Source organism: Rhipicephalus microplus, chromosome 2 (assembly GCF_043290135.1).
Source record: "Rhipicephalus microplus isolate Deutch F79 chromosome 2, USDA_Rmic, whole genome shotgun sequence".
NCBI lineage: Eukaryota > Metazoa > Arthropoda > Arachnida > Ixodida > Ixodidae > Rhipicephalus > Rhipicephalus microplus.
The window spans coordinates 57,110,340-57,182,428 of NC_134701.1; positions in this window are offsets into that span (position 1 = coordinate 57,110,340).

Genomic DNA, 72,089 nt, shown 5'->3' on the forward strand with positions numbered 1-72,089 from the left:
ATAGATGGCGCTCACTGTCACTCCTACTTCTAAACTCACGTATAAACCCAAAAAAGTGGATGGAGGGAAGGTCGCTGTAGTAGCTCAGTGGTTAGAGCTTCGAAATTGTTATTCGAAGGTCGTAGGTTCGATTCCTGCTCACGGCTGGTTATTTTTTCATCCGCTTTTCTTTCTTCTTATTTACATTTCATTGGTTCTAATAACTTCCCCTGTATATTTCTTGGCAATACTGTCTGTTACATCTCATTATTATTGTGTTAAAACACGGAAAAACGAGACCTTAGGTATACACTTCTTTCCCTTATTTCATTAAACGATGGTCTCATACTGGCAGACTTGGTGTCATTAGGTTGTATACGAGGGACGATTAATCAGCCGCCCGCTCATAATAAGTTCACGTGCTACGTGATGCCAAACATGCGCATAAAAGAGTGTTGTCACACTCGTCGCTTGGCTTATAGATGGCGCTGACTGTCACTCCTACATCTAAATTCCCGTATAAACCCGAAAAATGGGATGGAGGGAAGGCTGCTGTGGTAGCTCAGTGGTTAGAGCAGCAGACGCGCTATTCGAATGTCGTAGGTTCGATTCCTGCTCACGGCTGGTAATTTTTTATCCACTTTCTTCTTATTTACATTTCATTGAATCTAATAATTTTCCCTGTACATTCCTTGGCATTACTGTCTGTTACATCTCAATAATATTGGGTTAAAACACGGAAAAACGAGCCCTTATGTATACACTTCTTTCCCTTATTTCGTTAAACGAGGGTCTCGTACTGGCAGACTTGGTGTCATTAGGTTGTATACGAGGGACTACTATTCAGCTGCCCGCTCATAATAAGTTCACGTGCTACGTGACGCCAAACATGCGCATAAAAGAGTGTTTTCACACTCGTCGCTTGGCTTATAGATGACGCTGACTGTCACTCCTACTTCTAAATTCACGTGAAAACCCAGAAAAGTGGATGGAGGGAAGTCGCTGTAGTAGCTCAGTGGTTAGAGCATCGAACGCGTGATTCGAAGGTCGTAGGTTCGATTCCTGCTCACGGCTGGTTATTTTTCATTCAATTTTCTTTCTTCTTATTTACATTTCATTGGTTATAATAACTTCCCCTGTGCATTCCTTGGCATTACTGTCGGTTACATCTCATTAATAATGTGTTAAAACACAAAAAAACGTGCCCTTATGTATACACTTCATTCCCTTATTTCATTAAACCAGGGTCTCGTACTGGCAGACTTGGTGTCATTAGGTTGTATACGAGGGACTATTAATTAGCTGCCCGCTCAGAATAAGTTCACGTGCTACGTGATGCCATACATGCGCATAAAAGAGTGTTTTCACACTCGTCGCTTGGCTTATAGATGGCGCTGACTGTCACTCCTACATCTAAATTCACGTATAAACCCAAAAAAGTGGATGGAGGAAAGGCCGCTGTGGTAGCTCAGTGGTTGGAGCAGCAGACGCGTTATTCGAAGGTCGTAGGTTCAATTCCTGCTCACGGCTGGTAATTTTTAATCCACTTTCTTCTTATTTACATTTCATTGGTTCTAATAACTTGCCCTGTACATTCCTTGGCATTACTGTCTGTTACATCTCATTATAATTGTGTTAAAACACGGAAAAACGAGCCCTTAGGTATACACTTCTTTCCCTTATTTCGTTAAACGAGGGTCTCGTACTGGCAGACATGGTGTTATTAGGTTGTATACGAGGGACTATCAATCAGCTGCCCGCTCATAATAAGTTCACGTGCTACGTGACGCCAAACGTGCGCATAAAAGAGTGTTTTCACACTCGTCGCTTGGCTCATAGATGGCGCTGACTATCACTCCTACATCTAAATTCACGTATAAACCCAAAAAAGTGGATGGAGGGATGGCCGCTGTGGTAGCTCAGTGGTTAGAGCATCGAACGCGTCATTCGAAGGTTGTAGGTTCGATTCCTGCTCACGGCTGGTTATTTCTTCATCCAATTTTCTTTCTTCTGATTTACATTTCATTGGTTCTAATAACTTCCCCTGTGAATTCCTTGGCATTACTGTCTGTTACATCTCAATAATATTGGGTTAAAACACGGAAAAACGAGCCCTTAGGTATACACTTCTTTCCCTTATTTCGTTAAACGAGGGTCTCGTACTGGCAGACTTGGTGTCGTTAGGTTGTATACGAGGGACTACTATTCAGCTGCTCGCTCATAATAAGTTCACGTGCTACGAGACGCCAAACATGCGCATAAAAGAGTGTTATCACACTCGTCGCTTGGCTTATAGATGACGCTGACTGTCACTCCTACTTCTAAATTCACGTGAAAACCCAAAAAAGTGGATGGAGGGAAGGTCGCTGTAGTAGCTCAGTGGTTAGAGCATCGAACGCGTGATTCGAAGGTCGTAGGTTCGATTCCTGCTGACGGCTGGTTAATTTTTCATCAACTTTTTTTTCTTCTTATTTACATTTCATTGGTTTTTATAACTTTCCCTGTACATTCCTTGGCAATCCTGTCTGTGACATCTCAATATTATTGTGTTAAAACATGGAAAATTGAGCCCTTAGGTATACACTTCTTTTCCTTATTTCATCAAACGAGGGTCTCGTAATGGCAGACTTGGTGTCATTAGGTTGTATATGAGGGACTATTACTCAGCTGCCCGCTCATAATAAGTTCACGTGCCACGTGACGCCAAGCATGCGCATAAAAGAGTGTTTTCACACTCGTCGCTTGGCTCATAGATGGCGCTGACTGTCACTCGTACTTCAAAATTTTTGTATAAACCCAAAAAAATGGATGGAGAGAAGGCCGCTGCGGTAGCTGAGTGGTTAGAGCATCGAACGCGTTATTCGAGGGTCATAGGTTCGATTCCTGCTCACGGCTGGGTATTTTTACATCCACTTTTCTTTCTTCTTATTTGCATTTTATTGGTTCTAATAACTTTCCCTGTACATTCCTTGGCACAACTGTCTGTTATATCTCATTTTTATTGTGTTAAAACACTGAAAAACGAGCCCTTAGGTATAACCTTCTTTCTCTTATTTCATTAATCGTGGATCTCGTACTGGCAGACTTGGTGTCATTAGGTTGTATACGAGGGACTATTAATCAGCCGCCCGCAAATAATAAGTTCACGTGCTACGTGATGCCCTACATGCGCATAAAATAGTGTTTCCACACTCGTCGTTTGGCTTATAGATGATGCTGACTGTCACTCCTACATCTAAATTCACATATAAACCCAAAAAAGTGGATGGACGGAAGGCCGCTGTGGTAGCTCAGTGGTTAGAGCAGCAGACGCGCTATTCGAAGGTCGTAGGTTCGATTCCTGCTCACGGCTGGTAATTTTTTATCCACTTTCTTCTTATTTACATTTCATTGGTTCTCATAACTTCCCCTGTACATTCCTTGGCATTACTGTCTTTTACATCTCATTGTAATTGTGTTAAAACACGGAAAAACAAGCCCTTAGGTATACGCTTCTTTCCCCTAATTCGTTAAACGAGGGTCTCGTACTGGCAGACATGGTGTCATTAGGTTGTATACGAGGAACTACTAATCAGCTGCCAGCTTATAATAAGTTCACGTGCTACGTGACACCAACTAATCGCATAAAAGAGTGTTTTCACACTCGTCGCTTGGCTTATAGATGGCGCTGACTGTCACTTCTACTTCTAAATTCACGTATAAACCCAAAAAATTGGATGGAGGGAAGGTCGCTGTAGTAGCTCAGTGGTTAGAGCATCGAACACGTTATTCGAAGGTCGTAGGTTCGATTCCTGCTCACGGCTGGTAATGTTTTATCCACTTTCTTCTTATTTACATTTCATTGGTTCTCATGACTTCCCCTGTACATTTCTTGGCATTACTGTCTGTTACATCTCAATAAAATTGTGTTAAAACACGGAAAAACGAGCCCTTAGATATACAGTTCTTTCCCTTATTTCGTTAAACGAGGGTCTCGCACTGGCAGACATGGTGTTATTAGGTTGTATACGAGGGACTATCAATCAGCTGCCCGCTCATAATAAGTTCACGTGCTACGTGACGCCAAACGTGCGCATAAAAGAGTGTTTTCACACTCGTTGCTTGGCTTATAGATGGCGCTGACTGTCACTCCCACATCTAAATTCACGTATAAACCCAAAAAAGTGGATGGAGGGAAGTCCGCTGTGGTATCTCAGTGGTTAGAGCATCGAACGCGTTATTCGAAGGTTGTAGGTTCGATTTCTGCTCACGGCTGGTTATTTTTTCATCCACATTTCTTTCTTCCTATTTACATTTCATTGGTTCTAATAATTTCCCCTGTACATTCCTTGGCCTTAGTGTCTGTTGCATCTCATTAATATTGTGTTAAAACACGGAAAAACGAGCCCTTAGGTATACACTTCTTTCCCTTATTTCATTAAACGAGGGACTCGTACTGGCAGACTTGGTGTCATTAGGTTGTATACGAGGGACTATCTATCAGCTGCCCGCTCATAATAAGTTCAGGTGCTACGTGACACCAAACATGCGCATAAAATAGTGTTTTCACACTCGTTGCCTGGTTTACAGATGGCGCTTACTGTCACTCCTACTTCTAAATTCACGTATACATCCAAAAAAGTGGATGGAGGGAAGGATGCTGTATAGCTCAGTGGTTAGAGCATCGAACGCGTTGTTCGAAGGTCGTAGGTTCAATTCCTGCTCACGGCTTGGTATTTTTTCATCCACTTTTCTTTCTATAATTTACATTTCATTGGTTTTCATAACTTTCCCTGTACATTCTTTGGCATTACTTTCTGTTACATCTCATTTTTGTTGTGTTAAAACACGGAAAAACGAGCCCTTAGGTATAACCTTCTTTCCCTTATTTCGTTAAACGAGGGTCTCGTACTGGCAGACTTGGTGTCATTAGGTTGTATACAAGGGACTATTAATCAGCCGCCCGCTCATAATAAGTTCACGTGCTATGTGATGCCATATATGCGCATAAAAGAGTGTTTTCACACTCGTTGCTTGGCTTATAGATGGCGCTGACTGTCACTCCTACATCTAAATTCACGTATAAACCCAAAAAAGTGGATGGAGGGAAGGCGGCTGTGGTAGCTCAGTGGTTAGAGCAGCAGACGCGCTATCGGAAGGTCGTAGGTTCGATTCCTGCTCACGGCTGGTAATTTTATATCCACTTTCTTCTTATTTACATTTCATTGGTTCTATACACTTCCCCTGTACATGCCTTGGCATTACTGTCTGTTACATCTCATTAAAATTGTGTTAAAACACAAAAAAACGAGCCCTTAGGTATACAATTTTTTTTCCTATTTTGATAAACGAGGGTCTCGTACTGGCAGACATGGTGTTATTAGGTTGTATACGAGGAACTATCTATCAGCTGCCCGCTCATAATAAGTTCAGGTGCTACGTGACGCCAAACATGCGCATAAAATAGTGTTTTCACACTCGTTGCCTGGTTTACAGATGGCGCTTACTGTCACTCCTACTTCTAAATTCACGTATACACCCAAAAAATGGGATGGAGGGAAGGCCGCTGTGGTAGCTCAGAGGTTAGAGCAGCAGACGCGTTATTCGAAGGTCGTAGGTTCGATTCCTGCTCATGGCTGGTAATTTTTTATCCACTTTCTTTCTTCCTATTTACATTTCATTGGTTCTAATAACTTTCCCTGTACATTCCTTGGCATTACTGTCGGTTACATCTCATTATTATTGTGTTAAAACACGGAAAATCGAGCCCTTAGGTATACAATTATTTCCCTTATTTCGTTAAACAAGGCTCTCGTACTGGCAGACATGGTGTTATTAGGTTGTATACGAGGGACTATCAATCAGCTGCCCGCTCATAATAAGTTCACGTGCTACGTGACGCCAAACTTGCGCATAAAAGAGTGTTTTCACACTCGTCGCTTGGCTTGTAGATTGCGCTGACTGTCACTCCTACATCTAAATTCACGTATAAACCCAAAGAAGTGGATGGAGGGAAGGCCGCTGTGGTAGCTCAGTGGTTAGAGCAGCAGACGCGCTATTCGAAGGTCGTAGGTTCGATTCCTGCTCACGGCTGGTTAGTTTTTCATCAACTTTTCTTTCTTCTTATTTACATTTCATTGGTTCTAATAACTTCCCCTGTACATTCCTTGGCATTCCAGTCTGTGACATCTCATTATTATTGTGTTAAAACACGGAAAATTGAGCCCTTAGGTATACACTTCTTTCCCTTATTTCGTTAAACGAGGCTCTCGTACTGGCAGACATGGTGTTATTAGGTTGTATACGAGGGACTATCAATCAGCTGCCCGCTCATAATAAGTTCACGTGCTACGTGACGCCAAACTTGCGCATAAAAGAGTGTTTTCACACTCGTCGCTTGGCTTATAGATGGCGCTGACTATCACTCCCACATCTAAATTCACGTGTAAACCCAAAAACGTGGATGAAGAGAAGGCCGCTGTGGTAGCTCAGAGGTTAAAGCAGCAGACGCGTTATGCGAAGGTCGTAGGTTCGATTCCTGCTCACGGCTCGGTATTTTTTCATCCACTTTTCTTTCTTCTTATATACATTTCTTTGGTTCTAATAACTTTCCCTGTACATTCCTTGGCATTACTGTCTGTTACATCTCATTTTTATTGTGTTAAAACACGCAAAAACGTGCCCTTAGGTATAAACTTCTTTCCCTTATTTCGTTAAACGAGGGTCTCGTACTGGCAGACTTGGTGTCATTAGGTTGTATACGAGGGACTATTAATCAGCCGCCCGCTCATAATAAGTTCACGTGCTACGTAATGCCATACATGTGCATAAAAGAGTGTTTTCACACTCGTCGCTTGGCTTATAGATGGCGCTGACTGTCACTCCTACATCTAAATTCACGTATAAACCCAAAAAAGTGAATGGAGGGAAGGCGGCTGTGGTAGCTCAGTGGTTAGAGCAGCAGACGCGCTATCGGAAGGTCGTAGGTTCGATTCCTGCTCACGGCTGGTAATTTTATATCCACTTTCTTCTTATTTAAATTTCATTGGTTCTATACACTTCCCCTGTACATGCCTTGGCATTACTGTCTGTTACATCTCATTAAAATTGTGTTAAAACACAAAAAAACGAGCCCTTAGGTATACAATTTTTTTCCTATTTTGATAAACGAGGGTCTCGTACTGGCAGACATGGTGTTATTAGGTTGTATACGAGGGACTATCAATCAGCTGCCCGCTCATAATAAGTTCACGTGCTACGTGACGCCAAACGTGCGCATTAAAGAGTGTTTTCACACTCGTCGCTTGGCTTATAGATGGCGCTGACTGTCACTCCCACATCTAAATTCACGTGTAAACCCAAAAAAGTGGATGAAGGGAAGGCCGCTGCGGTAGCTCAGTGGTTAGAGCCGCAGACGCGTTATGCGAAGGTCGTAGGTTCGATTCCTGCTCACGGCTCGGTATTTTTTCATCCACTTTTCTTTCTTCTTATTTACATTTCATTGGTTCTAATAACTTTCCCTGTACATTCCTTGGCATTACTGTCTGTTACATCTCATTTTTATTGTGTTAAAACACGCAAAAACGAGCCCTTAGGCATAAACTTCTTTCCCTTATTTCGTTAAACGAGGGTCTCGTACTGGCAGACTTGGTGTCATTAGGTTGTATACGAGGGACTATTAATCAGCCGCCGCTCATAATAAGTTCAAGTGCTACGTGATGCCATACATGCGCATAAAAGTGTGTTTTCACACTCGTCGCTTGGCTTATAGATGGCGCTGACTGTCACTCCTACATCTAAATTCACGTATAAACCCAAAAAAGTGGATGGAGGGACGGCCGCAGTGGTAGCTCAGTGGTTAGAGCAGCAGACGCGCTATTGGAAGGTCGTAGGTTCGATTCCTGCTCACGGCTGGTAATTTTTTATCCACTTTCTTCTTATTTACATTTCATTGTTCTATTAACTTCCCCTGTACATGCCTTGGCATTACTGTCTGTTATATCTCATTAAAATTGTGTTAAAACACGAAAAAACGAGCCCTTAGGTATACACTTTTTTTTCTTATTTTGTTAAACGAGGTTCTCGTACTGGCAGACATGGTGTTATTAGGTTGTATACGAGGGACTATCAATCAGCTGCCCGCTCATAATAAGTTCACGTGCTACGTGACGCCAAACGTGCACATTAAAGAGTGTTTTCACACTCGTCGCTTGGCTTATAGATGGCACTGACTGTCACTCCCACTTCTAAATTCACGTATTAACCCAAAAAATGGGATGGAGGGAAGGCCGCTGTGGTAGCTCAGTGGTTAGAGCAGCAGACGCGTTAATCGAAGGTCGTAGGCTCGATTCCTGCTCATGGCTGGTAATTTTTTATCCACTTTCTTTCTTCCTTTCTACATTTATTGGTTCCAATAACTTCCCCTGTACATTCCTTGGCATTACTGTCTGTTACATCTCATTATAATTGTGTTAAAACACGGAAAAACGAGCCCTTAGGTATACACTTCTTTCCCTTATTTCGTTAAACGAGGGTCTCGTACTGGCAGACATGGTGTTATTAGGTTGATTTACGAGGGACTATCAATCAGCTGCCCGCTCATAATAGGTTCACATGCTACGTGACGCCAAACGTGCGCATAAAAGAGTGTTTTCACACTTGTCGCTTGGCCTATAGATGGCGCTGACTGTCACTTCTACATCTAAATTCATTTATAAACCCAAAAAAGTGGATGGAGGTAAGGCCGCTGTGGTAGCTCTGTGGTTAGAGCATCGAACGCGTTATTCGAAGGTCGTAGGTTCAATTCCTTCTCACGGCTGGGTATTTTTTCATCCACTTTTCTTTCTTCCTATTTACATTTCATTGGTTCTAATAACTTTCCCTGTACATTCCTTGGCATTACTGCCTGTTACATCTCATTATAATTGTGTTAAAGCACGAAAAAACGAGCCCTTAGGTATACACTTTTTTTTCCTATTTTGATAAACGAGGGTCTCGTACTGGCAGACATGGTGTTATTAGGTTGTATACGAGGGACTATCAATCAGCTGCCCGCTCATAATAAGTTCACGTGCTACGTGACGCCAAACGTGCACATTAAAGAGTGTTTTCACACTCGTTGCTTGGCTTATAGATGGCACTGACTGTCACTCCCACTTCTAAATTCACGTATTAACCCAAAAAATGGGATGGAGGGAAGGCCGCTGTGGTAGCTCAGAGGTTAGAGCAGCAGACGCGTTATTCGAAGGTCGTAGATTCGATTCCTGCTCATGGCTGGTAATTTTTTATCCACTTTCTTTCTTCTTATTTACATTTCATTGGTTCTAATAACTTCCCCTGTACATTCCTTGGCATTACTGTCGGTTACATCTCATTATTATTGTGTTAAAACACGGAAAATCGAGCCCTTAGGTATACAATTCTTTCCCTTATTTCGTTAAACAAGGCTCTCGTACTGGCAGACATGGTGTTATTAGGTTGTATACGAGGGACTATCAATCAGCTGCCCGCTCATAATAAGTTCACGTGCTACGTGACGCCAAACTTGCGCATAAAAGAGTGTTTTCACACTCGTCGCTTGGCTTGTAGATTGCGCTGACTGTCACTCCTACATCTAAATTCACGTATAAACCCAAAGAAGTGGATGGAGGGAAGGCCGCTGTGGTAGCTCAGTGGTTAGAGCAGCAGACGCGCTATTCGAAGGTCGTAGGTTCGATTCCTGCTCACGGCTGGTTAGTTTTTCATCAACTTTTCTTTCTTCTTATTTACATTTCATTGGTTCTAATAACTTCCCCTGTACATTCCTTGGCATTCCAGTCTGTGACATCTCATTATTATTGTGTTAAAACACGGAAAATCGAGCCCTTAGGTATACACTTCTTTCCCTTATTTCGTTAAACGAGGCTCTCGTACTGGCAGACATGGTGTTATTAGGTTGTATACGAGGGACTATCAATCAGCTGCCCGCTCATAATAAGTTCACGTGCTACGTGACGCCAAACTTGCGCATAAAAGAGTGTTTTCACACTCGTCGCTTGGCTTATAGATGGCGCTGACTATCACTCCCACATCTAAATTCACGTGTAAACCCAAAAACGTGGATGAAGGGAAGGCCGCTGTGGTAGCTCAGAGGTTAAAGCAGCAGACGCGTTATGCGAAGGTCGTAGGTTCGATTCCTGCTCACGGCTCGGTATTTTTTCATCCACTTTTCTTTCTTCTTATATACATTTCTTTGGTTCTAATAACTTTCCCTGTACATTCCTTGGCATTACTGTCTGTTACATCTCATTTTTATTGTGTTAAAACACGCAAAAACGAGCCCTTAGGTATAAACTTCTTTCCCTTATTTCGTTAAACGAGGGTCTCGTACTGGCAGACTTGGTGTCATTAGGTTGTATACGAGGGACTATTAATCAGCCGCCCGCTCATAATAAGTTCACGTGCTACGTAATGCCATACATGTGCATAAAAGAGTGTTTTCACACTCGTCGCTTGGCTTATAGATGGCACTGACTGTCACTCCTACATCTAAATTCACGTATAAACCCAAAAAAGTGGATGGAGGGAAGGCGGCTGTGGTAGCTCAGTGGTTAGAGCAGCAGACGCGCTATCGGAAGGTCGTAGGTTCGATTCCTGCTCACGGCTGGTAATTTTATATCCACTTTCTTCTTATTTAAATTTCATTGGTTCTATACGCTTACCCTGTACATGCCTTGGCATTACTGTCTGTTACATCTCATTAAAATTGTGTTAAAACACAAAAAAACGAGCCCTTAGGTATACAATTTTTTTTCCTATTTTGATAAACGAGGGTCTCGTACTGGCAGACATGGTGTTATTAGGTTGTATACGAGGGACTATCAATCAGCTGCCCGCTCATAATAAGTTCACGTGCTACGTGACGCCAAACGTGCGCATTAAAGAGTGTTTTCACACTCGTCGCTTGGCTTATAGATGGCGCTGACTATCACTCCCACATCTAAATTCACGTGTAAACCCAAAAAAGTGGATGAAGGGAAGGCCGCTGTGGTAGCTCAGTGGTTAGAGCCGCAGACGCGTTATGCGAAGGTCGTAGGTTCGATTCCTGCTCACGGCTCGGTATTTTTTCATCCACTTTTCTTTCTTCTTATTTACATTTCATTGGTTCTAATAACTTTCCCTGTACATTCCTTGGCATTACTGTCTGTTACATCTCATTTTTATTGTGTTAAAACACGCAAAAACGAGCCCTTAGGCATAAACTTCTTTCCCTTATTTCGTTAAACGAGGGTCTCGTACTGGCAGACTTGGTGTCATTAGGTTGTATACGAGGGACTATTAATCAGCCGCCCGCTCATAATAAGTTCAAGTGCTACGTGATGCCATACATGCGCATAAAAGTGTGTTTTCACACTCGTCGCTTGGCTTATAGATGGCGCTGACTGTCACTCCTACATCTAAATTCACGTATAAACCCAAAAAAGTGGATGGAGGGACGGCCGCTGTGGTAGCTCAGTGGTTAGAGCAGCAGACGCGCTATTGGAAGGTCGTAGGTTCGATTCCTGCTCACGGCTGGTAATTTTTTATCCACTTTCTTCTTATTTACATTTCATTGTTCTATTAACTTCCCCTGTACATGCCTTGGCATTACTGTCTGTTATATCTCATTAAAATTGTGTTAAAACACGAAAAAACGAGCCCTTAGGTATACACTTTTTTTTCTTATTTTGTTAAACGAGGTTCTCGTACTGGCAGACATGGTGTTATTAGGTTGTATACGAGGGACTATCAATCAGCTGCCCGCTCTTAATAAGTTCACGTGCTACGTGACGCCAAACGTGCACATTAAAGAGTGTTTTCACACTCGTCGCTTGGCTTATAGATGGCACTGACTGTCACTCCCACTTCTAAATTCACGTATTAACCCAAAAAATGGGATGGAGGGAAGGCCGCTGTGGTAGCTCAGTGGTTAGAGCAGCAGACGCGTTAATCGAAGGTCCTAGGTTCGATTCCTGCTCATGGCTGGTAATTTTTTATCCACTTTCTTTCTTCCTTTCTACATTTATTGGTTCCAATAACTTCCCCTGTACATTCCTTGGCATTACTGTCTGTTACATCTCATTATAATTGTGTTAAAACACGGAAAAACGAGCCCTTAGGTATACACTTCTTTCCCTTATTTCGTTAAACGAGGGTCTCGTACTGGCAGACATGGTGTTATTAGGTTGAATACGAGGGACTATCAATCAGCTGCCCGCTCATAATAGGTTCACATGCTACGTGACGCCAAACGTGCGCATAAAAGAGTGTTTTCACACTTGTCGCTTGGCCTATAGATGGCGCTGACTGTCACTTCTACATCTAAATTCATTTATAAACCCAAAAAAGTGGATGGAGGTAAAGCCGCAGTGGTAGCTCTGTGGTTAGAGCATCGAACGCGTTATTCGAAGGTCGTAGGTTCGATTCCTGCTCACGGCTGGTAATTTTTTATCCACTTTCTTCTTATTTACATTTCATTGGTTCTCATAACTTCCCCTGTACATTCCTTGGCATTACTGTCTTTTACATCTCATTATAATTGTGTTAAAACACGGAAAAACAAGCCCTTAGGTATACGCTTCTTTCCCCTAATTCGTTAAACGAGGGTCTCGTACTGGCAGACATGGTGTCATTAGGTTGTATACGAGGAACTACTAATCAGCTGCCAGCTTATAATAAGTTCACGTGCTACGTGACACCAACTATTCGCATAAAAGAGTGTTTTCACACTCGTCGCTTGGCTTATAGATGGCGCTGACTGTCACTCCCACTTCTAAATTCACGTATTAACCCAAAAAATGGGATGGAGGGAAGGCCGCTGTGGTAGCTCAGAGGTTAGAGCAGCAGACGCGTTATTCGAAGGTCGTAGGTTCGATTCCTGCTCATGGCTGGTAATTTTTTATCCACTTTCTTTCTTCTTATTTACATTTCATTGGTTCTAATAACTTTCTCTGTACATTCCTTGGCATTACTGTCGGTTACATCTCATTATAATTGTGTTAAAGCACGAAAAAACGAGCCCTTAGGTATACACTTTTTTTTCCTATTTTGATAAACGAGGGTCTCGTACTGGCAGACATGGTGTTATTAGGTTGTATACGAGGGACTATCAATCAGCTGCCCGCTCATAATAAGTTCACGTGCTACGTGACGCCAAACGTGCACATTAAAGAGTGTTTTCACACTCGTTGCTTGGCTTATAGATGGCACTGACTGTCACTCCCACTTCTAAATTCACGTATTAACCCAAAAAATGGGATGGAGGGAAGGCCGCTGTGGTAGCTCAGAGGTTAGAGCAGCAGACGCGTTATTCGAAGGTCGTAGATTCGATTCCTGCTCATGGCTGGTAATTTTTTATCCACTTTCTTTCTTCTTATTTACATTTCATTGGTTCTAATAACTTCCCCTGTACATTCCTTGGCATTACTGTCGGTTACATCTCATTATTATTGTGTTAAAACACGGAAAATCGAGCCCTTAGGTATACAATTCTTTCCCTTATTTCGTTAAACAAGGCTCTCGTACTGGCAGACATGGTGTTATTAGGTTGTATACGAGGGACTATCAATCAGCTGCCCGCTCATAATAAGTTCACGTGCTACGTGACGCCAAACTTGCGCATAAAAGAGTGTTTTCACACTCGTCGCTTGGCTTGTAGATTGCGCTGACTGTCACTCCTACATCTAAATTCACGTATAAACCCAAAGAAGTGGATGGAGGGAAGGCCGCTGTGGTAGCTCAGTGGTTAGAGCAGCAGACGCGCTATTCGAAGGTCGTAGGTTCGATTCCTGCTCACGGCTGGTTAGTTTTTCATCAACTTTTCTTTCTTCTTATTTACATTTCATTGGTTCTAATAACTTCCCCTGTACATTCCTTGGCATTCCAGTCTGTGACATCTCATTATTATTGTGTTAAAACACGGAAAATCGAGCCCTTAGGTATACACTTCTTTCCCTTATTTCGTTAAACGAGGCTCTCGTACTGGCAGACATGGTGTTATTAGGTTGTATACGAGGGACTATCAATCAGCTGCCCGCTCATAATAAGTTCACGTGCTACGTGACGCCAAACTTGCGCATAAAAGAGTGTTTTCACACTCGTCGCTTGGCTTATAGATGGCGCTGACTATCACTCCCACATCTAAATTCACGTGTAAACCCAAAAACGTGGATGAAGGGAAGGCCGCTGTGGTAGCTCAGAGGTTAAAGCAGCAGACGCGTTATGCGAAGGTCGTAGGTTCGATTCCTGCTCACGGCTCGGTATTTTTTCATCCACTTTTCTTTCTTCTTATATACATTTCTTTGGTTCTAATAACTTTCCCTGTACATTCCTTGGCATTACTGTCTGTTACATCTCATTTTTATTGTGTTAAAACACGCAAAAACGAGCCCTTAGGTATAAACTTCTTTCCCTTATTTCGTTAAACGAGGGTCTCGTACTGGCAGACTTGGTGTCATTAGGTTGTATACGAGGGACTATTAATCAGCCGCCCGCTCATAATAAGTTCACGTGCTACGTAATGCCATACATGTGCATAAAAGAGTGTTTTCACACTCGTCGCTTGGCTTATAGATGGCACTGACTGTCACTCCTACATCTAAATTCACGTATAAACCCAAAAAAGTGGATGGAGGGAAGGCGGCTGTGGTAGCTCAGTGGTTAGAGCAGCAGACGCGCTATCGGAAGGTCGTAGGTTCGATTCCTGCTCACGGCTGGTAATTTTATATCCACTTTCTTCTTATTTAAATTTCATTGGTTCTATACGCTTACCCTGTACATGCCTTGGCATTACTGTCTGTTACATCTCATTAAAATTGTGTTAAAACACAAAAAAACGAGCCCTTAGGTATACAATTTTTTTTCCTATTTTGATAAACGAGGGTCTCGTACTGGCAGACATGGTGTTATTAGGTTGTATACGAGGGACTATCAATCAGCTGCCCGCTCATAATAAGTTCACGTGCTACGTGACGCCAAACGTGCGCATTAAAGAGTGTTTTCACACTCGTCGCTTGGCTTATAGATGGCGCTGACTATCACTCCCACATCTAAATTCACGTGTAAACCCAAAAAAGTGGATGAAGGGAAGGCCGCTGTGGTAGCTCAGTGGTTAGAGCCGCAGACGCGTTATGCGAAGGTCGTAGGTTCGATTCCTGCTCACGGCTCGGTATTTTTTCATCCACTTTTCTTTCTTCTTATTTACATTTCATTGGTTCTAATAACTTTCCCTGTACATTCCTTGGCATTACTGTCTGTTACATCTCATTTTTATTGTGTTAAAACACGCAAAAACGAGCCCTTAGGCATAAACTTCTTTCCCTTATTTCGTTAAACGAGGGTCTCGTACTGGCAGACTTGGTGTCATTAGGTTGTATACGAGGGACTATTAATCAGCCGCCCGCTCATAATAAGTTCAAGTGCTACGTGATGCCATACATGCGCATAAAAGTGTGTTTTCACACTCGTCGCTTGGCTTATAGATGGCGCTGACTGTCACTCCTACATCTAAATTCACGTATAAACCCAAAAAAGTGGATGGAGGGACGGCCGCTGTGGTAGCTCAGTGGTTAGAGCAGCAGACGCGCTATTGGAAGGTCGTAGGTTCGATTCCTGCTCACGGCTGGTAATTTTTTATCCACTTTCTTCTTATTTACATTTCATTGTTCTATTAACTTCCCCTGTACATGCCTTGGCATTACTGTCTGTTATATCTCATTAAAATTGTGTTAAAACACGAAAAAACGAGCCCTTAGGTATACACTTTTTTTTCTTATTTTGTTAAACGAGGTTCTCGTACTGGCAGACATGGTGTTATTAGGTTGTATACGAGGGACTATCAATCAGCTGCCCGCTCTTAATAAGTTCACGTGCTACGTGACGCCAAACGTGCACATTAAAGAGTGTTTTCACACTCGTCGCTTGGCTTATAGATGGCACTGACTGTCACTCCCACTTCTAAATTCACGTATTAACCCAAAAAATGGGATGGAGGGAAGGCCGCTGTGGTAGCTCAGTGGTTAGAGCAGCAGACGCGTTAATCGAAGGTCCTAGGTTCGATTCCTGCTCATGGCTGGTAATTTTTTATCCACTTTCTTTCTTCCTTTCTACATTTATTGGTTCCAATAACTTCCCCTGTACATTCCTTGGCATTACTGTCTGTTACATCTCATTATAATTGTGTTAAAACACGGAAAAACGAGCCCTTAGGTATACACTTCTTTCCCTTATTTCGTTAAACGAGGGTCTCGTACTGGCAGACATGGTGTTATTAGGTTGAATACGAGGGACTATCAATCAGCTGCCCGCTCATAATAGGTTCACATGCTACGTGACGCCAAACGTGCGCATAAAAGAGTGTTTTCACACTTGTCGCTTGGCCTATAGATGGCGCTGACTGTCACTTCTACATCTAAATTCATTTATAAACCCAAAAAAGTGGATGGAGGTAAGGCCGCAGTGGTAGCTCTGTGGTTAGAGCATCGAACGCGTTATTCGAAGGTCGTAGGTTCGATTCCTGCTCACGGCTGGTAATTTTTTATCCACTTTCTTCTTATTTACATTTCATTGGTTCTCATAACTTCCCCTGTACATTCCTTGGCATTACTGTCTTTTACATCTCATTATAATTGTGTTAAAACACGGAAAAACAAGCCCTTAGGTATACGCTTCTTTCCCCTAATTCGTTAAACGAGGGTCTCGTACTGGCAGACATGGTGTCATTAGGTTGTATACGAGGAACTACTAATCAGCTGCCAGCTTATAATAAGTTCACGTGCTACGTGACACCAACTATTCGCATAAAAGAGTGTTTTCACACTCGTCGCTTGGCTTATAGATGGCGCTGACTGTCACTCCCACTTCTAAATTCACGTATTAACCCAAAAAATGGGATGGAGGGAAGGCCGCTGTGGTAGCTCAGAGGTTAGAGCAGCAGACGCGTTATTCGAAGGTCGTAGGTTCGATTCCTGCTCATGGCTGGTAATTTTTTATCCACTTTCTTTCTTCTTATTTACATTTCATTGGTTCTAATAACTTTCTCTGTACATTCCTTGGCATTACTGTCGGTTACATCTCATTATTATTGTGTTAAAACACGGAAAATCGAGCACTTAGGTATACAATTCTTTCCCTTATTTCGTTAAACAAGGCTCTCGTACTGGCAGACATGGTGTTATTAGGTTGTATACGAGGGACTATCAATCAGCTGCCCGCTCATAATAAGTTCACGTGCTACGTGACGCCAAACTTGCGCATAAAAGAGTGTTTTCACACTCGTCGCTTGGCTTGTAGATTGCGCTGACTGTCACTCCTACATCTAAATTCACGTATAAACCCAAAGAAGTGGATGGAGGGAAGGCCGCTGTTGTAACTCAGTGGTTAGAGCAGCAGACGCGCTATTCGAAGGTCGTAGGTTCGATTCCTGCTCACGGCTGGTAATTTTTTATCCACTTTCTTCTTATTTACATTTCATTGTTCTATTAACTTCCCCTGTACATGCCTTGGCATTACTGTCTGTTATATCTCATTAAAATTGTGTTAAAACACGAAAAAACGAGCCCTTAGGTATACACTTTTTTTTCTTATTTTGTTAAACGAGGTTCTCGTACTGGCAGACATGGTGTTATTAGGTTGTATACGAGGGACTATCAATCAGCTGCCCGCTCTTAATAAGTTCACGTGCTACGTGACGCCAAACGTGCACATTAAAGAGTGTTTTCACACTCGTCGCTTGGCTTATAGATGGCACTGACTGTCACTCCCACTTCTAAATTCACGTATTAACCCAAAAAATGGGATGGAGGGAAGGCCGCTGTGGTAGCTCAGTGGTTAGAGCAGCAGACGCGTTAATCGAAGGTCCTAGGTTCGATTCCTGCTCATGGCTGGTAATTTTTTATCCACTTTCTTTCTTCCTTTCTACATTTATTGGTTCCAATAACTTCCCCTGTACATTCCTTGGCATTACTGTCTGTTACATCTCATTATAATTGTGTTAAAACACGGAAAAACGAGCCCTTAGGTATACACTTCTTTCCCTTATTTCGTTAAACGAGGGTCTCGTACTGGCAGACATGGTGTTATTAGGTTGAATACGAGGGACTATCAATCAGCTGCCCGCTCATAATAGGTTCACATGCTACGTGACGCCAAACGTGCGCATAAAAGAGTGTTTTCACACTTGTCGCTTGGCCTATAGATGGCGCTGACTGTCACTTCTACATCTAAATTCATTTATAAACCCAAAAAAGTGGATGGAGGTAAGGCCGCAGTGGTAGCTCTGTGGTTAGAGCATCGAACGCGTTATTCGAAGGTCGTAGGTTCAATTCCTGCTCACGGCTGGGTATTTTTTCATCCACTTTTCTTTCTTCCTATTTACATTTCATTGGTTCTAATAACTTTCCCTGTACATTCCTTGGCATTACTGCCTGTTACATCTCATTATAATTGTGTTAAAGCACGAAAAAACGAGCCCTTAGGTATACACTTTTTTTTCCTATTTTGATAAACGAGGGTCTCGTACTGGCAGACATGGTGTTATTAGGTTGTATACGAGGGACTATCAATCAGCTGCCCGCTCATAATAAGTTCACGTGCTACGTGACGCCAAACGTGCACATTAAAGAGTGTTTTCACACTCGTCGCTTGGCTTATAGATGGCACTGACTGTCACTCCCACTTCTAAATTCACGTATTAACCCAAAAAATGGGATGGAGGGAAGGCCGCTGTGGTAGCTCAGAGGTTAGAGCAGCAGACGCGTTATTCGAAGGTCGTAGGTTCGATTCCTGCTCATGGCTGGTAATTTTTTATCCACTTTCTTTCTTCTTATTTACATTTCATTGGTTCTAATAACTTTCTCTGTACATTCCTTGGCATTACTGTCGGTTACATCTCATTATTATTGTGTTAAAACACGGAAAATCGAGCACTTAGGTATACAATTCTTTCCCTTATTTCGTTAAACAAGGCTCTCGTACTGGCAGACATGGTGTTATTAGGTTGTATACGAGGGACTATCAATCAGCTGCCCGCTCATAATAAGTTCACGTGCTACGTGACGCCAAACTTGCGCATAAAAGAGTGTTTTCACACTCGTCGCTTGGCTTGTAGATTGCGCTGACTGTCACTCCTACATCTAAATTCACGTATAAACCCAAAGAAGTGGATGGAGGGAAGGCCGCTGTTGTAACTCAGTGGTTAGAGCAGCAGACGCGCTATTCGAAGGTCGTAGGTTCAATTCCTGCTCACGGCTGGTTAGTTTTTCATCAACTTTTCTTTCTTCTTATTTACATTTCATTGGTTCGAATAACTTCCCCTGTACATTCCTTGGCATTCCAGTCTGTGACATCTCATTATTATTGTGTTAAAACACGGAAAATCGAGCCCTTAGGTATACACTTCTTTCCCTTATTTCGTTAAACGAGGCTCTCGTACTGGCAGACATGGTGTTATTAGGTTGTATACGAGGGACTATCAATCAGCTGCCCGCTCATAATAAGTTCACGTGCTACGTGACGCCAAACTTGCGCATAAAAGAGTGTTTTCACACTCGTCGCTTGGCTTATAGATGGCGCTGACTATCACTCTCACATCTAAATTCACGTGTAAACCCAAAAACGTGGATGAAGGGAAGGCCGCTGTGGTAGCTCAGAGGTTAAAGCAGCAGACGCGTTATGCGAAGGTCGTAGGTTCGATTCCTGCTCACGGCTCGGTATTTTTTCATCCACTTTTCTTTCTTCTTATATACATTTCTTTGGTTCTAATAACTTTCCCTGTACATTCCTTGGCATTACTGTCTGTTACATCTCATTTTTATTGTGTTAAAACACGCAAAAACGAGCCCTTAGGTATAAACTTCTTTCCCTTATTTCGTTAAACGAGGGTCTCGTACTGGCAGACTTGGTGTCATTAGGTTGTATACGAGGGACTATTAATCAGCCGCCCGCTCATAATAAGTTCACGTGCTACGTAATGCCATACATGTGCATAAAAGAGTGTTTTCACACTCGTCGCTTGGCTTATAGATGGCGCTGACTGTCACTCCTACATCTAAATTCACGTATAAACCCAAAAAAGTGGATGGAGGGAAGGCGGCTGCGGTAGCTCAGTGGTTAGAGCAGCAGACGCGCTATCGGAAGGTCGTAGGTTCGATTCCTGCTCACGGCTGGTAATTTTATATCCACTTTCTTCTTATTTAAATTTCATTGGTTCTATACACTTCCCCTGTACATGCCTTGGCATTACTGTCTGTTACATCTCATTAAAGTTGTGTTAAAACACAAAAAAACGAGCCCTTAGGTATACAATTTTTTTTCCTATTTTGATAAACGAGGGTCTCGTACTGGCAGACATGGTGTTATTAGGTTGTATACGAGGGACTATCAATCAGCTGCCCGCTCATAATAAGTTCACGTGCTACGTGACGCCAAACGTGCGCATTAAAAAGTGTTTTCACACTCGTCGCTTGGCTTATAGATGGCGCTGACTGTCACTCCCACATCTAAATTCACGTGTAAACCCAAAAAAGTGGATGAAGGGAAGGCCGCTGTGGTAGCTCAGTGGTTAGAGCCGCAGACGCGTTATGCGAAGGTCGTAGGTTCGATTCCTGCTCACGGCTCGGTATTTTTTCATCCACTTTTCTTTCTTCTTATTTACATTTCATTGGTTCTAATAACTTTCCCTGTACATTCCTTGGCATTACTGTCTGTTACATCTCATTTTTATTGTGTTAAAACACGCAAAAACGAGCCCTTAGGCATAAACTTCTTTCCCTTATTTCGTTAAACGAGGGTCTCGTACTGGCAGACTTGGTGTCATTAGGTTGTATACGAGGGACTATTAATCAGCCGCCCGCTCATAATAAGTTCAAGTGCTACGTGATGCCATACATGCGCATAAAAGTGTGTTTTCACACTCGTCGCTTGGCTTATAGATGGCGCTGACTGTCACTCCTACATCTAAATTCACGTATAAACCCAAAAAAGTGGATGGAGGGACGGCCGCTGTGGTAGCTCAGTGGTTAGAGCAGCAGACGCGCTATTGGAAGGTCGTAGGTTCGATTCCTGCTCACGGCTGGTAATTTTTTATCCACTTTCTTCTTATTTACATTTCATTGTTCTATTAACTTCCCCTGTACATGCCTTGGCATTACTGTCTGTTATATCTCATTATAATTGTGTTAAAACACGGAAAAACGAGCCCTTAGGTATACACTTCTTTCCCTTATTTCGTTAAACAAGGGTCTCGTACTGGCAGACGTGGTGTTATTAGGTTGAATACGAGGGACTATTAATCAGCCGCCCGCTCATAATAAGTTCACGTGCTACGTGATGCCATACATGCGCATAAAAGAGTGTTTTGACACTCGTCGCTTGGCTTACAGATTGCGCTGACTGTCACTCCTACATCTAAATTCACGTATAAACCCAAAAAAGTGGATGGAGGGAAGGCCACTATGGTAGCTCAGTGGTTAGAGCAGCAGACGCGCTATTCGAAGGTCGTAGGTTCGATTCCTGCTCACGGCTGGTAATATTTTATCCACTTTCTTCCTATTTACATTTCATTAGTTCTCATAACTTCCCCTGTACATTCCTTGGCATTACTGTCTGTTACGTCTCATTATAATTGCGTTAAAACACGGAAAAACGAGCCCTTAGGTATACACTTCTTTCCCTTATTTCGTTAAACGAGGGTCTCGTACTGGCAGACATGGTGTTATTAGGTTGTATACGAGGAACTATCTATCAGCTGCCCGCTCATAATAAGTTCAGGTGCTACGTGACGCCAAACATGCGCATAAAATAGTGTTTTCCCACTCGTTGCCTGGTTTACAGACGGCGCTTACTGTCACTCCTACTTCTAAATTCACGTATACACCCAAAAAAGTGGATGGAGGGAAGGATGCTGTATAGCTCAGTGGTTAGAGCATCGAACGCGTTGTTCGAAGGTCGTAGGTTCAATTCCTGCTCACGGCTTGGTATTTTTTCATCCACTTTTCTTTCTATAATTTACATTTCATTGGTTTTCATAACTTTCCCTGTACATTCTTTGGCATTACTTTCTGTTACATCTCATTTTTGTTGTGTTAAAACACGGAAAAACGAGCCCTTAGGTATAACCTTCTTTCCCTTATTTCATTAAACGAGGGTCTCGTACTGGCAGACTTGGTGTCGTTAGGTTGTATACGAGGGAATATTAATCAGCCTCCCGCTCATAATAAGTTCACGTGCTACGTGATGCCATACATGCGCATAAAAGAGTGTTTTCACACTCGTCGCTTGGCTTATAGATTGCGCTGACTGTCACTCCTAAATCTAAATTCACGTATAAACCCAAAGAAGTGGATGGAGGGAAGGCCGCTGTGGTAGCTCAGTGGTTATAGCAGCAGACGCGCTATTCGAAGGTCGTAGGTTCGATTCCTGCTCACGACTGGTTAGTTTTTCACCAACTTTTCTTTCTTCTTATTTACATTTCATTGGTTCTAATAACTTCCCCTGTACATTCCTTGGCATTCCAGTCTGTGACATCTCATTTTTGTTGTGTTAAAACACGGAAAATCGAGCCCTTAGGTATACACTTCTTTCCCTTATTTCGTTAAACGAGGCTCTCGTACTGGCAGACATGGTGTTATTAGGTTGTATACGAGGGACTATCAATCAGCTGCCCGCTCATAATAAGTTCACGTGCTACGTGACGCCAAACTTGCGCATAAAAGAGTGTTTTCACACTCGTCGCTTGGCTTATAGATGGCGCTGACTGTCACTCCCACATCTAAATTCACGTGTAAACCCAAAAAAGTGGATGAAGGGAAGGCCGCTGTGGTAGCTCAGAGGTTAGAGCAGCAGACGCGTTATGCGAAGGTCGTAGGTTCGATTCCTGCTCACGGCTCGGTATTTTTTCATCCACTTTTCTTTCTTCTTATATACATTTCTTTGGTTCTAATAACTTTCCCTGTACATTCCTTGTCATTACTGTCTGTTACATCTCATTTTTATTGTGTTAAAACACGCAAAAACGAGCCCTTAGGTATAAACTTCTTTCCCTTATTTCGTTAAACGAGGGTCTCGTACTGGCAGACTTGGTGTCATTAGGTTGTATACGAGGGACTATTAATCAGCCGCCCGCTCATAATAAGTTCACGTGCTACGTGATGCCATACATGCGCATAAAAGAGTGTTTTCACACTCGTTGCTTGGCTTATAGATGGCGCTGACTGTCACTCCTACATCTAAATTCACGTATAAACCCAAAAAAGTGGATGGAGGGAAGGCGGCTGTGGTAGCTCAGTGGTTAGAGCAGCAGACGCGCTATCGGAAGGTCGTAGGTTCGATTCCTGCTCACGGCTGGTAATTTTATATCCACTTTCTTCTTATTTACATTTCATTGGTTCTATACACTTCCCCTGTACATGCCTTGGCATTACTGTCTGTTACATCTCATTAAAATTGTGTTAAAACACAAAAAAACGAGCCCTTAGGTATACAATTTTTTTCCTATTTTGATAAACGAGGGTCTCGTACTGGCAGACATGGTGTTATTAGGTTGTATACGAGGAACTATCTATCAGCTGCCCGCTCATAATAAGTTCAGGTGCTACGTGACGCCAAACATGCGCATAAAATAGTGTTTTCACACTCGTTGCCTGGTTTACAGATGGCGCTTACTGTCACTCCTACTTCTAAATTCACGTATTAACCCAAAAATTGGGATGGAGGGAAGGCCGCTGTGGTAGCTCAGTGGTTAGAGCAGCAGACGCGTTAATCGAAGGTCCTAGGTTCGATTCCTGCTCATGGCTGGAAATTTTTTATCCACTTTCTTTCTTCCTTTCTACATTTATTGGTTCCAATAACTTCCCCTGTACATTCCTTGGCATTACTGTCTGTTACATCTCATTATAATTGTGTTAAAACACGGAAAAACGAGCCCTTAGGTATACACTTCTTTCCCTTATTTCGTTAAACGAGGGTCTCGTACTGGCAGACATGGTGTTATTAGGTTGAATACGAGGGACTATCAATCAGCTGCCCGCTCATAATAGGTTCACATGCTACGTGACGCCAAACGTGCGCATTAAAAAGTGTTTTCACACTCGTCGCTTGGCTTATAGATGGCGCTGACTGTCACTCCCACATCTAAATTCACGTGTAAACCCAAAAAAGTGGATGAAGGGAAGGCCGCTGTGGTAGCTCAGTGGTTAGAGCCGCAGACGCGTTATGCGAAGGTCGTAGGTTCGATTCCTGCTCACGGCTCGGTATTTTTTCATCCACTTTTCTTTCTTCTTATTTACATTTCATTGGTTCTAATAACTTTCCCTGTACATTCCTTGGCATTACTGTCTGTTACATCTCATTTTTATTGTGTTAAAACACGCAAAAACGAGCCCTTAGGCATAAACTTCTTTCCCTTATTTCGTTAAACGAGGGTCTCGTACTGGCAGACTTGGTGTCATTAGGTTGTATACGAGGGACTATTAATCAGCCGCCCGCTCATAATAAGTTCAAGTGCTACGTGATGCCATACATGCGCATAAAAGTGTGTTTTCACACTCGTCGCTTGGCTTATAGATGGCGCTGACTGTCACTCCTACATCTAAATTCACGTATAAACCCAAAAAAGTGGATGGAGGGACGGCCGCTGTGGTAGCTCAGTGGTTAGAGCAGCAGACGCGCTATTGGAAGGTCGTAGGTTCGATTCCTGCTCACGGCTGGTAATTTTTTATCCACTTTCTTCTTATTTACATTTCATTGTTCTATTAACTTCCCCTGTACATGCCTTGGCATTACTGTCTGTTATATCTCATTAAAATTGTGTTAAAACACGAAAAAACGAGCCCTTAGGTATACACTTTTTTTTGTTATTTTGTTAAACGAGGTTCTCGTACTGGCAGACATGGTGTTATTAGGTTGTATACGAGGGACTATCAATCAGCTGCCCGCTCATAATAAGTTCACGTGCTACGTGACGCCAAACGTGCACATTAAAGAGTGTTTTCACACTCGTCGCTTGGCTTATAGATGGCACTGACTGTCACTCCCACTTCTAAATTCACGTATTAACCCAAAAAATGGGATGGAGGGAAGGCCGCTGTGGTAGCTCAGTGGTTAGAGCAGCATACGCGTTAATCGAAGGTCGTAGGTTCGATTCCTGCTCATGGCTGGTAATTTTTTATCCACTTTCTTTCTTCCTTTCTACATTTATTGGTTCCAATAACTTCCCCTGTACATTCCTTGGCATTACTGTCTGTTACATCTCATTATAATTGTGTTAAAACACGGAAAAACGAGCCCTTAGGTATACACTTCTTTCCCTTATTTCGTTAAACGAGGGTCTCGTACTGGCAGACATGGTGTTATTAGGTTGAATACGAGGGACTATCAATCAGCTGCCCGCTCATAATAGGTTCACATGCTACGTGACGCCAAACGTGCGCATAAAAGAGTGTTTTCACACTCGTCGCTTGGCTTATAGATGGCGCTGACTGTCACTCCCACATCTAAATTCACGTGTAAACCCAAAAAAGTGGATGAAGGGAAGGCCGCTGTGGTAGCTCAGTGGTTAGAGCCGCAGACGCGTTATGCGAAGGTCGTAGGTTCGATTCCTGCTCACGGCTCGGTATTTTTTCATCCACTTTTCTTTCTTCTTATTTACATTTCATTGGTTCTAATAACTTTCCCTGTGCATTCCTTGGCATTACTGTCTGTTACATCTCATTTTTATTGTGTTAAAACACGCAAAAACGAGCCCTTAGGCATAAACTTCTTTCCCTTATTTCGTTAAACGAGGGTCTCGTACTGGCAGACTTGGTGTCATTAGGTTGTATACGAGGGACTATTAATCAGCCGCCCGCTCATAATAAGTTCAAGTGCTACGTGATGCCATACATGCGCATAAAAGTGTGTTTTCACACTCGTCGCTTGGCTTATAGATGGCGCTGACTGTCACTCCTACATCTAAATTCACGTATAAACCCAAAAAAGTGGATGGAGGGACGGCCGCTGTGGTAGCTCAGTGGTTAGAGCAGCAGACGCGCTATTGGAAGGTCGTAGGTTCGATTCCTGCTCACGGCTGGTAATTTTTTATCCACTTTCTTCTTATTTACATTTCATTGTTCTATTAACTTCCCCTGTACATGCCTTGGCATTACTGTCTGTTATATCTCATTATAATTGCGTTAAAACACGGAAAAACGAGCCCTTAGGTATACACTTCTTTCCCTTATTTCGTTAAACGAGGGTCTCGTACTGGCAGACGTGGTGTTATTAGGTTGAATACGAGGGACTATTAATCAGCCGCCCGCTCATAATAAGTTCACGTGCTACGTGATGCCATACATGCGCATAAAAGAGTGTTTTGACACTCGTCGCTTGGCTTACAGATTGCGCTGACTGTCACTCCTACATCTAAATTCACGTATAAACCCAAAAAAGTGGATGGAGGGAAGGCCACTATGGTAGCTCAGTGGTTAGAGCAGCAGACGCGCTATTCGAAGGTCGTAGGTTCGATTCCTGCTCACGGCTGGTAATATTTTATCCACTTTCTTCCTATTTACATTTCATTAGTTCTCATAACTTCCCCTGTACATTCCTTGGCATTACTGTCTGTTACGTCTCATTATAATTGCGTTAAAACACGGAAAAACGAGCCCTTAGGTATACACTTCTTTCCCTTATTTCGTTAAACGAGGGTCTCGTACTGGCAGACATGGTGTTATTAGGTTGTATACGAGGAACTATCTATCAGCTGCCCGCTCATAATAAGTTCAGGTGCTACGTGACGCCAAACATGCGCATAAAATAGTGTTTTCCCACTCGTTGCCTGGTTTACAGACGGCGCTTACTGTCACTCCTACTTCTAAATTCACGTATACACCCAAAAAAGTGGATGGAGGGAAGGATGCTGTATAGCTCAGTGGTTAGAGCATCGAACGCGTTGTTCGAAGGTCGTAGGTTCAATTCCTGCTCACGGCTTGGTATTTTTTCATCCACTTTTCTTTCTATAATTTACATTTCATTGGTTTTCATAACTTTCCCTGTACATTCTTTGGCATTACTTTCTGTTTCATCTCATTTTTGTTGTGTTAAAACACGGAAAAACGAGCCCTTAGGTATAACCTTCTTTCCCTTATTTCATTAAACGAGGGTCTCGTACTGGCAGACTTGGTGTCGTTAGGTTGTATACGAGGGACTATTAATCAGCCTCCCGCTCATAATAAGTTCACGTGCTACGTGATGCCATACATGCGCATAAAAGAGTGTTTTCACACTCGTCGCTTGGCTTATAGATTGCGCTGACTGTCACTCCTAAATCTAAATTCACGTATAAACCCAAAGAAGTGGATGGAGGGAAGGCCGCTGTGGTAGCTCAGTGGTTAGAGCAGCAGACGCGCTATTCGAAGGTCGTAGGTTCGATTCCTGCTCACGACTGGTTAGTTTTTCACCAACTTTTCTTTCTTCTTATTTACATTTCATTGGTTCTAATAACTTCCCCTGTACATTCCTTGGCATTCCAGTCTGTGACATCTCATTTTTGTTGTGTTAAAACACGGAAAATCGAGCCCTTAGGTATACAATTCTTTCCCTTATTTCGTTAAACGAGGCTCTCGTACTGGCAGACTTGGTGTTATTAGGTTGTATACGAGGGACTATCAATCAGCTGCCCGCTCATAATAAGTTCACGTGCTACGTGACGCCAAACTTGCGCATAAAAGAGTGTTTTCACACTCGTCGCTTGGCTTATAGATGGCGCTGACTGTCACTCCCACATCTAAATTCACGTGTAAACCCAAAAAAGTGGATGAAGGGAAGGCCGCTGTGGTAGCTCAGAGGTTAGAGCAGCAGACGCGTTATGCGAAGGTCGTAGGTTCGATTCCTGCTCACGGCTCGGTATTTTTTCATCCACTTTTCTTTCTTCTTATATACATTTCTTTGGTTCTAATAACTTTCCCTGTACATTCCTTGTCATTACTGTCTGTTACATCTCATTTTTATTGTGTTAAAACACGCAAAAACGAGCCCTTAGGTATAAACTTCTTTCCCTTATTTCGTTAAACGAGGGTCTCGTACTGGCAGACTTGGTGTCATTAGGTTGTATACGAGGGACTATTAATCAGCCGCCCGCTCATAATAAGTTCACGTGCTACGTGATGCCATACATGCGCATAAAAGAGTGTTTTCACACTCGTTGCTTGGCTTATAGATGGCGCTGACTGTCACTCCTACATCTAAATTCACGTATAAACCCAAAAAAGTGGATGGAGGGAAGGCGGCTGTGGTAGCTCAGTGGTTAGAGCAGCAGACGCGCTATCGGAAGGTCGTAGGTTCGATTCCTGCTCACGGCTGGTAATTTTATATCCACTTTCTTCTTATTTACATTTCATTGGTTCTATACACTTCCCCTGTACATGCCTTGGCATTACTGTCTGTTACATCTCATTAAAATTGTGTTAAAACACAAAAAAACGAGCCCTTAGGTATACAATTTTTTTTCCTATTTTGATAAACGAGGGTCTCGTACTGGCAGACATGGTGTTATTAGGTTGTATACGAGGAACTATCTATCAGCTGCGCGCTCATAATAAGTTCAGGTGCTACGTGACGCCAAACATGCGCATAAAATAGTGTTTTCACACTCGTTGCCTGGTTTACAGATGGCGCTTACTGTCACTCCTACTTCTAAATTCACGTATTAACCCAAAAATTGGGATGGAGGGAAGGCCGCTGTGGTAGCTCAGTGGTTAGAGCAGCAGACGCGTTAATCGAAGGTCCTAGGTTCGATTCCTGCTCATGGCTGGTAATTTTTTATCCACTTTCTTTCTTCCTTTCTACATTTATTGGTTCCAATAACTTCCCCTGTACATTCCTTGGCATTACTGTCTGTTACATCTCATTATAATTGTGTTAAAACACGGAAAAACGAGCCCTTAGGTATACACTTCTTTCCCTTATTTCGTTAAACGAGGGTCTCGTACTGGCAGACATGGTGTTATTAGGTTGAATACGAGGGACTATCAATCAGCTGCCCGCTCATAATAGGTTCACATGCTACGTGACGCCAAACGTGCGCATTAAAAAGTGTTTTCACACTCGTCGCTTGGCTTATAGATGGCGCTGACTGTCACTCCCACATCTAAATTCACGTGTAAACCCAAAAAAGTGGATGAAGGGAAGGCCGCTGTGGTAGCTCAGTGGTTAGAGCCGCAGACGCGTTATGCGAAGGTCGTAGGTTCGATTCCTGCTCACGGCTCGGTATTTTTTCATCCACTTTTCTTTCTTCTTATTTACATTTCATTGGTTCTAATAACTTTCCCTGTACATTCCTTGGCATTACTGTCTGTTACATCTCATTTTTATTGTGTTAAAACACGCAAAAACGAGCCCTTAGGCATAAACTTCTTTCCCTTATTTCGTTAAACGAGGGTCTCGTACTGGCAGACTTGGTGTCATTAGGTTGTATACGAGGGACTATTAATCAGCCGCCCGCTCATAATAAGTTCAAGTGCTACGTGATGCCATACATGCGCATAAAAGTGTGTTTTCACACTCGTCGCTTGGCTTATAGATGGCGCTGACTGTCACTCCTACATCTAAATTCACGTATAAACCCAAAAAAGTGGATGGAGGGACGGCCGCTGTGGTAGCTCAGTGGTTAGAGCAGCAGACGCGCTATTGGAAGGTCGTAGGTTCGATTCCTGCTCACGGCTGGTAATTTTTTATCCACTTTCTTCTTATTTACATTTCATTGTTCTATTAACTTCCCCTGTACATGCCTTGGCATTACTGTCTGTTATATCTCATTAAAATTGTGTTAAAACACGAAAAAACGAGCCCTTAGGTATACACTTTTTTTTGTTATTTTGTTAAACGAGGTTCTCGTACTGGCAGACATGGTGTTATTAGGTTGTATACGAGGGACTATCAATCAGCTGCCCGCTCATAATAAGTTCACGTGCTACGTGACGCCAAACGTGCACATTAAAGAGTGTTTTCACACTCGTCGCTTGGCTTATAGATGGCACTGACTGTCACTCCCACTTCTAAATTCATTTATAAACCCAAAAAAGTGGATGGAGGTAAGGCCGCTGTGGTAGCTCTGTGGTTAGAGCATCGAACGCGTTATTCGAAGGTCGGAGGTTCAATTCCTGCTCACGGCTGGGTATTTTTTCATCCACTTTTCTTTCTTCTTATTTACATTTCATTGGTTCTAATAACTTTCCCTGTACATTCCTTGGCATTACTGCCTGTTACATCTCATTATAATTGTGTTAAAGCACGAAAAAACGAGCCCTTAGGTATACACTTTTTTTTCCTATTTTGATAAACGAGGGTCTCGTACTGGCAGACGTGGTGTTATTAGGTTGAATACGAGGGACTATTAATCAGCCGCCCGCTCATAATAAGTTCACGTGCTACGTGATGCCATACATGCGCATAAAAGAGTGTTTTGACACTCGTCGCTTGGCTTACAGATTGCGCTGACTGTCACTCCTACATCTAAATTCACGTATAAACCCAAAAAAGTGGATGGAGGGAAGGCCACTATGGTAGCTCAGTGGTTAGAGCAGCAGACGCGCTATTCGAAGGTCGTAGGTTCGATTCCTGCTCACGGCTGGTAATATTTTATCCACTTTCTTCCTATTTACATTTCATTAGTTCTCATAACTTCCCCTGTACATTCCTTGGCATTACTGTCTGTTACGTCTCATTATAATTGCGTTAAAACACGGAAAAACGAGCCCTTAGGTATACACTTCTTTCCCTTATTTCGTTAAACGAGGGTCTCGTACTGGCAGACATGGTGTTATTAGGTTGTATACGAGGAACTATCTATCAGCTGCCCGCTCATAATAAGTTCAGGTGCTACGTGACGCCAAACATGCGCATAAAATAGTGTTTTCACACTCGTTGCCTGGTTTACAGACGGCGCTTACTGTCACTCCTACTTCTAAATTCACGTATACACCCAAAAAAGTGGATGGAGGGAAGGATGCTGTATAGCTCAGTGGTTAGAGCATCGAACGCGTTGTTCGAAGGTCGTAGGTTCAATTCCTGCTCACGGCTTGGTATTTTTTCATCCACTTTTCTTTCTATAATTTACATTTCATTGGTTTTCATAACTTTCCCTGTACATTCTTTGGCATTACTTTCTGTTACATCTCATTTTTGTTGTGTTAAAACACGGAAAAACGAGCCCTTAGGTATAACCTTCTTTCCCTTATTTCATTAAACGAGGGTCTCGTACTGGCAGACTTGGTGTCGTTAGGTTGTATACGAGGGACTATTAATCAGCCTCCCGCTCATAATAAGTTCACGTGCTACGTGATGCCATACATGCGCATAAAAGAGTGTTTTCACACTCGTCGCTTGGCTTATAGATTGCGCTGACTGTCACTCCTAAATCTAAATTCACGTATAAACCCAAAGAAGTGGATGGAGGGAAGGCCGCTGTGGTAGCTCAGTGGTTAGAGCAGCAGACGCGCTATTCGAAGGTCGTAGGTTCGATTCCTGCTCACGACTGGTTAGTTTTTCACCAACTTTTCTTTCTTCTTATTTACATTTCATTGGTTCTAATAACTTCCCCTGTACATTCCTTGGCATTCCAGTCTGTGACATCTCATTTTTGTTGTGTTAAAACACGGAAAATCGAGCCCTTAGGTATACACTTCTTTCCCTTATTTCGTTAAACGAGGCTCTCGTACTGGCAGACATGGTGTTATTAGGTTGTATACGAGGGACTATCAATCAGCTGCCCGCTCATAATAAGTTCACGTGCTACGTGACGCCAAACTTGCGCATAAAAGAGTGTTTTCACACTCGTCGCTTGGCTTATAGATGGCGCTGACTGTCACTCCCACATCTAAATTCACGTGTAAACCCAAAAAAGTGGATGAAGGGAAGGCCGCTGTGGTAGCTCAGAGGTTAGAGCAGCAGACGCGTTATGCGAAGGTCGTAGGTTCGATTCATGCTCACGGCTCGGTATTTTTTCATCCACTTTTCTTTCTTCTTATATACATTTCTTTGGTTCTAATAACTTTCCCTGTACATTCCTTGTCATTACTGTCTGTTACATCTCATTTTTATTGTGTTAAAACACGCAAAAACGAGCCCTTAGGTATAAACTTCTTTCCCTTATTTCGTTAAACGAGGGTCTCGTACTGGCAGACTTGGTGTCATTAGGTTGTATACGAGGGACTATTAATCAGCCGCCCGCTCATAATAAGTTCACGTGCTACGTGATGCCATACATGCGCATAAAAGAGTGTTTTGACACTCGTTGCTTGGCTTATAGATGGCGCTGACTGTCACTCCTACATCTAAATTCACGTATAAACCCAAAAAAGTGGATGGAGGGAAGGCGGCTGTGGTAGCTCAGTGGTTAGAGCAGCAGACGCGCTATCGGAAGGTCGTAGGTTCGATTCCTGCTCACGGCTGGTAATTTTATATCCACTTTCTTCTTATTTACATTTCATTGGTTCTATACACTTCCCCTGTACATGCCTTGGCATTACTGTCTGTTACATCTCATTAAAATTGTGTTAAAACACAAAAAAACGAGCCCTTAGGTATACAATTTTTTTTCCTATTTTGATAAACGAGGGTCTCGTACTGGCAGACATGGTGTTATTAGGTTGTATACGAGGAACTATCTATCAGCTGCCCGCTCATAATAAGTTCAGGTGCTACGTGACGCCAAACATGCGCATAAAATAGTGTTTTCACACTCGTTGCCTGGTTTACAGATGGCGCTTACTGTCACTCCTACTTCTAAATTCACGTATACACCCAAAAAAGTGGATGGAGGGAAGGATGCTGTATAGCTCAGTGGTTAGAGCATCGAACGCGTTGTTCGAAGGTCGTAGGTTCAATTCCTGCTCACGGCTTGGTATTTTTTCATCCACTTTTCTTTCTATAATTTACATTTCATTGGTTTTCATAACTTTCCCTGTACATTCTTTGGCATTACTTTCTGTTACATCTCATTTTTGTTGTGTTAAAACACGGAAAAACGAGCCCTTAGGTATAACCTTCTTTCCCTTATTTCATTAAACGAGGGTCTCGTACTGGCAGACTTGGTGTCGTTAGGTTGTATACGAGGGACTATTAATCAGCCTCCCGCTCATAATAAGTTCACGTGCTACGTGATGCCATACATGCGCATAAAAGAGTGTTTTCCCACTCGTCGCTTGGCTTATAGATTGCGCTGACTGTCACTCCTAAATCTAAATTCACGTATAAACCCAAAGAAGTGGATGGAGGGAAGGTCGCTGTGGTAGCTCAGTGGTTAGAGCAGCAGACGCGCTATTCGAAGGTCGTAGGTTCGATTCCTGCTCACGGCTGGTAAGTTTTTCATCAACTTTTCTTTCTTCTTATTTACATTTCATTGGTTCTAATAACTTCCCCTGTACATTCTTTGGCATTCCAGTCTGTGACATCTCATTTTTATTGTGTTAAAACACGCAAAAACGAGCCCTTAGGCATAAACTTCTTTCCCTTATTTCGTTAAACGAGGGTCTCGTACTGGCAGACTTGGTGTCATTAGGTTGTATACGAGGGACTATTAATCAGCCGCCCGCTCATAATAAGTTCAAGTGCTACGTGATGCCATACATGCGCATAAAAGTGTGTTTTCACACTCGTCGCTTGGCTTATAGATGACGCTGACTGTCACTCCTACATATAAGTTCACGTATAAACCCAAAAAAGTGGATGGAGGGAAGGCCGCTGTGGTAGCTCAGTGGTTAGAGCAGCAGACGCGCTATTGGAAGGTCGTAGGTTCGATTCCTGCTCACGGCTCGTATTTTTTTATCCACTTTCTTCTTATTTACATTTCATTGGTTCTAATAACTTCCCCTGTACATTCCTTGGCATTACTGTCTGTTACATCTCATTATAATTGTGTTAAAACACGGAAAAACGAGCCCTTAGGTATACACTTCTTTCCCTTATTTCGTTAAACGAGGGTCTCGTACTGGCAGACCTGGTGTTATTAGGTTGAATACGAGGGACTATCAATCAGCTGCCCGCTCATAATAGGTTCACATGCTACGTGACGCCAAACGTGCGCATAAAAGAGTGTTTTCACACTTGTCGCTTGGCTTATAGATGGCGCTGACTGTCACTTCTACATTTAAATTCATTTATAAACCCAAAAAAGTGGATGGAGGTAAGGCCGCTGTGGTAGCTCTGTGGTTAGAGCATCGAACGCGTTATTCGAAGGTCGTAGGTTCGATTCCTGCTCACGGCTGGGTATTTTTTCATCCACTTTTCTTTCTTCCTATTTACATTTCATTGGTTCTAATAACTTTCCCTGTACATTCCTTGGCATTACTGCCTGTTACATCTCATTATAATTGTGTTAAAGCACGAAAAAACGAGCCCTTAGGTATACATTTTTTTTCCTATTTTGATAAACGAGGGTCTCGTACTGGCAGACATGGTGTTATTAGGTTGTATACGAGGAACTATCAATCAACTGCCCGCTCATAATAAGTTCACGTGCTACGTGACGCCAAACTTGCGCATAAAAGAGTGTTTTCACACTCGTCGCTTGGCTTATAGATTGCGCTGACTGTCACTCCTACATCTAAATTCACGTATAAACCCAAAGAATTGGATGGAGGGAAGGCCGTCGTGGTAGCTCAGTGGTTAGAGCAGCAGACGCGCTATTCGAAGGTCGTAGGTTCGATTCCTGCACACGGCTGGTTATTTTTTCATCCACTTCTCTTTCTTATATTTACGTTTCATTGGCTCTAATAACTTTCCTTGTGCAATCCTTGGCAATACTGTCTGTTACATCTCATTATATTGTGTTAAAACACGGGAAAACGAGCCCTTAGGTATACACTTCTTTCCCTTATTTCAATAAACGAGGGTCTCGTACTGCTTGAACTGGTATAGCGCATTACGGGGAAGAAGAAACGGCCGAGCAGACCGACACAAGAGGACAGAGCGCTAACTTCCAACTGAGCTTTATTGTCAAATTGCATCAAATAAGTAGACCGGCGCAAGCATACAAAACCACCCTAACGCAACGACAAGATAACACACAACACCACACCGTCACATATCACATATTCATAGGCGGTTACCCTGATTAAGGAAGGCCACTTCATGTTCAGATAAACCCAAAGAAGGGGCGCTAATACACGTGCTGCCAGCTCTTGCTATACAATGCGCTTCTATAATTTCTCGAGTTAATTGTGACGGGTGCTTTTTTATCACTTCACACTGGTCAAACAAGGGGGTACATCCACAATCGCGGCAGTGAATTCCAATGTGGCCCTGGATAGCTTTGTGAGCATTATAATGGTGCTCTTTTAGCCTTTCATTAAGGCATCGCCCCGTTTGGCCGAAATACCACATACCACATGAGAATGGAATCACGTAAACAACCCCCACTACACACGGCACAAACCGAGTTTTGTGCTTAGTTGCGCAACCAGTTTTCATTGACTGCAGCGACGCTGCTTGCCAGCACCTAACCGACGGTATTGTAATGACTTTTAATGAATGTTTTAAACCGCTTTTATTGACTCATGAGTTGCCAGTTGACAATAGCTTACGCTTTTTAGATTTGAATTTAATTCTTTCACCTGACCATGTGTGCTGGCTATTTGAACCTAGAAATGGAAAACCCCTTTTACCCTATGACTCTTCCCATTCCAAGTTAGTTAAGCGCAGCATCACAAATCTTTCTCTCATCAATCCTCTTAGGAAATCGTGTCATCATGTCATGCATCGCAGCTTTGCTGCTCAAGCTGAAAGGCTTTTGAGTGCTGGGTACCCAGCTATCCTACTGGCATCTATAGCTGAAAAGCTATTAAAACAGATAAAGAAAGGATGCAACTCCGAGGCCCAGCCGGAATCGAACGACCGAAAAAGACCCGTAGTTTTACCCTACGTGCATGACATTTCCCACCGGCTAAAAAAGATAGGGGAGAAATGCAGCGTCAAAGTGGTGTTTTCAGCGCCGGATAAATTACAGCGGCTTTGCAAAGCTGTCAACCCTCTCAAATCACACACCACTGGTTGCGCAACTAAGCACAAAGCTCGGTTTGTGCCGTGTGTAGTGGGGGTTGTTTACGCGATTCCATTCTTATGTGGTATGTGGTCTTTCGGCCAAACGGGGCGATGCCTTAATGAAAGGCTAAAAGAGCACCATTATAATGCTCACAAAGCTATCCAGGGCCACATCGGAATTCACTGCCGCGATGATGGATGTACCCCCATGTTTGACCAGTGTGAAGTGATAAAAAAGCACCCGTCACAATTAACTCGAGAAATTATAGAAGCGCATTGTATAGCAAGAGCTGGCAGCACGTGTATTAGCGCCCCTTCTTTGGGTTTATCTGAACATGAAGTGGCCTTCCTTAATCAGGGTAACCGCCTATGAATATGTGATATGTGACGGTGTGGTGTTGTGTGTTATCTTGTCGTTGCGTTAGGGTGGTTTTGTATGCTTGCGCCGGTCTACTTATTTGATGCAATTTGACAATAAAGCTCAGTTGGAAGTTAGCGCTCTGTCCTCTTGTGTCGGTCTGATTGGCCGTTTCTTCTTCCCCGTAATGCGCTATACCAGTTCAAGTACGAAGAACCAACTCGCCCAATCTTCAACAGTCGTGGTCTCGTACTGGCAGACTTGGTGTAATTAGGTTGTATATGAGGGACTATTAATCAGCTGCCCGCTCATAATAAGTTCACGTGCTACGTGACGCCATACATGCGCATCAAAGAGTGTTTTCACACTCGTCGCTTGGCTTATAGATTCCGCTGACTGTCACTCCTACATCTAAATTCACGTATAAACCCAAAAAAGTGGATGGAGGGAAGGCCGCTGTGGTAGCTCAGTGGTTAGAGCAGCAGACGCGCTATTCGAAGGTCGTAGGTTCGATTCCTGCTCACGGCTGGTTAGTTTTTCATCAACTTTTCTTTCTTCTTATTTACATTTCATTGGTTTTAATAACTTCCCCTGTACATTCCTTGGCATTCCTGTCTGTGACATCTCATTATTATTGTGTTAAAACACGGAAAATCGAGCCCTTAGGTATACACTTCTTTCCCTTATTTCGTTAAACGAGGCTCTCTTACTGGCAGACATGGTGTTATTAGGTTGTATACAAGGGACTATCAATCAGCTGCCCGCTCATAATAAGTTCACGTGCTACGTGACGCCAAACTTGCGCATAAAAGAGTGTTTTCACACTCGTCGCTTGGCTTATAGATGGCGCTGACTGTCACTCCCACATCTAAATTCACGTGTAAACCCAAAAAGTGGATGAAGAAAGGCCGCTGTGGTAGCTCAGTGGTTAGAGCAGCAGACGCGTTATGCGAAGATCGTAGGTTCGATTCCTGCTCACGGCTCGGTATTTTTTCATCCACTTTTCTTTCTTCTTATATACATTTCTTCGGTTCTAATAACTTTCCCTGTACAGTCCTTGGCATTACTGTCTGTTACATCTCATTTTTATTGTGTTAAAACACGCAAAAACGAGCCCTTAGGTATAAACTTCTTTCCCTTATTTCGTTAAACGAGGGTCTCGTACTGGCAGACTTGGTGTCATTAGGTTGTATACGAGGGACTATTAATCAGCCGCCCGCTCATAATAAGTTCACGTGCTACGTGATGCCATACATGCGCATAAAAGAGTGTTTTCACACTCGTCGCTTGGCTTATAGATGGCGCTGACTGTCACTCCTACATCTAAATTCACGTATAAACCTAAAAAAGTGGATGGAGGGAAGGCCGCTGTGGTAGCTCAGTGGTTAGAGCAGCAGACGCGCTATTGGAAGGTCGTAAGTTCGATTCCTGCTCACGGCTGGTAATTTTTTATCCACTTTCTTCTTATTTACATTTCTTTGGTTCTAATAACTTCCCCTGTCCATGCCTTGGCATTACTGTCTGTTACATCTCATTAAAATTGTGTTAAAATACGAAAAAACGAGCCCTTAGGTATACACTTTTTTTTCTTATTTTGTTAAACGAGGGTCTCGTACTGGCAGACATGGTGTTATTAGGTTGTATACGATGGACTATCGATCAGCTGCCCGCTCATAATAAGTTCACGTGCTACGTGACGCCAAACTTGCGCATAAAAGAGTGTTTTCACACTCGTCGCTTGGCTTATAGATGGCGCTGACTGTCACTCCCACATCTAAATTCTTGTGTAAACCCAAAAAAGTGGATGGAGGGAAGGCCGCTGTGGTAGCTCAGTGGTTAGAGCAGCAGACGCGTTATTCGAAGGCAGTAGGTTCGATTCCTGCTCATGGCTGGTAATTTTTTATCCACTTTCTTTCTTCTTATTTACATTTCATTGGTTATAATAACTTCCCCTGTACATTCCTTGGCATTATTGTCTGTTAAATCTCATTATTATTGTGTTAAAACACCGAAAATCGAGCCCTTAGGTATACACTTCTTTCCCTTATTTCGTTAAACGAGGCTCTCGTACTGGCAGACATGGTGTAATTAGGTTGTATACGAGGGACTATCAATCAGCTGCCCGCTCATAATAAGTTCACGTGCTACGTGACGCCAAACTTGCGCATAAAAGAGTGTTTTCACGCTCGTTGCTTGGCTTATAGATGGCGCTGACTGTCACTCCCACATCTAAATTCACGTGTAAACCCAAAAAAGTGGATGAAGGGAGGGCCGCTGTGGTAGCTCAGTGGTTAGAGCAGCAGACGCGTTAGGCGAAGGTCGTAGGTTCGATTCCTGCTCACTGCTCGGTATTTTTTCATCCACTTTTCTTTCTTCTTATTTACATTTCAATGGTCCTAATAACTTTCCCTGTACATTCCTTGGCATTACTGTCTGTTACATCTCATTTTTATTGTGTTAAAACACGCAAAAACGAGCCCTTAGGCATAAACTTCTTTCCCTTATTTCGTTAAACGAGGGTCTCGTACTGGCAGACTTGGTGTCATTTGGTTGTATACGAGGGACTATTAATCAGCCGCCCACTCATAATAAGTTCACGTGCTACGTGATGCCATACATGCGCATAAAAGGGTGTTTTCACACTCGTCGCTTGGCTTATAGATGGCGCGGACTGTCACTCCTACTTCTAAATTCACGTATAAACCTAAAAAAGTGGATGGAGGGAAAGCCGCTGTGGTAGCTCAGTGGTTAGAGCAGCAGACGCGCTATTGGAAGGTCGTAGGTTCGATTCCTGCTCACGGCTGGTAATTTTTTATCCACTTTCTTCTTATTTACATTTCATTGGTTCTATTAACTTCCCCTGTACATGCCTCGGCATTACTGTCTCTTACATCTCATTAAAATTGTGTTAAAACAAAAAAACGAGCCCTTAGGTATACACTTTTTTTTCTTATTTTGTTAAACGAGGTTCTCGTACTGGCAGACATGGTGTTATTAGGTTGTATACGAGGGACTATCAATCAGCTGCCCGCTCATAATAAGTTCACGTGCTACGTGACGCCAAACGTGCGCATAAAAGAGTGTTTTCACACACGTCGCTTGGCCTATAGATGGCGCTGACTGTCACTCCCACTTCTAAATTCACGTATAAACCCAAAAAAGTGGATGGAGGGAAGGCCGCTGTGGTAGCTCAGTGGTTAGAGCAGCAGACGCGGTATTCGAAGGTCGTAGGTTCGATTCCTGCTCATGGCTGGTAATTTTTTATCCACCTTCTTTCTTCTTATTTACATTTCATTGGTTCTAATAACTTCCCCTGTACATTCCTTGGCATTACTGTCTGTTACATCTCATTATAAATGTGTTAAAACACGGAAAAACGAGCCCTTAGGTATACACTTCTTTCCTTTATTTCGTTAAACGAGGGTCTCGTACTGGCAGAAATGGTGTTATTAGGTTGTATACGAGGGACTATCAATCAGCTGCCCGCTCATAATATGTTCACGTGCTACGTGACGCCAAACGTGCGCATAAAAGAGTGTTTTCACACTTGTCGCTTGGCTTATAGATGGCGCTGACTGTCACTTCTACATCTAAATTCATTTAAAAACCCAAAAAAGTGGCTGGAGGGAAGGCCGCTGTGGTAGCTCAGTGGTTAGAGCATCGAACGCGTTATTCGAAGGTCGTAGGTTCGATTCCTGCTCACGGCTGGGTATTTTTTCATCCATTTTTCTTTCTTCTTGTTTACATTTCATTGGTTCTAATAACTTTCCCTGTACATTCCTTGGCATTACTGCCTGTTACATCTCATTATAATTGTGTTAAAGCACGGAAAAACGAGCCCTTACGTATACACTTCTTTCCCTTATTTCGTTAAACGAGGGTCTCGTACTAGCAGACATGGTGTTATTAGGTTGTATACAAGGGACTATCGATCAGCTGCCCACTCATAATAAGTTCACGTGCTACGTGACGCCAAACGTGCGCATAAAAGAGTGTTTTCACACTCGTCGCTTGGCTTATAGATGGCGCTGACTGTCACTTCTACATCTAAATTCATTTAAAAACCCAAAAAAGTGGCTGGAGGGAAGGCCGCTGTGGTAGCTCAGTGGTTAGAGCATCGAACGCGTTATTCGAAGGTCGTAGGTTCGATTCCTGCTCACGGCTGGGTATTTTTTCATCCATTTTTCTTTCTTCCTGTTTACGTTTCATTGGCTCAAATAACTTTCCTTGTGCAATCCTTGGCAATACTGTCTGTTACATTTCATTATATTGTGTTAAAACACGGGAAAACGAGCCCTTAGGTATACACTTCTTTCCCTTATTTCATTAAACGAGAGTCTCGTACTGGCAGACTTGGTGTCATTAGGTTTTATACGAGGGACTACTATTCAGCTGCCCGCTCATAATAAGTTCACGTGCTACGTGACGCCAATTATGCGCATAAAAGAGTGTTTTCACACTCGTCGCTTGGCTTATAGATGACGCTGACTGTCACTCCTACTTGTAAATTCACGTACAAACCCAAAAAAGTGGATAGAGAGAAGGTCGCTGTAGTAGCTCAGTTGTTAGAGCATCGAACGCGTTATTCGAAGGTCGTAGGTTCGATTCCTGCTCACGGCTGGTTATTTTTTATCAACTTTTCTTCTTATTTACATTTCATTGGTTCTAATAACTTCCCCTGTACATTACTTGGCATTACTCTCTGTGACATCTCATTTTTATTGTGGTAAAACACAGGAAAACGAGCCCTTAAGTATACACTTCTTTTCCTTATTTGATTAAACGAGGGTCTCGTACTGGCAGACTTGGTGTCATTAGGTTGTATACGAGGGACTATCAATCAGCCGCCCGCTCATAATAAGTTCACGTTCTACGTGACGCCAAACTTGCGCATAAAAGGGTGTTTTCACAATCGACGCTTGGCTTATAGATGGCGCTGACTGTCACTCCTACATCTAAATTCACGTATAAACCCAAAAAAGTGGATGGAGGGAAGGCCGCTGTGGTAGCTCAGTGGTTAGAGCAGCAGACGCGCTATTGGAAGGTCGTAGGTTCGATTCCTGCTCAAGGCTGGTAATTTTTTATCCACCTTCTTTCTTCTTATTTACATTTCATTGGTTCTAATAACTTCCCCTGTACATTCCTTGGCATTACTGTCTGTTACATCTCATTATAATTGTGTTAAAACACGGAAAAACGAGCCCTTAGGTATACACTTCTTTCCTTTATTTCGTTAAACGAGGGTCTCGTACTGGCAGACATGGTGTTATTAGGTTGTATACGAGGGACTATCAATCAGCTGCCCGCTCATAATAAGTTCACGTGCTACGTGACACCAAACGTGCGCACAAAAGAGTGTTTTCACACACGTCGCTTGGCTTATAGATGGCGCTGACTGTCACTCCTACATCTAAATTCACGTATAAACCTAAAAAAGTGCATGGAAGGAAGGCCGCTGTGGTAGCTCAGTGGTTAGAGCAGCAGACGCGCTATTGGAAGGTCGTAAGTTCGATTCCTGCTCACGGCTGGTAATTTTTTATCCACTTTCTTCTTATTTACATTTCTTTGGTTCTAATAACTTCCCCTGTCCATGCCTTGGCATTACTGTCTGTTACATCTCATTAAAATTGTGTTAAAACACGAAAAAACGAGCCCTTAGGTATACACTTTTTTTTCTTATTTTGTTAAACGAGGGTCTCGTACTGGCAGACATGGTGTTATTAGGTTGTATACGAGGGACTATCAATCAGCTGCCCGCTCATAATAAGTTCACGTGCTACGTGACGCCAAACTTGCGCATAAAAGAGTGTTTTCACACTCGTCGCTTGGCTTATAGATGGCGCTGACTGTCACTCCCACATCTAAATTCATGTGTAAACCCAAAAAAGTGGATGGACGGAAGGCCGCTGTGGTAGCTCAGTGGTTAGAGCAGCAGACGCGTTATTCGAAGGCAGTAGATTCGATTCCTGCTCATGGCTGGTAATTTTTTATCCACTTTCTTCTTATTTACATTTCATTGGTTCTATTAACTTCCCCTGTACATGCCTCGGCATTACTGTCTCTTACATCTCATTAAAATTGTGTTAAAACAAAAAAAACGAGCCCTTAGGTGTACACTTTTTTTTCTTATTTTGTTAAACGAGGTTCTCGTACTGGCAGACACGGTGTTATTAGGTTGTATACGAGGGACTATCAATCAGCTGCCCGCTCATAATAAGTTCACGTGCTACGTGACGCCAAACGTGCGCATAAAAGAGTGTTTTCACACACGTCGCTTGCCTTATAGATAGCGCTGACTGTCACTCCCACTTCTAAATTCACGTATAAACCCAAAAAAGTGGATGGAGGGAAGGCCGCTGTGGTAGCTCAGTGGTTAGAGCAGCAGACGCGGTATTCGAAGGTCGTAGGTTCGATTCCTGCTCATGGCTGGTAATTTTTTATCCACCTTCTTTCTTCTTATTTACATTTCATTGGTTCTAATAACTTCCCCTGTACATTCCTTGGCATTACTGTCTGTTACATCTCATTATAATTGTGTTAAAACACGGAAAAACGAGCCCTTAGGTATACACTTCTTTCCTTTATTTCGTTAAACGAGGGTCTCGTACTGGCAGACATGGTGTTATTAGGTTGTATACGAGGGACTATCAATCAGCTGCCCGCTCATAATATGTTCACGTGCTACGTGACCCCAAACGTGCGCATAAAAGAGTGTTTTCACACTTGTCGCTTGGCTTATAGATGGCGCTGACTGTCACTTCTACATCTAAATTCATTTAAAAACCCAAAAAAGTGGCTGAAGGGAAGGCCGCTGTGGTAGCTCAGTGGTTAGAGCATCGAACGCGTTATTCGAAGGTCGTAGGTTCGATTCCTGCTCACGGCTGGGTATTTTTTCATCCATTTTTCTTTCTTCCTGTTTACATTTCATTGGTTCTAATAACTTTCCCTGTACATTCCTTGGCATTACTGCCTGTTACATCTCATTATAATTGTGTTAAAGCACGGAAAAACGAGCCCTTACGTATACACTTCTTTCCCTTATTTCGGTAAACGAGGGTCTCGTACTAGCAGACATGGTGTTATTAGGTTGTATACAAGGGACTATCGATCAGCTGCCCACTCATAATAAGTTCACGTGCTACGTGACGCCAAACGTTCGCATAAAAGAGTGTTTTCACACTCGTCGCTTGGCTTATAGATGACGCTGACTGTCACTCCTACATCTAAAGTCGCGTATAAACCCAAAAAAGTGGATGTAGGGAAGGCCGCTGTGGTAGCTCAGTGGTTACAGCATCGATCGCGTTATTCGAAGGTCGTAGGTTTGATTCCTGCACACGGCTGGTTATTTTTTCATCCACTTCTCTTTCTTATTAATTACGTTTCATTGGCTCTAATAACTTTCCTTGTGCAATCCTTGGCAATACTGTCTGTTACATTTCATTATATTGTGTTAAAACACGGGAAAACGAGCCCTTAGGTATACACTTCTTTCCCTTATTTCATTAAACGAGAGTCTTGTACTGGCAGACTTGGTGTCATTAGGTTTTATACGAGGGACTACTATTCAGCTGCCCGCTCATAATAAGTTCACGTGCTACGTGACGCCAATTATGCGCATAAAAGAGTGTTTTCACACTCGTCGCTTGGCTTATAGATGACGCTGACTGTCACTCCTACTTGTAAATTCACGTACAAACCCAAAAAAAGGGATAGAGAGAAGGTCGCTGTAGTAGCTCAGTTGTTAGAGCATCGAACGCGTTATTCGAAGGTCGTAGGTTCGATTCCTGCTCACGGCTGGTTATTTTTTTATCAACTTTTCTTCTTATTTACATTTCATTGGTTCTAATAACTTCCCCTGTACATTACTTGGCATTACTCTCTGTGACATCTCATTTTTATTGTGGTAAAACACAGGAAAACGAGCCCTTAGGTATACACTTCTTTTCCTTATTTGATTAAACGAGGGTCTCGTACTGGCAGACTTGGTGTCATTAGGTTGTATACGAGGGACTATCAATCAGCCGCCCGCTCATAATAAGTTCACGTTCTACGTGACGCCAAACGTGCGCATAAAAGGGTGTTTTCACAATCGACGCTTGGCTTATAGATGGCGCTGACTGTCACTCCTACATCTAAATTCACGTATAAACCCAAAAAAGTGGATGGAGGGAAGACCGCTGTGGTAGCTCAGTGGTTAGAGCAGCAGACGCGCTATTGGAAGGTCGTAGGTTCGATTCCTGCTCACGGCTGGTAATTTTTTAACCACTTTCTTCTTATTTACATTTCATTGGTTCTATTAACTTCCCCTGTACATGCCTCGCCATTACTGTCTGTTACATCTCATTAAAATTGTGTTAAAACACAAAAAACGAGCCCTTAGGTATACACTTTTTTTTCTTATTTTGTTAAACGAGGTTCTCGTACTGGCAGACATGGTGTTATTAGGTTGTATACGAGGGACTATCAATCAGCTGCCCGCTCATAATAAGTTCACGTGCTACGTGACACCAAACGTGCGCATAAAAGTGTGTTTTCACACACGTCGCTTGGCTTATAGATGGCGCTGACTGTCACTCGCACTTCTCAATTCACGTGTAAACCCAAAAAAGTGGATGGAGGGAAGGCCGCTGTGGTAGCTCAGTGGTTAGAGCAGCAGACGCGTTATTCGAAGGTCATAAGTTCGATTCCTGCTCATGGCTGGTTATTGTTTCATTCACATTTCTTTCTTCCTATATACATTTCATTGGTTCTAATAATTACCCCTGTACATTCCTTGGCATTACTGTCTGTTACATCTCAATAATATTGTGTTAAAACACGGAAAAACGACCCCTTAGGTATACACTTCTTTCCCTTATTTCATTAAACGAGAGTCTCGTACTGGCAGACTTGGTGTCATTAGGTTTTATACGAGGGACTACTATTCAGCTGCCCGCTCATAATAAGTTCACGTGCTACGTGACGCCAATTATGCGCATAAAAGAGTGTTTTCACACTCGTCGCTTGGCTTATAGATGACGCTGACTGTCACTCCTACTTGTAAATTCACGTACAAACCCAAAAAAGTGGATAGAGGGAAGGTCGCTGGTGTAGCTCAGTTGTTAGAGCATCGAACGCGTTATTCGAAGGTCGTAGGTTCGATTGCTGCTCACGGCTGGTTGTTTTTTCATCAACTTTTCTTCTTATTTACATTTCATTGGTTCTAATAACTTCCCCTGTACATTACTTGGCATTACTGTCTGTGACATCTCATTTTTATTGTGTTAAAACACGGGAAAACGAGCCCTTAGCTATACACTTCTTTTCCTTATTTGATTAAACGAGGGTCTCGTACTGGCAGACTTGGTGTCATTAGGTTGTATATGAGGGACTATCAATCAGCTGCCCGCTCATAATAAGTTCCCGTGCTACGTGATGCCATACATGCGCATAAAAGAGTGTTTTCACACTCGTCGCTTGGCTTATAGATAACGCCGACTGTCACTCCTACATCTAAACTCACGTATAAACCCAAAAAAGTGGATGGAGGGAAGGCCACTGTGGTAGCTCAGTGGTTAGCGCAGCAGACGCGCTATTGGAAGGTCGTAGGTTTGATTCCTGCTCACGGCTGGTAATTTTCTATCCACTTTCTTCTTATTTACATTTCATTTGTTCTATTAACTTCCCCTGTACATGCCTTGGCATTACTGTCTGTTACATCTCATTAAAATTGTGCTAAAACACGAAAAAACGAGCCCTTAGGTATACACTTTTTTTCCTATTTTGTTAAACGAGGCTCTCGTACTGGCAGACATGGTGTTATTAGGTTGTATACGAGGGACTATCAATCAGCTGCCCGCTCATAATAAGTTCACGTGCTACGTGACACCAAACGTGCGCATAAAAGAGTGTTTTTACACACGTCGCTTGGCTTATAGATGGCGCTGACTGTCACTCCCACTTCTAAATTCACGTATAAACCCAAAAAAGTGGGTGGATGGAAGGCCGCTGTGGTAGCTCAGCGGTTAGAGCAGCAGACGCGTTATTCGAAGGTCGTAGGTTCGATTCCTGCTCATGGCTGGTAATTTTTTATCCACTTTCTTCTTATTTACATTTCATTGGTTCTATTAACTTCCCCTGTACATGCCTCGGCATTACTGTCTGTTACATCTCATTAAAATTGTGTTAAAACAAGAAAAACGAGCCCTTAGGTATACACTTTTTTTTTCTTATTTTGTTAAACGAGGGTCTCGTACTAGCAGACATGGTGTTATTAGGTTGTATACGAGGGACTATCGATCAGCAGCCCACTCATAATAAGTTCACGTGCTACGTGACGCCAAACGTTCGCATAAAAGAGTGTTTTCACACTCGTCGCTTGGCTTATAGATGACGCTGACTGTCACTCCTACATCTAAAGTCGCGTATAAACCCAAAAAAGTGGATGTAGGGAAGGCCGCTGTGGTAGCTCAGTGGTTACAGCATCGATCGCGTTATTCGAAGGTCGTAGGTTTGATTCCTGCACACGGCTTGTTATTTTTTCATCCACTTCTCTTTCTTAATAATTACGTTTCATTTGCTCTAATAACTTTCCTTGTGCAATCCTTGGCAATACTGTCTGTTACATCTCATTATATTGTGTTAAAACACGGGAAAACGAGCCGTTAGGTATACACTTCTTTCCCTTATTTCATTAAACGAGGGTCTCGTACTGGCGGACTTGGTGTAATTAGGTTGTATATGAGGGACTATTATTCAGCTGCCCGCTCATAATAAGTTCACGTGCTACGTGACGCCAAACATGCGCAAAAAAGAGTGTTTTCACACTCGTCGCTTGGCTTATAGATGACGCTGACTGTCACCCCTACATCTAAAGTCGCGTATAAACCCAAAAAAGTGGATGTAGGGAAGGCCGCTGTGGTAGCTCAGTGGTTACAGCATCGATCGCGTTATTCGAAGGTCGTAGGTTTGATTCCTGCACACGGCTGGTTATTTTTTCATCCACTTCTCTTTCTTAATAATTACGTTTCATTGGCTCTAATAACTTTCCTTGTGCAATCCTTGGCAATACTGTCTGTTACATCTCATTATATTGTGTTAAAACACGGGAAAACGAGCCCTTAGGTATACACTTCTTTCCCTTATTTCATTAAACGAGGGTCTCGTACTGGCAGACTTGGTGTAATTAGGTTGTATATGAGGGACTATTAATCAGCTGCCCACTCATAATAACTTCACGTGCTACGTGACGCCAAACATGCGCAAAAAAGAGTGTTTTCACACTCGTCGCTTGGCTTATAGATGGCGCTGACTGTCACTCCTACTTGTAAATTCACGTACAAACCCAAAAAAGTGGATAGAGGGAAGGTCGCTGTAGTAGCTCAGTTGTTAGAGCATCGAACGCGTTATTCGAAGGTCGTAGGTTCGATTCCTGCTCACGGCTGGTTGTTTTTTCATCAACTTTTCTTCTTATTTACATTTCATTGGTTCTAATAACTTCCCCTGTACATTACTTGGCATTACTGTCTGTTACATCTCATTATAATTGTGTTAAAACACGGAAAAACGAGCCCTTAGGTATACACTTCTTTCCCTTATTTCGTTAAACGAGGGTTTCGTACTGGCAGTCATGGTGTTATTAGGTTGTATACGAGGGACTATCAATCAGCTGCCCGCTCATATTAGGTTCACCTGCTACGTGACGCCAAACGTGTGCATAAAAGAGTGTTTTCACACTCGTCGCTTGGCTTATAGATAACGCCGACTGTCACTCCTACATCTAAACTCACGTATAAAGCTAAAAACGTGGATGGAGGGAAGGCCGCCGTGGTAGCTCAGTGGTTAGAGCAGCAGACGCGCTATTGGAAGGTCGTAGGTTTGATTCCTGCTCACGGCTGGTAATTTTTTATCCACTTTCTTCTTATTTACATTTCATTGGTTCTATTAACTTCCCCTGTACAAGCCTTGGCATTACTGTCTGTTACATCTCGTTAAAATTGTGTTAAAACACGAAAAAACGAGCCCTTAGGTATACACTTTTTTTTCTTATTTTGTTAAACGAGGCTCTCGTACTGGCAGACTTGGTGTTATTAGGTTGTATACGAGGGACTATTAATCAGCCGCCCACTCATAATAAGTTCACGTGCTACGTGATGCCATACATGCGCATAAAAGGGTGTTTTCACACTCGTCGCTTGGCTTATAGATAGCGCTGACTGTCACTCCTACATCTAAATTCACGTATAAACCGAAAAAAGTGGATGGAGGGAAGGCCGTTGTGGTAGCTCAGTGGTTAGAGCAGCAGACACGCTATTCGAAGGTCGTACGTTCGATTGCTGCTCACGGCTGGTAATATTTTATCCACTTTCTTCCTATTTACATTTCATTGGTTCTCATAACTTCCCCTGTACATTCCTTGGCATTACTGTCTGTTACATCTCATTATAATTGTGTTAAAACACGGAAAAACGAGCCCTTAGGTATACACTTCTTTCCCTTATTTCGTTAAACGAGGGTCTTGTACTGGCAGACATGGTGTTATTAGGTTGTATACGAGGGACTATAAATCAGCTGCCCGCTCATAATAAGTTCACGTGCTACGTGATGCCATACATGCGCATCAAAGAGTGTTTTCACACTCGTCGCTTGGCTTATAGATTGCGCTGACTGTCACTCCTACATCTAAATTCACGTATAAACCCAAAAAAGTGGATGGAGGGAAGGCCGCTGTGGTAGCTCAGTGGTTAGAGCAGCAGACGCGCTATTCGAAGGTCGTAGGTTCGATTCCTGCTCACGGCTGGTTAGTTTTTCATCAACTTTTCTTTCTTCTTATTTACATTTGATTGGTTTTAATAACTTCCCCTGTACATTCCTTGGCATTCCTGTCTGTGACATCTCATTATTATTGTGTTAAAACACGGAAAATCGAGCCCTTAGGTATACACTTCTTTCCCTTATTTCGTTAAACGAGGCTCTCGTACTGGCAGACATGGTGTTATTAGGTTGTATACGAGGGACTATCAATCAGCTGCCCGCTCATAATAAGTTCACGTGCTATGTGACGCCAAACTTGCGCATAAAAGAGTGTTTTCACACTCGTTGCTTGGCCTATAGATGGCGCTGACTGTCACTCCCACATCTAAATTCACGTGTAAACCCAAAAAAGTGGATGAAGGGAAGGCCGCTGTGGTAGCTCAGTGGTTAGAGCATCGAACGCGTTATTCGAAGGTCGTAGGTTCGATTCCTGCTCACGGCTGGGTATTTTTTCATCCATTTTTCTTTCTTCCTGTTTACATTTCATTGGTTCTAATAACTTTCCCTGTACATTTCTTGGCATTACTGCCTGTTACATCTCATTATAATTGTGTTAAAGCACGGAAAAACGAGCCCTTACGTATACACTTCTTTCCCTTATTTCGTTAAACGAGGGTCTCGTACTAGCAGACATGGTGTTATTAGGTTGTATACGAGGGACTATCGATCAGCAGCCCACTCATAATAAGTTCACGTGCTACGTGACGCCAAACGTTCGCATAAAAGAGTGTTTTCACACTCGTCGCTTGGCTTATAGATGACGCTGACTGTCACTCCTACATCTAAAGTCGCGTATAAACCCAAAAAAGTGGATGTAGGGAAGGCCGCTGTGGTAGCTCAGTGGTTACAGCATCGATCGCGTTATTCGAAGGTCGTAGGTTTGATTCCTGCACACGGCTTGTTATTTTTTCATCCACTTCTCTTTCTTAATAATTACGTTTCATTTGCTCTAATAACTTTCCTTGTGCAATCCTTGGCAATACTGTCTGTTACATCTCATTATATTGTGTTAAAACACGGGAAAACGAGCCGTTAGGTATACACTTCTTTCCCTTATTTCATTAAACGAGGGTCTCGTACTGGCGGACTTGGTGTAATTAGGTTGTATATGAGGGACTATTATTCAGCTGCCCGCTCATAATAAGTTCACGTGCTACGTGACGCCAAACATGCGCAAAAAAGAGTGTTTTCACACTCGTCGCTTGGCTGATAGATAGTGCTGACTGTCACTCCTACTTCTAAATTCACGTATAAATCCAAAAAAGTGGATGGAGGGAAGGCCACTGTGGTAGCTCAGTGGTTAGAGCATCGAAGGCGTTATTCGAAGGTTGTAGGTTCGATTTCTGCTCACGGCTGGTTATTGTTTCATCCACATTTCTTTCTTCCTATATACATTTCATTGGTTCTAATAATTACCCCTGTACATTCCTTGGCATTACTGTCTGTTACATCTCAATAATATTGTGTTAAAACACGGAAAAACGAGCCCTTAGGTATACACTTCTATCCCTTATTTCATTAAACGAGGGTCTCGTACTGGCAGACTTGGTGTCATTAGGTTTTATACGAGGAACTACTATTCAGCTGCCCGCTCATAATAAGTTCACGTGCTACGTGACGCCAATTATGCGCATAAAAGAGTGTTTTCACACTCGTCGCTTGGCTTATTGATGACGCTGACTGTCACTCCTACTTGTAAATTCACGTACAAACCCAAAAAAGTGGATGGAGGGAAGGCCGCTGTGGTAGCTCAGTGGTTAAAGCAGCAGACGCGCTATTGGAAGGTCGTAGGTTCGATTCCTGCTCACGGCTGGTAATTTTTTATCCACTTTCTTCTTATTTACATTTCATTGGTTCTATTAACTTTCCCTGTGCAATCCTTGGCATTACTGTCTGTTAAATCTCATTATTATTGTGTTAAAACACGGAAAAACGAGCCCTTAGGTATACACTTCTTTTCCTTATTTCGTTCAACGAGGGTCCCGTACTGGCAGACTTGGTGTCATTAGGTTGTATACGAGGGACTATTAATCAGCCGCCCGCTCATAATAAGTTCACGTGCTACGTGATGCCATACATGCGCATAAAAGAGTGTTTTCACACTCGTCGCTTGGCTTATAGATAACGCCGACTGTCACTCCTACATCTAAACTCACGTATAAACCCAAAAAAGTGGATGGAGGGAAGGCCGCTTTGGTAGCTCAGTGGTTAGAGCAGCAGACGTGCTATTGGAAGGTCGTAGGTTTGATTCCTGCTCACGGCTGGTAATTTTTTATCCACTTTCTTCTTATTTACATTTCATTGGTTCTATTAACTTCCCCTGTACATGCCTTGGCATTACTGTCTGTTACATCTCATTAAATTGTGTTAAAACACGAAAAAACGAGCCCTCAGGTATACACTTTTTTTTCTTATTTTGTTAAACGAGGCTCTCGTACTGGCAGACATGGTGTTATTAGGTTGTATACGAGAGACTATCAATCAGCTGCCAGCTCATAATAGGTTCACGTGCTACGTGACGCCAAACGTGCGCCTAAAAGAGTGTTTTCACACTTGTCGCTTGGCTTATAGATGGCGCTGACTGTCACTTCTACATCTAAATTCATTTATAAACCCAAAAAATTGGCTGGAGGGAAGGCCGCTGTGGTAGCTCAGTGGTTACAGCATCGATCGCGTTATTCGAAGGTCGTAGGTTCGATTCCTGCACACGGCTTGTTATTTTTTCATCCACTTCTCTTTCTTAATAATTACGTTTCATTTGCTCTAATAACTTTCCTTGTGCAATCCTTGGCAATACTGTCTGTTACATCTCATTATATTGTGTTAAAACACGGGAAAACGAGCCCTTAGGTATACACTTCTTTCCCTTATTTCATTAAACGAGGGTCTCGTACTAGCAGACATGGTGTTATTAGGTTGTATACGAGGGACTATCGATCAGCAGCCCACTCATAATAAGTTCACGTGCTACGTGACGCCAAACGTTCGCATAAAAGAGTGTTTTCACACTCGTCGCTTGGCTTATAGATGACGCTGACTGTCACTCCTACATCTAAAGTCGCGTATAAACCCAAAAAAGTGGATGTAGGGAAGGCCGCTGTGGTAGCTCAGTGGTTACTGCATCGAACGCGATATTCGAAGGTCGTAGGTTCGATTCCTGCACACGGCTGGTTATTTTTTCATCCACTTTCTTCTTATTTACATTTCATTGGTTCTAATAACTTCCCCTGTACATGCCTTGGCATTACTGTCTGTTACATCTCATTAAAATTGTGTTAAAACACAAAAAACGAGCCCTTAGGTATACACTTTTTTTTCTTATTTTGTTAAACGAGGTTCTCGTACTGGCAGACATGGTGTTATTAGGTTGTATACGAGGGACTATCAATCAGCTGCCCGCTCATAATAAGTTCACGTGCTACGTGACGCCAAACGTGCGCATAAAAGAGTGTTTTCACAAACGTCGCTTGGCATATAGATGGCGCTGACTGTCACTCCCACTTCTAAATTCACGTATAAACACCAAAAAGTGAATGGAGGGAAGGCCGCTGTGGTAGCTCAGTGGTTAGAGCATCGAACGCGTTATTCGAAGGTTGTAGGTTCGATTTCTGCTCACGGCTGGTTATTGTTTCATCCACATTTCTTTCTTCCTATATACATTTCATTGGTTCTCATAATTACCCCTGTACATTCCTTGGCATTACTGTCTGTTACATCTCAATAATATTGTGTTAAAACACGGAAAAACGAGCCCTTAGGTATACACTTCTATCCCTTATTTCATTAAACGAGGGTCTCGTACTGGCAGACTTGGTGTCATTAGGTTTTATACGAGGGACTACTATTCAGCTGCCCGCTCATAATAAGTTCACGTGCTACGTGACGCCAATTATGCGCATAAAAGAGTGTTTTCACACTCGTCGCTTGGCTTATAGATGACGCTGACTGTCACTCCTACTTGTAAATTCACGTACAAACCCAAAAAAGTGGATGGAGGGAAGGCCGCTGTGGTAGCTCAGTGGTTAGAGCAGCAGACGCGCTATTGGAAGGTCGTAGGTTCGATTCCTGCTCACGGCTGGTAATTTTTTATCCACTTTCTTCTTATTTACATTTCATTGGTTCTATTAACTTCCCCTGTACATGCCTTGGCATTACTGTCTGTTACATCTCATTAAAATTGTGGTAAAACACAAAAAACGAGCCCTTAGGTATACACTTTTTTTTCTTATTTTGTTAAACGAGGTTCTCGTACTGGCAGACATGGTGTTAATAGGTTGTATACGAGGGACTATCAATCAGCTGCCCGCTCATAATAGGTTCACCTGCTACGTGACGCCAAACGTGTGCATAAAAGAGTGTTTTCACACTTGTCGCTTGGCTTATAGATGGCGCTGACTGTCACTTCTACATCTAAATTCATTTTTAAACCCAAAAAAGTGGCTGGAGGGAAGGCCGCTGTGGTAGCTCAGTGGTTAGAGCATCGAACGCGTTATTCGAAGGTCGTAGGTTCGATTCCTGCTCACGGCTGGGTATTTTTCATCCATTTTTCTTTCTTCCTATTTACATTTCATTGGTTCTAATAACTTTCCCTGTACATTCCTTGGCATTACTGCCTGTTACATCTCATTATAATTGTGTTAAAGCACGGAAAAACGAGCCCTTACGTATACACTTCTTTCCCTTATTTCGTTAAACGAGGGTCTCGTACTAGCAGACATGGTGTTATTAGGTTGTATACGAGGGACTATCAATCAGCTGCCCACTCATAATAAGTTCACGTGCTACGTGACGCCAAACGTTCGCTTAAAAGAGTGTTTTCACACTCGTCGCTTGGCTTATAGATGGCGCTGACTGTCACTCCTACATCTAAAGTCGCGTATAAACCCAAAGAAGTTGATGTAGGGAAGGCCGCTGTGGTAGCTCAGTAGTTACAGCAGCAGACGCGGTATTCGAAGGTCGTAGGTTCGATTCCTGCTCAAGGCTGGTAATTTTTTATCCACCTTCTTTCTTCCTATTTACATATCATTGGTTCTAATAACTTCCCCTGCACATTCCTTGGCATTACTGTCTGTTACATCTCATTATAATTGTGTTAAAACACGGAAAAACGAGCCCTTAGGTATACACTTCTTTCCTTTATTTTGTTAAACGAGGGTCTCGTACTGGCAGACATGGTGTTATTAGGTTGTATACGAGAGACTATCAATCAGCTGCCAGCTCATAATAGGTTCACGTGCTACGTGACGCCAAACGTGCGCCTAAAAGAGTGTTTTCACACTTGTCGCTTGGCTTATAGATGGCGCTGACTGTCACTTCTACATCTAAATTCATTTATAAACCCAAAAAATTGGCTGGAGGGAAGGCCGCTGTGGTAGCTCAGTGGTTACAGCATCGATCGCGTTATTCGAAGGTCGTAGGTTCGATTCCTGCACACGGCTTGTTATTTTTTCATCCACTTCTCTTTCTTAATAATTACGTTTCATTTGCTCTAATAACTTTCCTTGTGCAATCCTTGGCAATACTGTCTGTTACATCTCATTATATTGTGTTAAAACACGGGAAAACGAGCCCTTAGGTATACACTTCTTTCCCTTATTTCATTAAACGAGGGTCTCGTACTAGCAGACATGGTGTTATTAGGTTGTATACGAGGGACTATCGATCAGCAGCCCACTCATAATAAGTTCACGTGCTACGTGACGCCAAACGTTCGCATAAAAGAGTGTTTTCACACTCGTCGCTTGGCTTATAGATGACGCTGACTGTCACTCCTACATCTAAAGTCGCGTATAAACCCAAAAAAGTGGATGTAGGGAAGGCCGCTGTGGTAGCTCAGTGGTTACAGCATCGATCGCGTTATTCGAAGGTCGTAGGTTTGATTCCTGCACACGGCTTGTTATTTTTTCATCCACTTCTCTTTCTTAATAATTACGTTTCATTTGCTCTAATAACTTTCCTTGTGCAATCCTTGGCAATACTGTCTGTTACATCTCATTATATTGTGTTAAAACACGGGAAAACGAGCCGTTAGGTATACACTTCTTTCCCTTATTTCATTAAACGAGGGTCTCGTACTGGCGGACTTGGTGTAATTAGGTTGTATATGAGGGACTATTATTCAGCTGCCCGCTCATAATAAGTTCACGTGCTACGTGACGCCAAACATGCGCAAAAAAGAGTGTTTTCACACTCGTCGCTTGGCTGATAGATAGTGCTGACTGTCACTCCTACTTCTAAATTCACGTATAAATCCAAAAAAGTGGATGGAGGGAAGGCCACTGTGGTAGCTCAGTGGTTAGAGCATCGAAGGCGTTATTCGAAGGTTGTAGGTTCGATTTCTGCTCACGGCTGGTTATTGTTTCATCCACATTTCTTTCTTCCTATATACATTTCATTGGTTCTAATAATTACCCCTGTACATTCCTTGGCATTACTGTCTGTTACATCTCAATAATATTGTGTTAAAACACGGAAAAACGAGCCCTTAGGTATACACTTCTATCCCTTATTTCATTAAACGAGGGTCTCGTACTGGCAGACTTGGTGTCATTAGGTTTTATACGAGGAACTACTATTCAGCTGCCCGCTCATAATAAGTTCACGTGCTACGTGACGCCAATTATGCGCATAAAAGAGTGTTTTCACACTCGTCGCTTGGCTTATTGATGACGCTGACTGTCACTCCTACTTGTAAATTCACGTACAAACCCAAAAAAGTGGATGGAGGGAAGGCCGCTGTGGTAGCTCAGTGGTTAAAGCAGCAGACGCGCTATTGGAAGGTCGTAGGTTCGATTCCTGCTCACGGCTGGTAATTTTTTATCCACTTTCTTCTTATTTACATTTCATTGGTTCTATTAACTTTCCCTGTGCAATCCTTGGCATTACTGTCTGTTAAATCTCATTATTATTGTGTTAAAACACGGAAAAACGAGCCCTTAGGTATACACTTCTTTTCCTTATTTCGTTCAACGAGGGTCCCGTACTGGCAGACTTGGTGTCATTAGGTTGTATACGAGGGACTATTAATCAGCCGCCCGCTCATAATAAGTTCACGTGCTACGTGATGCCATACATGCGCATAAAAGAGTGTTTTCACACTCGTCGCTTGGCTTATAGATAACGCCGACTGTCACTCCTACATCTAAACTCACGTATAAACCCAAAAAAGTGGATGGAGGGAAGGCCGCTTTGGTAGCTCAGTGGTTAGAGCAGCAGACGTGCTATTGGAAGGTCGTAGGTTTGATTCCTGCTCACGGCTGGTAATTTTTTATCCACTTTCTTCTTATTTACATTTCATTGGTTCTATTAACTTCCCCTGTACATGCCTTGGCATTACTGTCTGTTACATCTCATTAAATTGTGTTAAAACACGAAAAAACGAGCCCTCAGGTATACACTTTTTTTTCTTATTTTGTTAAACGAGGCTCTCGTACTGGCAGACATGGTGTTATTAGGTTGTATACGAGGGACTATCAATCAGCTGCCCGCTCATAATAAGTTCACGTGCTACGTGACACCAAACGTGCGCATAAAAGAGTGTTTTCACACATGTCGCTTGGCTTATAGATGGCGCTGACTGTCACTCGCACTTCTAAATTCACGTATAAACCCAGAAAAGTGGGTGGATGGAAGGCCGCTGTGGTAGCTCAGTGGTTAGAGCAGCAGACGCGTTATTCGAAGGTCGTAGGTTCGATTCCTGCTCATGGCTGGTAATTTTTTATCCACCTTCTTTCTTCTTATTTACATTTCAATGGTTCTAATAACTTCCCCTGTACAATCCTTGGCATTACTGTCTGTTACATCTCATTATAATTGTGTTAAAACACGGAAAAACGAGCCCTTAGGTATACTTTTCTTTCCCTTATTTCGTTAAACGAGGGTCTCGTACTGGCAGACATGGTGTTAATAGGTTGTATACGAGGGACTATCAATCAGCTGCCCGCTCATAATAGGTTCACCTGCTACGTGACGCCAAACGTGTGCATAAAAGAGTGTTTTCACACTTGTCGCTTGGCTTATAGATGGCGCTGACTGTCACTTCTACATCTAAATTCATTTTTAAACCCAAAAAAGTGGCTGGAGGGAAGGCCGCTGTGGTAGCTCAGTGGTTAGAGCATCGAACGCGTTATTCGAAGGTCGTAGGTTCGATTCCTGCTCACGGCTGGGTATTTTTCATCCATTTTTCTTTCTTCCTATTTACATTTCATTGGTTCCAATAACTTTCCCTGTACATTCCTTGGCATTACTGCCTGTTACATCTCATTATAATTGTGTTAAAGCACGGAAAAACGAGCCCTTACGTATACACTTCTTTCCCTTATTTCGTTAAACGAGGGTCTCGTACTAGCAGACATGGTGTTATTAGGTTGTATACGAGGGACTATCAATCAGCTGCCCACTCATAATAAGTTCACGTGCTACGTGACGCCAAACGTTCGCTTAAAAGAGTGTTTTCACACTCGTCGCTTGGCTTATAGATGGCGCTGACTGTCACTCCTACATCTAAAGTCGCGTATAAACCCAAAGAAGTTGATGTAGGGAAGGCCGCTGTGGTAGCTCAGTAGTTACAGCAGCAGACGCGGTATTCGAAGGTCGTAGGTTCGATTCCTGCTCAAGGCTGGTAATTTTTTATCCACCTTCTTTCTTCTTATTTACATATCATTGGTTCTAATAACTTCCCCTGCACATTCCTTGGCATTACTGTCTGTTACATCTCATTATAATTGTGTTAAAACACGGAAAAACGAGCCCTTAGGTATACACTTCTTTCCTTTATTTTGTTAAACGAGGGTCTCGTACTGGCAGACATGGTGTTATTAGGTTGTATACGAGAGACTATCAATCAGCTGCCAGCTCATAATAGGTTCACGTGCTACGTGACGCCAAACGTGCGCCTAAAAGAGTGTTTTCACACTTGTCGCTTGGCTTATAGATGGCGCTGACTGTCACTTCTACATCTAAATTCATTTATAAACCCAAAAAATTGGCTGGAGGGAAGGCCGCTGTGGTAGCTCAGTGGTTACAGCATCGATCGCGTTATTCGAAGGTCGTAGGTTCGATTCCTGCACACGGCTTGTTATTTTTTCATCCACTTCTCTTTCTTAATAATTACGTTTCATTTGCTCTAATAACTTTCCTTGTGCAATCCTTGGCAATACTGTCTGTTACATCTCATTATATTGTGTTAAAACACGGGAAAACGAGCCCTTAGGTATACACTTCTTTCCCTTATTTCATTAAACGAGGGTCTCGTACTAGCAGACATGGTGTTATTAGGTTGTATACGAGGGACTATCGATCAGCAGCCCACTCATAATAAGTTCACGTGCTACGTGACGCCAAACGTTCGCATAAAAGAGTGTTTTCACACTCGTCGCTTGGCTTATAGATGACGCTGACTGTCACTCCTACATCTAAAGTCGCGTATAAACCCAAAAAAGTGGATGTAGGGAAGGCCGCTGTGGTAGCTCAGTGGTTACAGCATCGATCGCGTTATTCGAAGGTCGTAGGTTTGATTCCTGCACACGGCTTGTTATTTTTTCATCCACTTCTCTTTCTTAATAATTACGTTTCATTTGCTCTAATAACTTTCCTTGTGCAATCCTTGGCAATACTGTCTGTTACATCTCATTATATTGTGTTAAAACACGGGAAAACGAGCCCTTAGGTATACACTTCTTTCCCTTATTTCATTAAACGAGGGTCTCGTACTGGCGGACTTGGTGTAATTAGGTTGTATATGAGGGACTATTATTCAGCTGCCCGCTCATAATAAGTTCACGTGCTACGTGACGCCAAACATGCGCAAAAAAGAGTGTTTTCACACTCGTCGCTTGGCTGATAGATAGTGCTGACTGTCACTCCTACTTCTAAATTCACGTATAAATCCAAAAAAGTGGATGGAGGGAAGGCCACTGTGGTAGCTCAGTGGTTAGAGCATCGAAGGCGTTATTCGAAGGTTGTAGGTTCGATTTCTGCTCACGGCTGGTTATTGTTTCATCCACATTTCTTTCTTCCTATATACATTTCATTGGTTCTAATAATTACCCCTGTACATTCCTTGGCATTACTGTCTGTTACATCTCAATAATATTGTGTTAAAACACGGAAAAACGAGCCCTTAGGTATACACTTCTATCCCTTATTTCATTAAACGAGGGTCTCGTACTGGCAGACTTGGTGTCATTAGGTTTTATACGAGGGACTACTATTCAGCTGCCCGCTCATAATAAGTTCACGTGCTACGTGACGCCAATTATGCGCATAAAAGAGTGTTTTCACACTCGTCGCTTGGCTTATTGATGACGCTGACTGTCACTCCTACTTGTAAATTCACGTACAAACCCAAAAAAGTGGATGGAGGGAAGGCCGCTGTGGTAGCTCAGTGGTTAAAGCAGCAGACGCGCTATTGGAAGGTCGTAGGTTCGATTCCTGCTCACGGCTGGTAATTTTTTATCCACTTTCTTCTTATTTACATTTCATTGGTTCTATTACTTCCCCTGTACATGCCTTGGCATTACTGTCTGTTACATCTCAATAAAAAGTGTTAAAACACAAAAAACGAGCCCTTAGGTATACACTTTTTTTCTTATTTTGTTAAACGAGGTTCTCGTACTGGCAGACATGGTGTTATTAGGTTGTATACGAGGGACTATCAATCAGCTGCCCGCTCATAATAAGTTCACGTGCTACGTGACGCCAAACATGCGCAAAAAAGAGTGTTTTCACACTCGTCGCTTGGCTTATAGATGGCGCTGACTGTCACTCCTACTTCTAAATTCACGTATAAATCCAAAAAAGTGGATGGAGGGAAGGCCACTGTGGTAGCTCAGTGGTTAGAGCATCGAACGCGTTATTCGAAGGTTGTAGGTTCGATTTCTGCTCACGGCTGGTTATTGTTTCATCCACATTTCTTTCTTCCTATATACATTTCATTGGTTCTAATAATTACCCCTGTACATTCCTTGGCATTACTGTCTGTTACATCTCAATAATATTGTGTTAAAACACGGAGAAACGAGCCCTTAGGTATACACTTCTATCCCTTATTTCATTAAACGAGGGTCTCGTACTGGCAGACTTGGTGTCATTAGGTTTTATACGAGGGACTACTATTCAGCTGCCCGCTCATAATAAGTTCACGTGCTACGTGACGCCAATTATGCGCATAAAAGAGTGTTTTCACACTCGTCGCTTGGCTTATAGATGACGCTGACTGTCACTCCTACTTGTAAATTCACGTACAACCCCAAAAAAGTGGATAGTGGGAAGGTCGCTGTAGTAGCTCAGTTGTTAGAGCATCGAACGCGTTATTCGAAGGTCGTAGGTTCGATTCCTGCTCACGGCTGGTTATTTTTTCATCAACTTTTCTTCTTATTTACATTTCATTGGTTCTAATAACTTCCCCTGTACATTACTTGGCATTACTGTCTGTGACATCTCATTTTTATTGTGTTAAAACACGGGAAAACGAGCCCTTAGGTATACACTTCTTTTCCTTATTTGATTAAACGAGGGTCTCGTACTGGCAGACTTGGTGTCATTAGGTTGTATATGAGGGACTATCAATCAGCTGCCCGCTCATAATAAGTTCACGTTCTACGTGACACTAAACGTGCGCATAAAAGAGTGTTTTCACAATCGACGCTTGGCTTATAGATAACGCCGACTGTCACTCCTACATCTAAACTCACGTATAAACCCAAAAAAGTGGATGGAGGGAAGGCCGCTGTGGTAGCTCAGTGGTTAGAGCAGCAGACGCGCTATTGGAAGGTCGTAGGTTTGATTCCTGCCCACGGCTGGTAATTTTTTATCCACTTTCTTCTTATTTACATTTCATTGGTTCTATGAACTTCCCCTGTACATGCCTTGGCATTACTGTCTGTTACATCTCATTAAAATTGTGTTAAAACACGAAAAAACGAGCCCTTAGGTATACACTTTTTTTTCTTATTTTGTTAAACGAGGTTCTCGTACTGGCAGACATGGTATTATTAGGTTGTATACGAGGGACTATCAATCAGCTGCCCGCTCATAATAAGTTCACGTGCTACGTGACACTAAACGTGCGCATAAAAGAGTGTTTTCACACACGTCGCTTGGCTTATAGATGGCGCTGACTGTCACTCCCACTTCTAAATTCACGTATAAACCCAAAAAAGTGGGTGGAGGGAAGGCCGCTGTGGTAGCTCAGTGGTTAGAGCAGCAGACGCGTTATTCGAAGGTCGTAGGTTCGATTCCTGCTCATGGCTGGTAATTTTTTATCCACCTTCTTTCTTCTTATTTACATTTCAATGGTTCTAATAACTTCCCCTGTACAATCCTTGGCATTACTGTCTGTTACATCTCATTATAATTGTGTTAAAACACGGAAAAACGAGCTCTTAGGTATACACTTCTTTCCCTTATTTCGTTAAACGAGGGTCTCGTACTGGCAGACATGGTGTTATTAGGTTGTATACGAGGGACTATCAATCAGCTGCCCGCTCATAATAGGTTCACCTGCTACGCGACGCCAAACGTGCGCATAAAAGAGTGTTTTCACACTTGTCGCTTGGCTTATAGATGGCGCTGACTGTCACTTCTACATCTAAATTCATTTTTAAACCCAAAAAAAGTGGCTGGAGGGAAGGCCGCTGTGGTAGCTCAGTGGTTAGAGCATCGAACGCGTTATTCGAAGGTCGTAGGTTCGATTCCTGCTCACGGCTGGGTATTTTTCATCCATTTTTCTTTCTTCCTATTTACATTTCATTGGTTCTAATAACTTTCGCTGTACATTCCTTGGCATTACTGCCTGTTACATCTCATTATAATTGTGTTAAAGCACGGAAAAACGCGCCCTTACGTATACACTTCTTTCCCTTATTTCTTTAAACGAGGGTCTCGTACTAGCAGACATGGTGTTAATAGGTTGTATACGAGGGACTATCAATCCGCTGCGCACTCATAATAAGTTCACGTGCTACGTGACGCCAAACGTTCGCTTAAAAGAGTGTTTTCACACTCGTCGCTTGGCTTATAGATGGCGCTGACTGTCACTCCTACATCTAAAGTCGCGTATAAACCCAAAAAAGTGGATGTAGGGAAGGCCGCTGTGGTAGCTCAGTGGTTACTGCATCGAACGCGATATTCGAAGGTCGTAGGTTCGATTCCTGCACACGGCTGGTTATTTTTTCATCCACTTTCTTCTTATTTACATTTCATTGGTTCTAATAACTTCCCCTGTACATGCCTTGGCATTACTGTCTGTTACATCTCATTAAAATTGTGTTAAAACACAAAAAACGAGCCCTTAGGTATACACTTTTTTTTCTTATTTTGTTAAACGAGGTTCTCGTACTGGCAGACATGGTGTTATTAGGTTGTATACGAGGGACTATCAATCAGCTGCCCGCTCATAATAAGTTCACGTGCTACGTGACGCCAAACGTGCGCATAAAAGAGTGTTTTCACAAACGTCGCTTGGCATATAGATGGCGCTGACTGTCACTCCCACTTCTAAATTCACGTATAAACACCAAAAAGTGAATGGAGGGAAGGCCGCTGTGGTAGCTCAGTGGTTAGAGCATCGAACGCGTTATTCGAAGGTTGTAGGTTCGATTTCTGCTCACGGCTGGTTATTGTTTCATCCACATTTCTTTCTTCCTATATACATTTCATTGGTTCTCATAATTACCCCTGTACATTCCTTGGCATTACTGTCTGTTACATCTCAATAATATTGTGTTAAAACACGGAAAAACGAGCCCTTAGGTATACACTTCTATCCCTTATTTCATTAAACGAGGGTCTCGTACTGGCAGACTTGGTGTCATTAGGTTTTATACGAGGGACTACTATTCAGCTGCCCGCTCATAATAAGTTCACGTGCTACGTGACGCCAATTATGCGCATAAAAGAGTGTTTTCACACTCGTCGCTTGGCTTATAGATGACGCTGACTGTCACTCCTACTTGTAAATTCACGTACAAACCCAAAAAAGTGGATGGAGGGAAGGCCGCTGTGGTAGCTCAGTGGTTAGAGCAGCAGACGCGCTATTGGAAGGTCGTAGGTTCGATTCCTGCTCACGGCTGGTAATTTTTTATCCACTTTCTTCTTATTTACATTTCATTGGTTCTATTAACTTCCCCTGTACATGCCTTGGCATTACTGTCTGTTACATCTCATTAAAATTGTGGTAAAACACAAAAAACGAGCCCTTAGGTATACACTTTTTTTTCTTATTTTGTTAAACGAGGTTCTCGTACTGGCAGACATGGTGTTATTAGGTTGTATACGAGGGACTATCAATCAGCTGCCCGCTCATAATAAGTTCACCTGCTACGTGACGCCAAACGTGCGCATAAAAGAGTGTTTTCACTCACGTCGCTTGGCTTATAGATGGCGCTGACTGTCACTCCCACTTCTAAATTCACGTATAAACCCAAAAAAGTGGATGGAGGGAAGGCCGCTGTGGTAGCTCAGTGGTTAGAGCAGCAGACGCGGTATTCGAAGGTCGTAGGTTCGATTCCTGCTCAAGGCTGGTAATTTTTTATCCACCTTCTTTCTTCTTATTTACATTTCATTGGTTCTAATAACTTCCCCTGTACATTCCTTGGCATTACTGTCTGTTACATCTCATTATAATTGTGTTAAAACACGGAAAAACGAGCCCTTAAGTATACACTTCTTTCCTTTATTTTGTTAAACGAGGGTCTCGTACTGGCAGACATGGTGTTATTAGGTTGTATACGAGGGACTATCAATCAGCTGCCCGCTCATAATAGGTTCACGTGCTACGTGACGCCAAACGTGCGCATAAAAGAGTGTTTTCACACTCGTCGCTTGGCTTATAGATGGCGCTGACTGTCACTCCTACATCTAAAGTCGCGTATAAACCCAAAGAAGTTGATGTAGGGAAGGCCGCTGTGGTAGCTCAGTGGTTAGAGCATCGAACGCGTTATTCGAAGGTCGTAGGTTCGATTCCTGCTCACGGCTGGTAATTTTTTATCCACCTTCTTTCTTCCTATTTACATATCATTGGTTCTAATAACTTTCCCTGTACATTCCTTGGCATTACTGCCTGTTACATCTCATTTTAATTGTGTTAAAGCACGGAAAAACGAGCCCTTACGTATACACTTCTTTCCCTTATTTCGTTAAACGAGGGTCTCGTACTAGCAGACATGGTGTTATTAGGTTGTATACGAGGGACTATCAATCAGCTGCCCACTCATAATAAGTTCACGTGCTACGTGACGCCAAACGTGCGCATAAAAGAGTGTTTTCACACACGTCGCTTGGCTTATAGATGACGCTGACTGTCACTCCTACATCTAAAGTCGCGTATAAACCCAAAAAAGTGGATGTAGGGAAGGCCGCTGTGGTAGCTCAGTGGTTACAGCATCGATCGCGTTATTCGAAGGTCGTAGGTTTGATTCCTGCACACGGCTGGTTATTTTTTCATCCACTTCTCTTTCTTATTAATTACGTTTCATTGCCTCTAATAACTTTCCTTGTGCAATCCTTGCAATACTGTCTGTTACATCTCATTATATTGTGTTAAAACACGGGAAAACGAGCCCTTAGGTATACACTTCTTTCCCTTATTTCATTAAACGAGGGTCTCGTACTGGCAGACTTGGTGTAATTAGGTTGTATATGAGGGACTATTAATCAGCTGCCCGCTCATAATAAGTTCACGTGCTACGTTACGCCAAACATGCGCAAAAAAGAGTGTTTTCACACTCGTCGCTTGGCTTATAGATGGCGCTGACTGTCACTCCTACTTCTAAATTCACGTATAAATCCAAAAAAGTGGATGGAGGGAAGGCCACTGTGGTAGCTCAGTGGTTAGAGCATCGAACGCGTTATTCGAAGGTTGTAGGTTTGATTTCTGCTCACGGCTGGTTATTGTTTCATCCACATTTCTTTCTTCCTATATACATTTCATTGGTTCTAATAATTACCCCTGTACATTCCTTGGCATTACTGTCTGTTACATCTCAATAATATTGTGTTAAAACACGGAAAAACGAGCCCTTAGGTATACACTTCTTTCCCTTATTTCATTAAACGAGGGTCTCGTACTGGCAGACTTGGTGTCATTAGGTTTTATACGAGGGACTACTATTCAGCTGCCCGCTCATAATAAGTTCACGTGCTACGTGACGCCAATTATGCGCATAAAAGAGTGTTTTCACACTCGTCGCTTGGCTTATAGATGACGCTGACTGTCACTCCTACTTGTAAATTCACGTACAAACCCAAAAAAGTAGATATAGGGAAGGTCGCTGTAGTAGCTCAGTTGTTAGAGCATCGAACGCGTTATTCGAAGGTCGTAGGTTCGATTCCTGCTCACGGCTGGTTATTTTTTCATCAACTTTTCTTCTTATTTACATTTCATTGGTTCTAATACCTTCCCCTGTACATTACTTGGCATTACTGTCTGTGACATCTCATTTTTATTGTGTTAAAACACGGGAAAACGAGCCCTTAGGTATACACTTCTTTTCCTTATTTGATTAAACGAGGGTCTCGTACTGGCAGACTTGGTGTCATTAGGTTGTATGTGAGGGACTATCAATCAGCTGCCCGCTCACAATAAGTTCACGTTCTACGTGACGCCAAACGTGCGCATAAAAGGGTGTTTTCACAATCGACGCTTGGCTTATAGATAACGCCGACTGTCACTCCTACATCTAAACTCACGTATAAACCCAAAAAAGTGGATAGAGGGAAGGCCGCTGTGGTAGCTCAGTGGTTAGAGCAGCAGACGCGCTATTGGAAGGTCGTAGGTTTGATTCCTGCCCACGGCTGGTAATTTTTTATCCACTTCCTTCTTATTTACATTTCATTGGTTCTAATAACTTCCCCTGTACAATCCTTGGCATTACTGTCTGTTACATCTCATTATAATTGTGTTAAAACACGGAAAAACGAGCTCTTAGGTATGCACTTCTTTCCCTTATTTCGTTAAACGAGGGTCTCGTACTGGCAGACATGGTGTTATTAGGTTGTATACGAGGGACTATCAATCAGCTGCCCGCTCATAATAAGTTCACGTGCTATGTGACACTAAACGTGCGCATAAAAGAGTGTTTTCACACAAGTCGCTTGGCTTATAGATGGCGCTGACTGTCACTCCCACTTCTAAATTCACGTATAAACCCAAAAAAGTGGGTGGAGGGAAGGCCGCTGTGGTAGCGCAGTGGTTAGAGCAGCAGACGCGTTATTCGAAGGTCGTAGGTTCGATTCCTGCTCATGGCTGGTAATTTTTTATCCACCCTCTTTCTTCTTATTTACATTTCAATGGTTCTAATAACTTCCCCTGTACAATCCTTGGCATTACTGTCTGTTACATCTCATTATAATTGTGTTAAAACACGGAAAAACGAGCTCTTAGGTATACACTTCTTTCCCTTATTTCGTTAAACGAGGTTCTCGTACTGGCAGACATGGTGTTATTAGGTTGTATACGAGGGACTATCAATCAGCTGCCCGCTCATAATAAGTTCACCTGCTACGTGACGCCAAACGTGCGCATAAAAGAGTGTTTTCACACTTGTCGCTTGGCTTATAGATGGCGCTGACTGTCACTTCTACATATAAATTCATTTTTAAACCCCAAAAAAGTGGCTGGAGGGAAGGCCGCTGTGGTAGCTCAGTGGTTAGAGCATCGAACGCGTTATTCGAAGGTCGTAGGTTCGATTCCTGCTCACGGCTGGGTATTTTTCATCCATTTTTCTTTCTTCCTATTTACATTTCATTGGTTCTAATAACTTTCCCTGTACATTCCTTGGCATTACTGCCTGTTACATCTCATTATAATTGTGTTAAAGCACGGAAAAACGAGCCCTTACGTATACACTTCTTTCCCTTATTTCGTTAAACGAGGGTCTCGTACTAGCAGACATGGTGTTATTAGGTTGTATACGAAGGACTATCAATCAGCTGCCCACTCATAATAAGTTCACGTGCTACGTGACGCCAAACGTTCGCTTAAAAGAGTGTTTTCACACTCGTCGCTTGGCTTATAGATGGCGCTGACTGTCACTCCTACATCTAAAGTCGCGTATAAACCCAAAAAAGTGGATGTAGGGAAGGCCGCTGTGGTAGCTCAGTGGTTACAGCATCGAACGCGTTATTCGAAGGTCGTAGGTTCGATTCTTGCACACGGCTGGTTATTTTTTCATCCACTTCTCTTTCTTATTAATTACGTTTCATTGGCTCTAATAACTTTCCTTGTGCAATCCTTGCAATACTGTCTGTTACATCTCATTATATTGTGTTAAAACACGGGAAAACGAGCCCTTAGGTATACACTTCTTTCCCTTATTTCATTAAACGAGGGTCTCGTACTGGCAGACTTGGTGTAATTAGGTTGTATATGAGGGACTATTAATCAGCTGCCCGCTCATAATAAGTTCACGTGCTACGTTACGCCAAACATGCGCAAAAAAGAGTGTTTTCACACTCGTCACTTGGCTTATAGATGGCGCTGACTTTCACTCCTACTACTAAATTCACGTATAAATCCAAAAAAGTGGATGGAGGGAAGGCCACTGTGGTAGCTCAGTGGTTAGAGCATCGAACGCGTTATTCGAAGGTTGTAGGTTCGATTTCTGCTCACGGCTGGTTATTGTTTCATCCACATTTCTTTCTTCCTATATACATTTCATTGGTTCTAATAATTACCCCTGTACATTCCTTGGCATTACTGTCTGTTACATCTCAATAATATTGTGTTAAAACAGGGGAAAACGAGCCCTTAGGTATACACTTCTTTCCCTTATTTCATGAAACGAGGGTCTCGTACTGGCAGACTTGGTGTAATTAGGTTGTATATGAGGGACTATTAATCAGCTGCCCGCTCATAATAAGTTCACGTGCTACGTGACGCCAAACATGCGCAAAAAAGAGTGTTTTCACACTCGTCGCTTGGCTTATAGATGGCGCTGACTGTCACTCCTACTTCTAAATTCACGTATAAATCCAATGTAGTAGCTCAGTTGTTAGAGCATCGAACGCGTTATTCGAAGGTCGTAGGTTCGATTCCTGCTCACCGCTGGTTATTTTTTCATCCACATTTCTTTCTTCCTATATACATTTCATTGGTTCTAATAATTACCCCTGTACATTCCTTGGCATTACTGTCTGTTACATCTCAATAATATTGTGTTAAAACACGGAAAAACGAGCCCTTAGGTATACACTTCTTTCCCTTATTTCATTAAACGATGGTCTCGTACTGGCAGACTTGGTGTCATTAGGTTTTATACGAGGGACTACTATTCAGCTGCCCGCTCATAATAAGTTCACGTGCTACGTGACGCCAAATATGCGCATAAAAGAGTGTTTTCACACTCGTCGCTTGGCTTATAGATAACGCCGACTGTCACTCCTACATCTAAACTCACGTATAAACCCAAAAAAGTGGATGTAGGGAAGGCCGCTGTGGTAGCTCAGTGGTTACAGCATCGATCGCGTTATTCGAAGGTCGTAGGTTGTATTCCTGCACACGGCTGGTATATTTTTATCCACTTTCTTCTTTTTACATTTAATTGGTTCTATTAACTTCCCCTGTACATGCCTTGGCATTACTGTCTGTTACATCTCATTAAAATTGTGTTAAAACACGAAAAAACGAGCCCTTAGGTATACACTTTTTTTTCTTATTTTGTTAAACGAGGTTCTCGTACTGGCAGACATGGTGTTATTAGGTTGTATACGAGGGACTATCAATCAGCTGCCCGCTCATAATAAGTTCACGTGCTACGTGACACTAAACGTGCGCATAAAAGAGTGTTTTCACACACGTCGCTTGGCTTATAGATGGCGCTGACTGTCACTCCCACTTCTAAATTCACGTATAAACCCAAAAAAGTGGATGGAGGGAAGGCCGCTGTGGTAGCTCAGTGGTTAGAGCAGCAGACGCGCTATTGGAAGGTCGTAGGTTTGATTCCTGCTCACGGCTGGTATATTTTTATCCACTTTCTTCTTTTTACATTTAATTGGTTCTATTAACTTCCCCTGTACATGCCTTGGCATTACTGTCTGTTACATCTCATTAAAATTGTGTTAAAACACGAAAAAACGAGCCCTTAGGTATACACTTTTTTTTCTTATTTTGTTAAACGAGGTTCTCGTACTGGCAGACATGGTGTTATTATGTTGTATACGAGGGACTATCAATCAGCTGCCCGCTCATAATAGGTTCACGTGCTACGTGACGCCAAACATGCGCATAAAAGAGTGTTTTCACACTCGTCGCTTGGCTTATAGATGGCGCTGACTGTAGCTCCTACTTCTAAATTCACGTATAAACCCAAACAATTGGACGGAGGGAAAGCCACTGTGGTAGCTCAGTGGTTAGAGCAGCAGACGCGTTATTCGAAGGTCGTAGGTTCGATTCCTGCTCACGGCCGGTAATTTTTTATCCACTTTCTTTCTTCCTATTTACATTTCATTGGTTCTAATAGCTTCCCCTGTACATTTCTTGGCATTACTCCCTGTTACATCTCATTATAATTGTGTTAAAACACGGAAAAACGAGCCTTTAGGTATACACTTCTTTCCCTTATTTCGTTGAACGAGGGTCTCGTACTGGAAGACATGGTGTTATTAGGTTGTATACGAGAGACTATCAATCAGCTGCCCGCTCATAAAAAGTTCACGTGCTACGTGACGCCAAACGTGCGCATAAAAGAGTGTTTTCACAATTGTCGCTTGGCTTATAGATGGCGCTGACTGTCACTCCTACTTCTAAATTCACGTATAAACCCAAAACTGTGGATGGAGGGAAGGCCGCTGTTTTTTTTCATCCACATTTGTTTCTTCTTATTTACATTTCATTGGTTGTAATAACTTCCCCTGCACATTCCTTGGCATTACTATCTGTTACATCTCATTATAATTGTGGTAAAACACGGAAATACGAGCCCTTAGGTATACACTTCTTTTCCTTATTTCGTTAAACGAGGGTCTCGTACTGGCAGACATGGTGTCATTAGGTTGTATACGAGGGACTATTAATCAGCTGCCCGCTCAAAATAAGTTCACGTGCTACGTGACGCCAAGCATGCGCATAAAAGAGTGTTTTCACACTCGTCGCTTGGCTTATAGATGGCACTGACTGTCACTCCTACATCTAAATTCACGTATAAACCCAAAAAAGGGGATGAAGGGAAGGCCGCTGTGGTATATCAGTGGTTAGAGCAGCATGATGAAGAACGTACAGCGCGAACACAAGACGGGAATACTAAAGATGGGACACAGACAAGCGCTGTCTGTGTCCCATCTTTAGTATTCCCGTCTTGTGTTCGCGCTGTACGTTCTTCATCATGCAATACCAACTAGCCCAAAGTTTCACTCTTCTAGGTTAGAGCAGCAGACGCGTTATTCGAAAGTCGTACGTTCGATTCCTGCTCACGTCTGGTTATTTTTTATCCACTTTTCTTTCTTCTTAACTACATTTCATTAGTTCTAATAACTTTCCCTGTACATTTCTTGGAATTACTGCCTGTTACATCTCATTAATATTGTGTTACAACACGGAAAAACGAGCCCTTAGGTACACACTTCTTTCCCTTATTTCATTAAACGAGGGTCTCGTACTGGCAGACTTGGTGTCATTAGGTTGTATATGAGGGACTATTAATCAGCTTCCCGCTCATAATAAGTTCACGTGCTACGTGACGCCAAACATGCGCATAAAAGTGTGTTTTCACACTCGTCGCTTGGCTTATAGATGGCGCTGACTGTCACTCCTACTTCTAAATTCACGTATAAACCCAAGAAAAGGGATGGAGGGAAGGTCGCTGTGGTAGCTCAGTGGTTAGAGCAGCAGACGCGTTATTAGAAGGTCGCAGGTTCGATTCCTGCTCACAGCTGGTAATTTTTTATCCAATTTGTTTCTTCTTATTTACATTTCATTGGTTCTAATAACTTCCCCTGCACATTCCTTGGCATTACTATCTGTTACATCTCATTATAATTGTGGTAAAACACGGAAATACGAGCCCTTAGGTATACACTTCTTTTCCTTATTTCGTTAAACATGCGCATAAAAGAGTGTTTTCACACTCGTCGCTTGGCTTATAGATGGCACTGACTGTCACTCCTACATCTAAATTCACGTATAAACCCAAAAAAGGGGATGAAGGGAAGGCCGCTGTGGTATATCAGTGGTTAGAGCATCGAACGCGTTATTCGAAGGTTGTAGGTTCGATTTCTGCTCATGGCTGGTTATTTTTTCATCCACATTTCTTTCTTCCTATTTACATTTCATTGGTTCTAATAATTTCCCCTGTACATTCCTTGGCATTACTGTCCGTTACATCTCATTAATATTGTGTTAAAACACGAAAAAACGAGCCCTTACGTATACACTTCTTTCCCTTATTTCGTTAAACGTGGGTCTCGTACTGGCAGACATGGTGTTATTAGGCCGTATACGAGGGGCTATCAATCAGCTGCCCGCTCATAATAAGTTCACCTGCTACGTGACGCCAAACATGCGCATAAAAGAGTGTTTTCACACTCGTCGCTTGGCTTACAGATGGCGCTGACTGTCACTCCTACTTCTAAATTCACGTATAAACCCAAAACAAGTGGATGGAGGGAAGGCCACTGTGGCAGCTCAGTGGTTAGAGCATCGAACGCGTTATTCGAAGGTCGTCGGTTCGATTCCTGCTCACGGCTGGGTATTTTTTCATCCACTTTTATTTCTTCTGATTTACATTTCATTTGTTCTAATAACTTTCCCTGTACATTCCTTGGCATTACTGCCTGTTACATCTCATTATAATTGTGTTAAAACACGGAAAAACGAGCCCTTACTTATACACTTCTTTCCCTTATTTCGTTAAACGAGGGTCTCGTGCTGGCAGACATGGTGTTTTTAGGTGGTATACGAGGGACTACTAATCAGCTGCCAGCTCATAATAAGTTCACGTGCTACGTGACGCCAACTATG